The 72,089-nt window shown below is 40.9% G+C and overlaps 1 protein-coding gene across 1 annotated transcript; it reads left to right on the top strand.

Moving 5' to 3' along the window:
- The first annotated feature begins 16,644 nt into the window (after nt 1-16,644).
- On the top strand, nt 16,645-53,857 carry TRHR (thyrotropin releasing hormone receptor). The gene is made up of 3 exons (XM_036075752.2): nt 16,645-16,690; nt 17,232-18,105; nt 53,151-53,857. The coding sequence occupies exons 2-3, from the start codon at nt 17,317-17,319 to the stop codon at nt 53,556-53,558; spliced, it is 1,197 nt and encodes a 398-aa protein (XP_035931645.1). The 5' UTR covers nt 16,645-16,690; nt 17,232-17,316; the 3' UTR covers nt 53,559-53,857.
- Nucleotides 53,858-72,089: the final 18,232 nt, after the last annotated feature.

The following is a 72,089-nucleotide window of genomic DNA, read 5'->3' as shown; positions in this document are numbered from 1 at the left end:
CACACACACACACACACGGCAGGGGAGAGGGGAGAAGAGGGAATTCCATGGTCAAATACATTGGGGAAATGCTACACACTCTATCCCTTCATAGAGACATCCAATACACTTTCTTATCTTAAAAGGTATGAAATGCTCTGTAGAGAAGAAATCTGTTTAACCTAGAATTTCTCTACATGTTTGAACCACAGAATCCTTATCACTTGGGATTAGCAGGACTTGAGTTTTCAGGAAAACACTTTGGGAATCATTCTCTCAATAATCACTAGTTAAGGCCTGTATTAACGATTAGCCAATGCATTCATTTTTAAATAATTGTCCTGGAAAATTTTAATCGTATTTTTCCAGTGAGCTAAATTATTTTATCTCTACAATAGTCATTTGTGTTGTTTGAACCTCTATGTGTTTAGAACACTGGATGTTGAAGTTTTGTCTGTAGAAGTCAGGAGATGAGGCCTTATTTAAATCAAGAGATAATTACTTTTCTGGGGCACCTGGGTGGCTCAGTCGTTAAGCGCCTGCCTTCGGCTCAGGTCATGATCCCAGGGTCCTGGGATCGAGACCCACACTGGGCTCCTTGCTCAGCGGGGAGCCTGCTTCTCCCTCTCCAGCTCCCCCTGCTTGTGTTCCCTCTCTCGCTGTCTCTCTCTCTGTCAAATAAATAAATAAAATCTTAAAAAAAAAAAAAAAAGAGATAATTACTTTTCTAACCTGAATACTAGTTTGGCAATGGCCTTGGCCTCTTCCGCTCCCAGCTAATAATTACAGTAGTTTCCATACGCCTCTCACATGCCCACTGGGGAGCGAAATAATACTTCCCAGGAAGCAGACAGGTAGGTAAGATCAGCCCCATTTCAGGAAGAAGAAAATGGAGCTTCTCAGATGCTGAGGAACTTCACTCGGAAGAGCAAGGAGAAAGCCCAAACCCAGGTCTTTTGGGCTCCATCAGTCTCCTCTGGAGCACACAGCCTCCCCCCACTGTGAGCTTCCCTTCCTTCCTGAGGGCTGTTACCTTTTTTTATTGTTATGTTAATCACCATACATTACATCATTAGTTTTTGATGTAGTGTTCCATGATTCATTGTTTGCGTATAACACCCAGTGCTCCATGCAGAGCGTGCCCTCCTTAATACCCATCACCGGGCTAACCCATCCCCCACCCCCCTCCCTCTAGAACCCTCAGTTTGTTTCTCAGAGTCCATAGTCTCTCATGGTTCGTCTCCCCCTCCGGTTTCCCCCCCTTCATTTTTCCCTTCCTACTATCTTCTTTTTTTTTTTAACATATAATGTATTATGTTTCAGAGGTACAGGTCTGTGAGGGCTGTTGCCTTAAGCTAAACACCACCACCTGGGCACACCTCTGTGGTCACCGCTGTCACACTGTGTCACAAGCAACGGCTTACTCATTCCCTTCTTTACCAGTCTGTGGGCCCGCTGTGCTGCCTCCTAGCCGCAGCATCTTTTGTCTCAAAACACCCAGAATTTACCACAGGACCTTGGCAAATTACAAAAGTATAATAATAGCTAACACTGATTACGTAGTTACTTCGTGTCAGGACTTGATTTAGATGCTTTGAATGTATTAACTCATTTTCTCAAGCACTGTTAGGAACTTTGTGTTACAGATGAGAAACCTGAGCCTCAGAGACAGGAAGCAACGTGCCCAAGGAAACAGACCTAGTAAATGAAAGGGCCCCAGGTCTGAGCACAGGAGGGACAAACGAACGCCCTGCTGAATAAGAAATGAATAAAAAAAAAGCTATAGCATCTTTTGAATTCTTATTCTGTGCTTGGCACCATTCTAAAAGCTTTATATGAATTATGACTTTTATTTCTTACAATTCCACAATTCTTTTACAAGGTGGGTGATTATTAGGCCCTCTATTTTTTTTTTTTCTACAGAGAAGGAAATTGAGCAGACAGAGCTTAAATAACTTATTCAAAGCCACAAAGCCTAGGAAGTGATGGGACCGGGATTAGAACTGACTCCAGAACCAAGGTTTTATGAATGAATAATTAAGTTTTAAACACTGCACTAATTACAACACAAGTCAGTAGAGAATCACATGCCTAAAAATTTTTCGTTTTTAAGAAGCAATAAAAAGTGTTGTCAGTGGCCTCCATTATGAAATTCTCCAAAATGACACCTGGCCTCCCCTAAGTGAGAGAGAATATTTTAGTACAGCCTTCCTTCTTGTGGCTTGTACTTTTAAAACAAAATTAATTAAGATTCTGATCTGGCCTCTCTTCAGAGAAAGATTTGAAAGATTTGAAACCAATTATTGAAAAAGAAGGCAAATCATCAGGAGGATAGCCTTTAGATATCTCCAAAATTCATCCACATAAACATGCCTGTTCTCTATCCTTTATGCTCTCCCTCAAAACAAATATTCCTCAGCTCTAAGCTGCCCTAAAGGACCAGGAACCAGAAATAAATGGAAACAGTTAAATGAGGAGAGAAAACAAGCATCATAAAAAAAAACTTTGTATTTTCATATACGGCTCTGGGAGGGCAGTTGTCGGCTGCCCAACAGCTGTGTAATGTTCAGCAAAAATTTGCCTCTCTGGATTTATGAAGTATAAAAAACAGCCATCATAAGATTTGAAAATGATGAGACCAGTCCTGAAATCACCGTGTCAACATTTAGAAAGTGCAGTGGAAGGGAAATAAAAATGATAAATAATGGGTGGCAGAAGGTGCCGGCTCACCGCACACAAGCAGCCCTTTCCACAGGGAAACAGTGTCATAAGTGGGCTGGAGGTGGCCAGGAGGTCGTGGCCAGGAGGTGGTGGCCAGGGGCAGGCGGCCAGGGGCAGGCGGCCAGGGCAGGTGGACGAAAGGAGGCCTCTAATACTTTGGTGACTGCTGAAGAAAGGCAGGAAGGGTCACATTCTCTTTCTAAGTCACCTGGCTTTTTGGTGACATCAGATCTGGCTACTTCAGTCCCGACCCAATGATGACAGAGCCACTCCCACGGTGCCCTGAGCCTCTCTGCGAGATGATAATGACTGCTATTAGTGACCACTTCTTATGTTAAAAACACTCTTTAGGGGCACCTGGGTGGCTCAGTCGTTAAGCATCTGCCTTCGGCTCAGGTCATGATCCCAGGGTCCTGGGATCGAGCCCCACATCAGGCTCTCTGCTCCGCGGGACGCCTGCTTCTCCCTCTCCCACTCTTCCTGCTTGTGTTCCCTCTCTCGCTGTGTCTCTCTCTGTCAAATAAATAAAATCTTTAAAAAAAAAAACAACACTCTTTATCTGTCCTCTTACGGATTTTTGTTGTTTGTTTGTTTATTTATTTATTTGGCTTAAAGGACATTTATTGTCTCATGGTTCTGGTGGCTGGAAGTGTGAAATCAAGGTGTTGGCGGATTGGCCTCCTCTGGTTTGTTTCTTTCCTTTATGTAAACCTTAAAAAAAAAAAAAAAAAAACCCATGAGTGGGTGGCATCGCCAACTTTGCTCTACACACGACTAAACCAAATCATGGAGAAATTAATTGTCCAAGGTAAAACAGGTAAAAAGGAAGAGCGCTGAATTCAAAGAGCGATGATCTCACCCAAGATTCCATCTTCTTAACATTCTATGCCGGGGTTCAGCAGAGCCTGGGGCCGAACAGGCCCCCTGCCTGTTATTTCAGTGGCCCATGAGCTAAGAGGAGTTTTTCCATTTTTAAATGGTTCGGTAAAAAAAAAAAAAAAATCTAAAGAAGAATAGTATTGTTGAAAATCACAAGAGATTCAAATGTCACTGATCGTCAACAAGCTTGACCGGAACGCAGCCACAGGTATTCGGGTCTGGATCACCCATGCTGGCCTTCGTGCCACCACGGCAGAAGTGAGCAGCTACAGCAGAGGTGGTGTGGATTGCAAAGCCGAAACTATTTGTCCTCTGGCCTAGTACAGAAAGTTTCCCACTCAAAAAACAAACAAACAAACAACAACAAACTTTTAAAAAAGGTTCCCAGTGCCTGGTGTATGCGATGCTGTTCCCAAGTGATGATCTGCCCCACTGCTGTCCTAGCGGACCTCCCATTCCATCTACCCCCCATCCCTTCATTCTCACATCTGTGCCCCCGTGTGTGAATGTGACAACACAGTGCCAAATTTCTGACCTGCCACCAATGGGCTAGCTTACTGTGTCTCCAAGTGGATGGACGGAAATATAAGCCTAGCCCACCAGCAAAACCCGATGAGGACATTCTACAAAACGGAACTAGGCACAAAACCCAGTTTCTAGAGTGCAGTTACTGTGACCTTAAACATATTGGGGCCAGTGTTCAAGTGGGTGGGGAAAGAAACATTTAAAATCTCTTTTTAAGCAGAATCAGACCTAGAACTGTAAAGAACAAACTGATGGTGGCAGGAGCACAGGGGTGTGGGGAAGATGGGCGAATGGGCGAAGCGCGGGGGGAGCTACGGGCTTCCAGTTATGGAGCGAGCAGGTGCCGGGGAAGAAAGGTCCGGCACGGGGACTACAGTGGATGGAACCGTAGTCGCTGCTTGGTGACAGATGGTAGCTTGCTTGTGGTGAGCACAGCACAACGTATCGAGTTGCTGAATCACTGTGTTGGACGCCTGAAAGTAATGTAACAGTGTGTGTCGACTATACTCAAATGAAAAAATAAAATATAGCCTTTTTAAAATTAGAATGCTCCCATCAACCTGTTGCCAGTCCCTCAGCTGCCTTCACGGTGGCTCAGCAGTTCTCACTTGAGAACGGGAGCCCGCCAGTGAGGCGCTCGCTCTAGCCCAAGGTGCCTCCGCGCATAAGGCAGCAATCAGGGGCGCCTGGGGGGCTCCGTCGTTAAGCGTCTGCCTCCAGCTCAGGTCGCGGTCCTGGGATCGAGCCCTGCATTGGGGCTCCCTGCCCCGCATCGGGCTCCCTGCCCCGCATCGGGCTTCCTGTTCTGCACTCCCACTCCCTCTGCTTGTGTTCCCTCTCTGGCTGTCTCTTTTTCTGTCAAATAAATAAAATCTTAAAAAAAAAAAAAGACAGCAGTCAGTGGAAGTGGTAAAGGTAATTGGGAGAGTAGTGCTTCAGCCTCCCTGATCACTGGATTTCAAATGTTTTAATAAATAAAATCCACGTCGTTTAATTTAAACAGTAGTTGGATAAAAATTTCACCTGAATACTTCATGCCTGGCTTCTCTTTCTCAAGAATCACTATAGCAACAGCAGGGGAGCAGGATTTGGCATTTCCTTAACCACAATTAAGGGAGTAACCCATAAAAGAGATGAACTTACCACATAACAACCATAAAATATGCATCGTTAGACCAGTAGAGTTCTGGGTTTCTCTTGCATTAATATGCATTCCATAAGAACAAAAAGCAGGAAGGTAAATAACGGTATTATCTCCAAAGATGAGATCGTACCCTGTATTCTCCAGGGGCCTTATCTGCATATGTACAGTGGGTTTAAAAGTCCCCAAGAGCCTGATTCTTTGACATCATGTGGGTTTTTCTGCTCTGTTCCCTTATGCAGCTCTCAGTCTCCACAGACGCTAGAGGCCAATGGCATTAAGTCTATGATGCAGAAGAGCTTTGGGCCGTTTCCACCCTGGAGGTAAACCAACGCAGGAGAGCCAAAGCAGGCCGTGCAGTTTTAGAGATGGGATGAAATTCCAGAGGCACAACCAGAGGGTTCAACTTCCCGGGCTCGGTTCAGAAGGCAGCTTTGTTCAACTTCAGAGAGGAAACAGACTTCTTCCATTTTGGTTCCCTTGAGCTGATGGGGGTAAGGGAGATGCGGTAGTCGGACTCTGAGTTACCTGAACCGTAAGCATCTCTTGGTTCTCAAGAATAGCCTAAAATACTCGCAAAATCAGACACTTAAAATCAGAATATGTCAATTATTCAACACCCTTAATTTTTTAAAGCTTTTATTTATTATTTATTTATTTATTTGAGAGAGAGAGAGAGCAGGAGGGAGCGGGAGAGAGATTCTGAAGCACGCGGGGCTTGATCCCACTTGAGATCGTGATCTGAGCCAAAACCAAGAGTCAGAGGCTTAACTGACTGAGCCACCCAGGCGCCCCTCCAACACCTTTATTTTATAGACCAGGAAATTGAGGCCTCAGAGAAGTGAAGCAAATTGCTGAAGGTCATCCAGCTGATTTATGGGATACTCAAATCCTTTAAGGGACACTCAAGGCTTTCATTTCCACGGCACATACCACCCTGCCTCCTTGTTCTTCCAAGCATGGACTGATTCTTTTTAAAAATGGCACTGGATCACTACATAGTATACTGAACTCTGGGTTGCCAAAAGCTCACGTTGCTTGTTGAAACATGTTGTTAAAAGCATGTGTCTAGAATGAGGAGAAAATATTCTCATGGCTTGTTGTGCCCTGGAGAGGTGGTGAACACTTGCCATCATCTAACTGACACAATAAGCAAGGAGAGTTTAAAGTTGCCGCATGCAGCATCTCCCTTGAAAGGCAGACAAGCAATCAACAGAAAGTGTTTTGATCTTTGAAGTACACTCACCCCTTAGGTAAGCCAATTCAGCCAGAATTTATCAGGGACAGGCATAATATTGTAGAAACTAGCTGCACTAGTATTCAATTACACATACTCAATAGAGCCAGGAGAATGCCGCTATCTGGGCAGGGTCTGGCATTTCTTCAGTTATTAGGATGTTGTAGAAAAATATAAAATGTTTCTCTCCAAAGACATTCTCCTGGTAGTGAGTCAGGTGAAACAATCCCTCGTTCTATAGACATGCTCCACCCATCACTCCTCTGCTTTATTACACACCTTCTCCCCGCAGCCCGAAATACCCCTCTCTTTCTACTCTCAAGAATCAGGACAGGGATTAGTTCCTCCTGGAGTTTTTTGGATCCTCTAGGCCAGGTTGGTGGCCACTCTTTCGTACAACTGAAGAGCTCACTGCATTTCTTCACATTCTCTTCTTGAACTTACAAGGTAATATTGTAACTCATATTTTGTGTTTGTTTGTCTCTCCCATTGGACCGTAAGCTACTTGAGAACAAGGGACCTTGTTTTATTTATCTTTGCTCCCCACAGTACTTAGAATAGGTTGGTGCAGAGTAAACGTTTATTTTCTGAAATACTATTTCGTGAATGATACTAACTGAATTTTTTATGACCTGCCCAATCTACTAGTTCATCATTTTCTCTCTGAAAGTATGCCCTTGAAGACTTGGACATCTTACTTGTTTGCATACACTTCCATTCCTCTTTCATTCTTAAGTTGATTAAATCATCAGAAGTCACATGAGCATTAACATGACTTTAAGCCAGTGGAAGTTCTGAGAAGACAGAGCACTTGCCTAGGGCTGTTGGGAGGTGGAAGCTGCGCATCTCTCCATCATACTGGCTTCGAGACTCTTTTGGGCCAGACCCACAGTAAGATGTACATTTTATATTATACTCATGTACCTCATAGCTTCTAGAGCCAGACTTCCAGGTCTGCCCCCTAGCTCTGGAATATATCAGCTCTGTCCTTATAAAGTTGTTTAACCCCTTGGTTTCTTCATCTGCAAAATGGAGTTGATAGTAAGATCTATCTGATAGGATTGTTATGAAAGTTAACTGAGTAGACTTCAAGTTCTTACTATCATATATATAGTGTACCATGTCAGTGTCAGCCATGATGTTATTACTTATATGAATAAGAAGTTTATGAAATAATACTTACCATATTATCTGTAACCTAAATAAAAATTTTCAAGAAACTTTAAATTGATTTCACAACCAAATATTGGGTCTTGCAGTTTGAAAATAACAATGCTTAGCAATTTCATTTTCTTTTTAGATATTCATTTGCTGGAGTTTGGTAAATGCCAGTTGCTTTTAAAAATCCCTTGAGGGCGCCTGGGTGGCTCAGTCGGTTAAGTGGCTGCCTTCAGTTCAGGTCATGATCCCAGGGTCCTGGGATCGAGCCCCACTTTGGGCTCCCTGCTCAGAGGGGAGTCTGCTTCTTGCTCTCCCTCTGCCTGCCAATCCCCCTGCTTGTGTGCGTGCTCTCTCTCTCTCTGTCAAATAAATAAATAAAATCTTTAAAAAATAAATAAATAAAAATAATAAAAATCCCTTGAGAACAGGCAGAAGAACCATAAAGCATCTGTCAGAAGGAGTCATAAGAATGGACACTCCAGCCTCCCTGACTTATTTCAAAATTTTATTCCGCACAAAAGGACCTACACTATCCATTCCGTTCATCATTAAGTAGAGTTGAGTCCTGTTTTTCTGTCATTACTCTGCAGTATAGATAAGCATTCAGCTTCATAGCTGGGCCTGCCACTTCTTGAAACCAATAAGCAGTTAGTGGGGTACAACTTCAGAAGCCCATGCCCCCAAATCAGCAGAATTAGAAGACAATCTTTTTCTTCTACTTTAAGTATACAATCTGTTAACGTTTACTCAGTACACTCTTTGTGTGGGCATAATTCTAATAATTTTAACTCCTATTATTTCATGTGATCCTTAAAAAGAACACAAGACCCTATGAGAGAGTTACTATTGTTATTCCTACTTGACAAAGGAAAATATTGAGACTCAGAAAAGTTCAAGGATTTGCCAAAGTCACACGGAGAGTAAGTGAGCTGGGACTGAAGACCAGTTGGTCTGAGTAAAGAACCCCGGGCTCAGCATTTGCCTTTGCAATAGGCCTCCACGTTCAAGGGTGGGGGAGTCAGGCACTGCGTGTTAACAGAGGAGCTTTTCACTGTGGGACATCCTCAGAGACCAGGTACCTGCTGCTCTCCAACCGAGAATTTTCTATGCTTCCTACCTTCTCCATTCCCCAGGTGGCTGGCCAGGGGCTATTTGTCCAACTCTTTATTGCTTGTTGTTGTTTTTTTCTCCTGGCCCTGAGTCCTGTTGATCTTCTCCCTGGTCTTTGAAATTGCTCCATACCTTTTCACATGGAATTAGTCTCTCCTAACCCTGTACATCTTTAAAAATGTGTACACACCTCAATTATAGCAGCTAACACACTGCAATATAATTAGCAGTTTATGGAAGTCACTCCTGCCAGGCTGGGAGCTGCTCTGTGCTTTTCATATTTATATTTCTATCTACAGTGTCTGGCATGGAGCCTGTCAAACAGTTGGCATATACTAAGTACACATTTAACAAGTATGAATCGGGAGAACAGGTGGACAGGCAAAGGAACCTTTCCTCCTGAAGGTGAGAAATGGCTCTGTAATGTCCTGTCCTGACTCATCCACCACACTGCTTCCCTGCTATCCTTCTTTGCAAAGGATTTCCCCGCAGACTGGAAAGTTTAAAAAATATATAATAAAATATTTCAGAAATATCTTGCCTTAGTAGAGATTACTATGATGATTTCATAAAATGAAAATTTGGTCCACATTAATGCCTCTTTTTAATTTTTTTGGTTTTTAATCATTTCCAATATTAGAGTGGCCTTTGATTCTCAAAGATGCTATACTTCTAATTTTGGCAGATCTTTCTTAACTCCTTCAAACAAACCTGCATTCCTATTCTATTCTATTCTATTCTATTCAACTCCACCCACCTTCCTATAGCTTGGAGTCACCGTGGGACTGTCACAAATCTTTTCTTCGTGAAGACCCCTTCTGCACCTCAGTGCTAAGATGATCTTGTCAGTGACACCAAATATCCCGCTGCAACTAACAACCTGATAATTAAGTGACCGGATCATTAAACAATAATTATTATATACAACTTCAATAATCTGTGCTCTTCTTTCTGTCTTAGAAAACTCTTTAAGCCAACAATTCCTAACAATGAAAACAAATCACGTTTTCAGAGTTTTCTATATTACCATCCTAATTTCAAAGGCATCAGTAAGAATTTCAATTCCACAAATTCCCTAACTTGCTATGAACGTAATTATGATGAAAGAACAAATGCTTGCATTTTTGTTGATTAGTTAATAAAATTACTGAGGCATAAAAACATTCAACGTTATATTTTACATTAACTCAGTTTTAAAGAATAAAAATGATATGGCACTAGGATCTCCACAGAGACATAACTTAGTCAAACCGTTAAAACAACCCCATTGGATACAGCAAGATACACTTTACAACTTAGATATTATAAAGGCGCTATGTGGTGTTTTATCGAGTTTAATAATACTAGTTTTATATTCTACAAACAAGTTTCTACTTGTTTTATATTCTACTACAAGTTCAGTGTAGTAAATACACTAAACTTTAACTTTGTGCCAAGGGCTGGACTGAGTGTTTGATAGGTATCATGTCATTTACTCAATCACATCTATTCTATGAATTATATTTTAAGTCAATAATTTGAGAAAATTAACTCACTCATATATACACCAATTTGTGTTGTACCCAAACTGCCTTCTCTGTGGATTGTGTATGTTCTGTCCGCTGCATGCTGCCAGGCACATAAATGCATAAAACAGAGTTCACCCTTAACGTGTATGGTTACTTTCTGCTTTGAATTTTTTACATCTAGCCATTATGTAGATTTGTATGAAAACAAAACATTATGTAGCTTTGTGTGAAATGGTGCAATTGTTTTGGAAAACATTTTGGCAGTTTCTTAAAAAACATAAACATATACTAAATTTATGTCCCAACAATTTCACTCTTGGAGAATTTGGTTACTCTTATCCAAGAAAAATGACAAAATATGTCCACAAACATTGTATTTGCATGGATATTAATAAAAGTTTTATTCATAATAACCAAAACCTAAAAACAATCAAATTGTCCACAAATAGGTGAATGTATAAACAAAATATGGTAGCTCCATATATCCATACAATGAAATAGGATGCATCAATAAAAGGGAATAAACTACTGATTCATGTAACAAATGGATATTTATTTAAAAAAATTATGCTGATTTAAAGAAGCCAGACACAAAAGAGTTCATATTGTATAATTCCACTTACATGAAATTCTTCAAAAGATGAATATAATCTTGACATAGAAAGCTGAGCAACATTTGCCTGAACACAGAATTGTTCAGGGAATACAGAATTGGCTGGGTATTTTTAGGTTGAGTTCTACTATATATTTTTTTTTAAATCTAAGGTCCTATTTTCTCCCCAAATGTGGACATTAAGTAATATAAAGTATATATAATAGAGAAACAAAAAGGAAGGGCAGTTTGTGCCCAAAAGACCCATTACCATCTAACCTACCTTACCGTTTAGGGCACAAAGATTCCATGCCTTTTCCAATTAGCACAAACACAACTTCATAAACCTATTACGTAAAGTATTTTCGTTTGTTGATCAACAGCCAACAATTTTCTCTAGCTAATATTTAAATTTCAGTGAAAATGGATTTTGACATTTTTCTGGAGTTTGCCAAATGCCTTCTCCTACTCCAGGCTCTAGGCTGAAGCTTATACTGCACGGAGGAACCCAGAGGATTCTTAGTTCAGTATTTAGGTTGACTCAGCATCAAATCCTCTTTTGACTTTGTTTTCTACTGCCAGAACCCAGACCTTATATCTCAGTTCCAGGGAGTAAGTCTTTGCCTTGGGTTTGTGTCTGATTCTTAACTTGATAGACTGTACCAGGTTCAGCAACTCTAAACCTAGAAACCCGCATAGTTCTATAATTTCCCTCAGGAACTCGAGTCCTATGATCTGTTGCCAAAATGTTCTGATGCTGTCACCTTTCTGAATCTTTGCACATTCTCTGCATCCAGTTTATTTCATCCTCCAACAGCCTGGACCACCAAGGACCGCCAATCCTTCATCCCCAGAGACCAATATCTGTTGGTCTAGCTCAGTGATTCTTGACCACTGTTTAACTAACCAAGCTTAGGCTTTGCTTCCTGACTGATTAAATAAGAATATCTGGGAAAGAGACCTAAGTATCTGCATTTTTAAAAGCCCTCCAGATGGTTCTGAAATTCAGACAGGGAAGAGAAGGCTGAGAATGGGGTGAGGCAAGGGAGAGTGCAAAATTTAAGGGGGCTCCAATAAAACAGGAATCAAGATATAACTTTAATGTACTATTTTTAAAAATTAAAAGGAGGGGCTCCTGGGTGGCTCAGTCGCTTAAGCATTCTACTCTTGATTTCGGTTCAGGTCAGGATCACAGGGTCATGAGATTGAGCCCCCTGTCGACTCCGGGGCTCCGGGCTCCATGCAGAGTCTGCTTGTCCCTCTCCCTCTGCTCCTCCCCCTGCTTGCACTCTCTCTGTCTCTCAAATAAATAAATAAATAAATAAATAAATAAATAAATAAATAAAATCTTTTAAAAAATGAATGCAAAGTAATCCATAATAAGCAAAATATTAAAATTTATAAAAGGCTCAGTACTTGGAGCCTGAGGTGGAAGGGAAAAATTCATAATATTGATAGTGTCTTTATTTAAAATTTTGATATGTTATTCATCATAGACTTGTTTGCATTTATCTTAATTTAAAAAATAGTCCATGAAGATATTGATTCTATTAATCACTGAGGTTTTGGGTACTCCTTGAAATGTTGCCTTCTCCTCACCCTGGTCTGGGTCCTACAAACCACTGACCTAGTCACATGCTCTGCATTACCTCTGACCCTAGTGCCAGTTGACTGAAGTGAGCACAGATATTCTTTCCCAACAATTTTCCACCTGCCAAGCCAAGCTCCAGTTATGACAGTATAAGATAGAGAAACATATATAATATACACATATATACTGCATGTAATATATATATATACATTATATATATATATACACACACATATATATGTATATATACAAGTCAATTGCTTTTGTCCGAAGTTCCAATCTCTTTCTCAAGCCTGAGTCCAATTGTAGGAATACACCTATACCCAAAACATATAGGAGGACTAAGCTAGTATGTACATTTTTAAAATTCTGTCTAGGCGACTCTGATCCATCATTGCTCCCCATCTCCCACATTAGAACAATTGAGCTAGGTCAGTGTTGCTCCAAGTGTGGTCCACAGACCAACAGCATCAGCACCACCTGGAAGTTTATAAGAAATGTTTGTAAGAAAGGCTCAGGTCCCATCCCTGAGCTACTTAAACAGCAATTCGGGAATGGAACCAGGAATCTAGATTTTAATAAGCTCTCCAGGAGATTCAGATGCATGCTAAAGTTTAAGAAAGGCTGATGGTATAAATAATCATCTATCTACTCATGGATTCATGACAACCTGTGGACAGCCACCTCCTCCCTAGATAGCTAAGATCACCTCCAGAAATAAGGGTGGGGCTTGCCCTCATTCTTCCTGCGTAGAGACAGGCAGGCCCAGCAGGTGTGATATCACGTCAGCCAATGTGTCCCAGGAATGGAGACTTGCCAAGCGAATGGTTTCCTGGGGTACCCAGGAAAGGGCAAGCCAGATTCTGAGAGTAAGCTGTGTGACTGGAAATGCCAGAGGTCAGAAGCAGAAGTGCTAGATCTCTCCTCAAGCTCAAGGGTCAAGTCTGAGTCCAGACCAAAAAGAAAGTCCCGGCTAGAAGTCCAAGGACATTCTTCCAAAGGAGCCTGTGAAGTTTCATGCTCGTTGTTATTGATGCTAGCTGAGTGGCACGTGAGTGAGAAGGCCTGACTAACGGCGTGAGGTCAGAGAAAACAGGCTGGGACTGAAATGGCCATGAGCAATGCGTGTGGTGTGTGGGTTTGCCATCTACATGGCTGTACTCAGGACTCACCAGTCTTTTCCAAGCAGATACCACTAGACTGTTTTCAAACTTCTCTCTAGTCAGAAGTACTCAAAAGATATAAAAGCCGTGGTTAGTTATAATGTGGCCCCCACCACTGACAGATGCCTTTCCCTTCACACCTGAACCCTCTCAACATAAGCTGTTAGTGCATTTCTCCCTGTAACTGTTTGTAAGTCTGCTTCTCCCAATAGACCACGACCTATGCGAAGATAAAAACAAAATTTTACATACTAGGTGCCTGGTACATAGGCGGAGTGTAACAATTATGTGCTCAAAAATGAGGGGCGCCTGGGTGGCTCAGTTGGTTAAGCGTCTGCCTTCAGCTCAGGTCATGATCTCAGGGTCCTAGGATCGAGCCCCGCACTGGGCTCCCTGCTCAGCGGGGGGTCTGCTTCTCCCTCTCCCTCTGCCCCTCCACCCCACTCGTGTTCTCTCTCTTGCTCTCTTGCTCTCTCTCTGATAAATAAATAAACAAATAAAATCTTTTAAAAAATGAATAGAGATATAAAATAGAGACTCAGAATGATGACGTCATATAGAAACAGTGAGGAATATGGTAAAATTTGGCATGGAGTTGGAGTTGCCAGAGCCGAGAGCATTATGGCTGCTCTCTCCCCTCACCTTTACTACCCAAGAGTAAGATTTGCAGTCAAGTCTTCCCAGGAGTCCTGAAAGCTCAAATCCTGGGGAGGAGTGGGAAGATGGGCTATATGAACTATGACTTTTCAAGAGATATTCTGGGTTGGAGTGGTGGGTTGGGGTGGAGAAGGAAGGCAGTGCCTTCTCCTGGGAAGCAATTTTTTATTCCAAAATGTAAAGGGCTAAGCAAGAAATGGGGTGTTCAGAGTAACCTCTGTCCTCTAGTCCAGAGAGAGAGGCAGGAAGGGCATCTGCTACCCAGTGTGCTGAAGCAGTTGGGGAAGGAAAGTAGAGTGCCAGCAGAAATCCTACTCGGGGTGAGAGACTGTGCATTTGGCTGGTCCCCTCCACTGTCTCTGAGGAACTTGCATGTGGTAAGGAACCAAGCCTCAGATGGCCACAGAGGCCGGGAATGTGTGATGACTGAGGGAAGCCAGCACGCGTGACAGACAAAGAGGGAGGAAGTGAGGGGTGAGGAAAATCCAAGAGGGCACATCCTGTATGAAGGACCCCCATACACCGCTGCCCCCCACCACAACTCAACTTCAGCTGATTATTTCTATTCAGGAATAGAGGCCCAGGATTGTCCGATCTTTCTAATTTTTATGAGGGGCAGAAAATCAGAGTTAGTATACAATCTCCCAGTTTTGAAAAGGAGACAACAGTCAAATCATTTTAAATCACACTTGAGCCTGCACTGTACACACCGAACAATAAACGTCTCAAAGCTGAATCTGGGTCGTGGGTCATTCATTTGTGATAGGATGCTTTGAAAAGAGAAGTAGATAGTCAAGGAGCCCTCGGTGGTTCAGAGGGTGGGATTACCCAATGCGATCCAGAGTTTTACCTTCATCTTGTTGGTACCTAGCCTTGCACATGGTTTTTTTTTTTTTTTTTTAAAGATTTTATTTATTTGACAGAGAGAGACACAGTGAGAGAGGGAACACAAGCAGGGGGAGTGGGAGAGGGAGAAGCAGGCTTCCCGCGGAGCAGGGAGCCCGATGTGGGGCTCGATCCCAGGACCCTGGGATCATGACCTGAGCCGAAGGCAGACGCTTAACGACTGAGCCACCCAGGCGCCCCGCACATGGTTTTGATATCCCCATGGTTCTGTATACTCTAAATCTACACTTCCATCGACATCTAGAAGGAAGAACATCTAAACTTCTTAAAACGGAGAATCAAACTATTCACCATATAAGGAATCTTGTTCAGGGCTGGTTTTTCATGTCAGTTCATAAAATAAAAGTGGACAAACATTACCATTCCGTATATTCGGTTGGTGCCGGTGGAAGGGAGACACGTTTTCTGAGCCTCTATAAAAAACGGTAAGGATTTGTCCATGGGCTACTTTAGAGCAATAAAAGTCAGGCTGAAGTACACTTTTCTAAAAAAGCATCCATGAAGTTTCCTTTCGGAGCTGTGGTACCAGAGTGGCCCTGGCCTAGATTTCCACGGGATATTTTCACCTAGAGATAAATACACACTAAATGTTGCTGGGTGGGACCGTGGTGGGTATACCAGAGGTGGGTGAAGAGGGGAGAGGCACCCGGAACAGGTCGAGAGATTCTAATAAGTGATGCAGAGCCAGAGTTGAAAAACAAACTGAACAGATAATATGTAGGTTTAAGTCCGTGTTCTTAGCTCAAAGAGTTTTTAGAAAAATAATTTTATAAGCCTCGGCAGAGTGCAGCTGAAATGGTTTAAAATCAATTTCAACTCATCTTCCATTCATATAACACAAGAGGAGGGGGCCATCATCACCGGCTCACTGGAGAAATGGTTTAAGGGTTTCCATTGTAGAGAAAGCAGCTGATTTCAGTTCAGACAGATATTTCAAGCTTCAAGGGCTGTGTCTGGACTGAGAAGAATTTGCTCTCCCCACAGTCCTATCACACAGGGTGTGTAAATATATTTCAGGGCTGCTCGGGTCCTGGAGTTCCTGCAGGACTTAGACTAGAAGCAAGTGCAGTCCCCGCCGCTCCTGGACCCCTTGCTTAGGATTTCAGCCTTCCAGATGGAGGACGGTGTCATCAGCACATTTAAAAGGAGATCCTTCAAGGGGAGAAGATAATGAATCAGTGAGAAAGGACAGGCAGTTGGGGGGGGGGGCGGTGGTGGAGAGAGGGCGAGGAAGAGAGGGCGGGAGAGAGGGAGAGAGCGTGTGTGCTCATTAGGGGACGCTCTCTGATTTGACAGGCTCGCCCCGCGGCTCCCCAGGCAGCTCCGGCAGCTGCGGCCGTGCTCGGGCCACACTCGCAAAGGGTCCAGAGGGTTCAGAGAACTGCGATGCTGAGGACTGAGCGCTGCAAAGCGGTCTCCCCGTCCGCAAAGTAGACCAGACCTCCTGCGGGATTGGAAACTTGCACTTTCCACTGCTTCATCCACCAGAAAAAAAAGCAGGCAGCGCTACTGAGGGAAAGGTAAGAGAAGAAATTGGTCGCTATGGGGAAGGTAGGGCAGGGCGGCAGGGGGAAACGCGGGCTCAAAGACTTGGCGTTTTGTAGCCCAGCGATCCCACCCTCTGAGAGCAAAGGAGGCAAACTCTAAATTCCTACCAAGCTTCATCATTGAGCCTCTCCGCTTTCCACACGCCTGGTCCCTTTTCCCTCTTTACACTTTTCCCAAGCATCGGAGAGGTTTCTTTGTATTTCTTTTTCAGCTAGCAGATATCATTTAGCTTTTCCTTCTGGGCACCCTTTCAAAGTAGGGAGCTTCCTCTGTTTCTCTTCTGCATTTTTTCTCCATTAAGAGGAAACAGGTGCCTCTTATTAAGCTGGTTAAAGACAGTTCCTCCATCCTACACTAGAGTTGCAATAAAGGGAGTTTTCAGAAGTACATGTGAGCCCTGTTACTGGAGAAACACGGGAGGTGAAAGCAGAGGAAAAGAGAGCTACCTGCCCGTGACTGGCTCCATTTGAAACGGGGACGTTGTGAATGAATTTGGACTCTAACTCTTCACAGGGGGAGAGAACAACTGCGATAAAGGAAGGCCACCGGGAAGAGGATGTTTTGAGAAGTGTTTCAGAGAAACTTCAAACCTGTGAAGATGGAAAACGAGACAGTAAGTGAACTGAACCAAACACAGCTTCAGCCGAGAGCGGTGGTGGCCCTCGAGTACCAAGTGGTCACCATCTTACTTGTGCTCATAATCTGTGGTTTGGGCATCGTGGGCAACATCATGGTAGTGTTGGTGGTCATGAGAACCAAGCACATGAGGACCCCCACAAACTGCTACCTGGTGAGTCTGGCAGTAGCCGATCTCATGGTCTTGGTGGCTGCAGGCCTCCCCAACATAACAGACAGTATCTATGGTTCCTGGGTCTACGGCTACGTTGGATGCCTCTGCATCACTTACCTCCAGTACTTGGGCATTAATGCATCCTCTTGTTCCATCACAGCCTTTACCATCGAGAGGTACATAGCGATCTGTCACCCCATCAAAGCCCAGTTTCTCTGCACATTTTCCAGAGCCAAAAAGATCATCATCTTTGTCTGGGCCTTCACATCCATTTATTGTATGCTCTGGTTCTTCTTGCTGGATCTCAACATTAGCACCTACAAAGATGCTGTCGTGGTGTCCTGTGGCTACAAGATCTCCAGGAATTACTACTCACCTATTTACCTAATGGACTTTGGTGTCTTTTATGTTATGCCAATGATACTGGCCACCGTCCTCTATGGATTCATAGCTAGGATCCTCTTCTTAAATCCCATTCCTTCAGATCCTAAAGAAAACTCTAAGACATGGAAAAACGACTCAACCCATCAGAACAAGAGTTTGAATTCAAAGACCTCTAATAGATGTTTCAGCAGCACAGTATCTTCGAGGAAGCAGGTAAGCAAACCTGAGCCAGCAAGTCCACGGAAACAGTGTGGGATAGAGTTCCTTGCAGGATGGCATCAACTTTGCCCTCCTTAGCTGACGGCAAAATCAAAATACAATCATGCCAATGTTTCACAGTGTAAGCGTCTGCTTTACATGTGAAATCCATCTCTAAAGCAACCGAAGATCTAAAAATAGGTGGGGAAAATGTGAGAGCACACCAGCAGGTATCAGTGGAGGTGCTGGGAGGATAGAAGGAAATATAAACAGCAACTCTAGAAATCCACTTTTAAAATGTGTGCGATTCTCTGGGAAATGTAATCGAAATACCTGCACCATTGGTGGCTTCTCTGGGGAGCAGCTGGGTAGCTTTAAGAATTCTATGGCATGACAGAGATTTGATAAGATAGTTGGAGAAAAGATGAGTCAGAGCAAAAATGAAACTTTCCTACCATTCTACAGCTTCTCACTGAGATTTAATAACTGAGAGGGGTTCCTGGTCCTGGACTTACTAGTTTTAGTGGGGAAAGAGCCTATCACCTTCTCCCCCAGCTCCCTACAAAGTGTCCCAGCATGCAGAAATGGAAAACGCACTCTCCTTAGGAAATGTTCTGGTAAAAAGGCTAACACCAACTTCAATTCATTGGTGAGAAAGAATGATTACATTTTTTTAAATGTGTTTCTCCTGGTAAGCGTAACTAAAAATCCCTTTAGCTTTCAGATCACCAAATGTGGATGTGGTTACAGCTAAATAGTGGTTTTCCTAGTGGATGAAGTGCAACTTTGTTATAGTAGATACAGTTTATAAGACAATATAAGCATAAAATACTTGTATATCATATACATTTTCAGCTATATTTACACAATTGTTCTAAGTTACTTAATGAACTTAGCTTTCAGTTCCTTTTTCTTCTTTGCTGAACAGAATAAGTACATAGGAAACATTTATTCTCATAGCTGAAAAAGAAAACTTGAAATCAGCAATACCGGCTCTTTCTCTCTCTTTTTTCCCCCTGCAGGGAATACAGTTCTTCCTGTGTGCTTAGATAGAAGCTGAGCACACTTTTTAAAGTACGCATATGGATTATATACATGCTATTACTTCCGAAACTCTAGATTAGCTGATATATGAAGAATTTTAATTGGACATATGGGCACACACTGAAATGAGCTGCTAATAAATGTGGGTGTTGTAGATATGCATGAAATGAATAAGGAACTATAACTTAAAGGGAGTCTATACACCATTTTAAATGATACTTTGAGATTTGATTTAACAGAACATTTTTTATTAAGGATACCAGACAGGGAGGACCTGAGAACTATTGCCGGCTCTTAGATTCCTGTTGCTTTGGGTCTAGCAATGCTACCTAATACGAGGCTTGTTTGGCCATCCATTACCCAAAACTTGATTAAGGGAAACTTAGAGCTGTTGACCATCTGCCAAGACAAACATTAACAAATACAGTAAGAAAGTAAAGAACATGTACATCTCAATTTGAGATCAAGCATGGGTTAATGTCTGCAGCAAAGAAGGTCAGTGAGTAAATTTGTTCATTAGACTCCAGTTTATATTCTTGTTGTAAATTCTAAAAAAGATTGTCTGGTCTAATGTCCTTCTTCTCAATTATAGTCATTAGTACCTATCAGCATTATTAATGTGCTTTTTTTTTTTTTTATTGAGAGAGAGAGAGAGCATGAGAGAGAGGAGGGTCAGAGAGAGAGAAGCAGACCCCCTGCTGAGCAGGGAGCCGGATGTGGGACTCGATCCTGGGACTCCAGGATCGTGACCTGAGCCGAACGCTGTCGCTTAACCAACTGAGCCACCCAGGCGCCCATTAATGTGCTTTAAATTGCTAATTATGTTACATGTTCACACTCCTATTTCAAAGCTGTTACAGATAGGCTTTATAGAGCCTTTATAGAGGCTGGTGATAGAAGAAAAAGTCAAAGATTTGGCTCCAAACAATCCTGGGCTTACATGCCAGGGTTCCAATCGAATAGTATGACCTTGAATAGGCAGAACTCTCTGAGCCTCAGTTTCCTAATCTAGAAAAGGAGGATCAATAGCAGCATCCGGGGTTGCAATGAGGGTTCAGTGGAACATCTTATGAAATGGAGTGGTGATTAACACCTGACAATTAGCCTCCTTCCTAGTTTTATATTGTGTTGGCAACTGTAAGACAAATATGGATTCATTCTTTAAAATGCTATATACATTCACCATTTAAACAGATTAGCTGTTGAACAGATGTGTATATGTTCTAGTAACTTCTCTAAGGAACTTTTTAATTATTAAGGCATTTGGAAATGTATTCGGAGCATTTGGGTTTGTCACAATCGCAACACTGTCAGAGAGCCTTCAAGAGGGAGGGGCACCAAATGTCCCAAAATGTGCCAGTCAGTCCTGCCCTTTGAAGAAGTGCCCTGGTACAAATGGCAATAAGACCTCCACTGAGAGACACGGGATGGCATATGAATCCACAGAAGTGCACTGAAGTAATATGTCATGAAATTCAGTCTTGATGGGAGATGGGATGGGTGTTCAGAGAAGAGAAAGAAAACTGTGGGGCTAAAGTGATCAGGGAAGGCTCCCTGGAAGAGGTGGCATTTGAGTAGGCTCCATTAGGATGGAGCTAATTTGGAAAGTAAAAGTCAAGAGGGACAGCACGCCACACACAAAGGACCTGGCTGGGATGAGAATGTTACGGGTTTGGAAAGGAGACAAGGAAGAGCCCACGGGTGGGATTTTTATGGTGTCGAGTGATCTGGTTGACTAAAATGAGTGACATATTTGGGGGAGCAGTAAAAAGGAAGATTGCATTAACTAGGAGTGTGTGTGTGTGTGTGTGTGTGTGTGTGTGTGTATTTAAGAGACAGCTAAGGGGCTGTGAAGGATCCCAACTATCAGGCAGAGAAAGGAGTTTTAACTTGGCATAGAGGCAACCAACAAGGAGGGTGGTGAGCAGGAAGCAACAGCGAGCAAACTGGTTTGGAGGGGATGATCAATATGGGGATGAGACAGATTTGGAGGGCAGGAGTCAGGTGACAGAAAGGCCACTTTGGAAATTGTTGGTGGTGATTCAGGCATGAAGTAGTGAGATTCTCCATCAGGAGAATTTAAAGGAAGGTGTGAACCAGAGACATGTTTCAAAGAAAGAACGGGTGAGGTGTGAACACAACAGAAGCACCAGCTGAAGACAGCCCCGCACCAGGGCTCGGAGCCTAGGAGACATGAGTGCCCTGACTGATGAGTAGGGGTGAGAGCCATGCAAGGGAACCAGTTTTGTCCAAAATCAATGGGCCTTTCCTTTGGCCTTTTTCTCTTCTAAAATTGTTCTTTTCTCAAATCTTCAAAAGGTTCAAGCCTCCACCTCCTATAACCAAGAGTCTTTTGTTTCAGTATTTTCTCTGCATTCTTTTTCTTTCAGGCAAGTTTAATTTACATTTTAATAAATATTCTGTCTGGGACAGGTCTCTCTAACCAAGTTATTAAAGTCAAATGTGCATAGCCTAAGAGAACTCCATTTAAAAAGGAAATAAAAGAGCATTTATACGTAAGGGATAAATGTGCATTTTTATTTGTTTTTAACTTTTATCCCCCATGCAGAAAATCCAGATCAGAGATTTTTTTTCCCTATTATTTAGAGATTTTATTATATTTTAGGAAACTGACTAAATATTTGGTAAATTGAATCAAAGGAATTACTCAAAATAATGGCTTGGAACTTGGAACTTAGACAAAGGATTATCTGATTGACTAAATCTTTGACTTTACCATTGGTTGTTTTGATATTGAAGAGATACAGTTTAAATGATCCCGTTTGTCACATTTCAGCTCTATCCACACAGTGCCAGAAGAGCCTGTCAGTTTGGTCATTTCTGGCATGGAGCACTGGGTAGATAAAATATCTGAATTACTGACTGTATATTCCAAAGGCATTGATTGGTTCCTTTGGTATTTTGGAGGCACAAATAATCTTGGTAATGGACTATACTACGGATGCAAATGTTTGCTTTCCAAGGGATGCAGGGGTGTGCAGAATATCATATGGAGCAGACTACCAGTTTTCTTTTGCACTGAGTCTCCCTAATTCGTTCCTTTTTCCTCTGGTGGGGGAACTGTGGGACAGAGTCCAAATGCAAACTCCACGAGTTTATGGCAAGTTTTTCATTATAGGTTTTATTTGACTAAAGAAGCCTTTAAAATACCGGTCTTTGTTTCCATAAATTTCTTACAAGCCTTCCACCTTACCAGAGGAACATTGCTCACCCAAGAAACAAAAGATGCTTTCCTTTTTAAAGCAATCCATGCCTTTTGTTGCTGTTGCTATTGTTATTGCTGATGATGATATAAAAGCAATCATGCGTATTATGGAAAACCACAGAAAACGAGGGATAAGAAAAAAGGTATCCTTTACCCCACCTCCCAAAACCACAGTTTATTAGCATTTGCTTATATTCTTTTTCTTATGTTTTCACTTGGTCTTTTTAATATAATTACAGTAATATATATATGTGTGTATATGTGTATAAAAATATATAATTTATACCCTGCCTTTACATAAAATGTTGAAATTATTCTCAAGGAAAATAGCAGGGTAAAAGAACATGGGTAAGATTGAGTCAGTTTTTCTTAGCCTTGATTTTCTCATCAATAAAAGGGGAATAACAATTACTCATAGACTCTGTTCAAATCCAGTGAGATGCATGTGACCAAATTCATGTTCGCTCTCCTCCCGCCGGTCCCCTCCGCTACCCTCCCCTCTGGCCTGTCCTTCTCACTGCTCTGCGCCCCCCCTCAGCACGCTCCGCTCGTGCAATAGGCTCCTGGAAAATGAAGAACCGAGATAAATAAGGGGCTTAAATATGTCTTTTCTCTTCTCCCCCGCCTCCCTCCAACTGCCTCCAGTGCTACTTGCTTTTTCAAGAAATCTTGAACAAGGAAAACCCTCCAAGACAGGAGGGAAAGGAGGCCTAAGAGTGTAATAGCAGGCAGCAGGGCTGGTATTTGGGAGGTTGAAGTCCCTTAGGGTGTGTGGGGAGATTCATCAGTGGTTCATCTTACCAGGCAAATTAATGATACTAAACTCTTCAGCATCAGGCCTAAATCAGAGGTTTCTCAAGTTTACAGGGAGTGTTTTCACAAATCCATTTTTCATTTCTAATCGTTTCATTTGTCGCATTTGTCTGGGTTCAACTGTATCCTTCATAGTATAAAGGTCACTAAGATATGAAAAAAAAGTGTGATTTTTTTCACTTAGCACACAGGTATCTAAGTGAGCCATCTTATTTTTATCATCAACGAATAGCTTTCCATTTTCACATTCCCATCCTGTATAAGGAAAGACTTTGTACATACCCCATAAACTGCCTCAGTGAAAATCCCCTGCAGTTATGTGCATTGTGTCCCTTGGTTAGATGAACACTGTTTATTCCCAGTTTTATATTTGTAGCTTTGAGACATAATTTCATCAGGAGAGAAAAATACATTTTCCTATATGCCTACAAAAAAGGAGAAACCTGTACTCCTGCAGCATTCTTAATTTGGACACACACACACATGCCTTTTAAATCAGCTAACCATGAGGTGCACCTGGGTGGCTCGGTCAGCTAAGCCTCAGGCTCTTGGTCATGATCTCAGGATTGTGAGATCGAGCCCTTTGTCAGGCTCTGCACTCAGCGGGGAGTCTGCTTGAGATTCTCTCCCTCTCCCTCTGCCCCCTCCCGCCCCCGCTCAAGCTCTCTCTCAAATAAACAAATAAAGCTTTTAAAAAAATCAGCTAACCTTGAAAATGACAAACTATATTTCTTTACATAGCCTTTTGTGCATTCTTCAAATGGCAAGCAGATATCCCAAGTTCCAGACAGAAGAAGGCTCGGCTGGTACCCTGTCTTTAGGCTCCTTTATGAGTTGGGGGAAGAGTGAGAAATTTAAAGCTAGAGTGAGGTCAACATTAAGCAAAATTGTGGAGTAGGCACTTTATATTCAATATCCTCTTCAGTTTAATGAAACATCCTCTCACAATCCAAAAAAGCGCCTAGCACTGGCCTAAGTGTGGAGGACACAGGGACATGTAGAGACGAGCTCTTCATCTTCCAAGGAGCTCACTGTTGGCAATGTGCACAAATAATCCTGAGCAGCCCATTGTGTTCTGGATAGAGGACATGGCATCGGGAGGGGAGGAGCAAAATGGGGGAGAAAGGAAGGAGGCTTTATGGGGTCCATGATGTTGAGTTGAGCCTGTAAAGATCGACAGAACATCTCAAAGCAGCACTGAGAAGACAGGGAGAGAAGGAAGAAGCAGAGCTCCACAGAAGAGAGGCCGGGAGATGACCGGGCAGGTTCAGGGACAGAACAGTCTAGTATTGTTGCAGTGGGGCCACAAAAGGCAGCTGTCCAGTGAAGGAGGTCTGCGGCTGCGGCATCTGACTCCCTTCTTGCTTCTGCAGCCTCGCCCTTTGTCATTCCACCTGCTTTCGTCCCTACCTGCTTGAGTCTCTAGCACAGAGCTCTAGCAAACACTTCATTGTTTTTTGGACATCATGTAAGTGCATCAGATCCAATGTGTCTAAAACTAAATCCATTATTTTTCTTCATAAGTCCCAACTTTCCTCTTTCTTATCTGATAGTCCCAAGCCAGAAATCCGGGAGTCCTTCTAAGGTGCCTTCCACCCTATATAGCCAAGTCTGAGTGATGCTAGCTCATAAATCTCCTGTTTGTGGTACCCCACATACACCACCATTGTCCTCGATCCCTGCTTCTCCCGTGCTCTCATTCAGCACATACCTCAGCAGCCTCTTGGGCTCCAATTCCAATCTCCCCCAAATCATTCTGTACATTGCTCACTAGGGGATCTCTCTAACAGAGATATGTTATCCAAGTGATTTGTATAGTTCCCTGAGGCCTACAGTTTAAACATCTTAGCATTAACAAATAAGATCCTGGGGGCACCTGGGTGGCTCAGTCATTAAGCATCTGCCTTCAGCTCAGGTCATGATCCCAGGGTCCTGGGATCGAGTCCCACATCGGGCTCCCTGCTCCGCAGGAAGCCTGCTTCTCCCTCTCCCACTCCCCCTGCTTGTGTTCCCTCTCTCACTGTCTCTCTCTCTGTCAAATAAATAAATAAAATCTTTAAAAACAAACAAACAAACAAGATCCTGGCTTCTTCCTATGTGTTCAGCTTATTTTCTTGTGGCTCTCCTAACTTACACTTTATGCTGCAGTGATCCTGAATTATTTGTAGTTCTCTGAACTTGTTATGTTCTCTCAGCCAGAATGCCCTTCATCTGGCCAACTGCCCATGATCTTCCGAGTCTCAGATCAAATGATGCCCCATGCACCCCACCAAGCCTTCCCTGAATTTCTCAGGCCAACTTATATAACTAAATGCCTAGCTATAACCACGTATGTTAGGTGTTCTACCTATGTTTCCATAATACCTTGCATATACTGCTAGTTTAGTAATTCTTAAGTATCATAATTGTTAGTCTGTCCACCTTCCTACTGCCATTAATATCCTTAAGAGTAGGGCCTTGTGTTCTCAGTGACCTCAGCATTCTGTCTTGCGTATAGCAGGCTTCCAAAAGTGTGTATACACAGTTATGTTGCAACCCAAAAGCATAGGCTTTGGAAGAGCAGGTTGTTAGCATCTCTTCCCAATTCCATGTTCAGTGATGTCACACTAGTTGCTTAAAATTGGCCATGGGTGGAGTTTTGTAATCTATAGAAATCAGCAAGTATGACAATTCAGTGCCTTTTTTTTTTGTGGAGAGCCAATGGTTAAATATTTATCAGCACACTTCTGTGTGTATGTGTGTGTGTGTGTATGATATAATTTTACATATATAATGAATGAAAGTATAAGAGAGTACATGCATGCTTACTTTGGGGCTCAGTCAATTCCAACACTATTTTGCTCCGTGGAGAATTGCTGTTGATTTATGACATATCCTTCTCTGATTCTAACTAAAATCCTCTTGTCTTTTATTGAATCCCTTTTTTAATCCCTTTTTTTAAAAAAAAGATTTTATTTTATTTTAAGTAATCCCCACGCCTAGCATAGGGTTTGAACCCACAGTCCCAAGATCAGGAGTCACATGCTCCACTGACTGAGCCAGCCAGGTGCCCCTATTGAATCCCTTTTTTATTCCGAAGTAGCCAAACTAGCAACTATCCAGTATAATGGTGACTATGCAAGTAGAAAAGACTTTTTATGGAGATTTCCCCCTCCCAGACAGGACAGGCTAACTTAGAAATATGGCAGACTCAAATAATAATTTACTTTTTATACAAAATCCTGTTGTCTTTCCAGTGAGCCTTTAAAATACTCTCTGTAATGAGAGAGCTACACTGGACAGGACGGGGAGAGAGGCAGAGTGATAGCAACTCAGAGAAGGAAAACAATGTGAGCAGAGGTATAAAAATGAGAATAAATCTGAGTGCCCCTATGTGACTCATTTTCCTAAAACAATTTGCACACATCATCTTCTTTCAAAAAGAATATCCCCAATCTCCTCTGACTAGCTTTTAAAACTCTCTAATATCTGACCCTTTCATCATTATTTTTGCTTTATCCATTATTTCTTTAATTCAATAAACATGTATTGAGCGCCAATTTCAAGCCAGGCATTGCTCTGGAAAACCAGTGATAGTCACTATCTTAAGGAACTTTCAGTGCAATATGAAAGATTGCCATTAAAAACAATTGGAGGGGCTCCTGGGTGGCTCAGTTGGTTAAGCATCTGCCTTCACTCAGGTCATGATCTCAGGGTCCTGGGATCGAGCCCCACATCGGGCCCCCTGCTCGGTGGAGAACCTGCTTCTCCCTCTGCTTCTGCCCCTCCCCCCACTTGCGTGCTCTTTCTCTCTTTCTCTCAAATAAATAAAATCTTAAAAAAAAAAACAATTGAAAAGAAGTTTGGGCCGTACAGTGTGTATAAGAGGCAACAGAGAGGGGCAAACACTGTACTTAAAGCCCCCAACAGAATAAGAGTCGCTTCCACTCTAGAATGATGAGGGGGTATTCACCAGGCCAACATGAAGAACAGGAAGACCTTCAGACCAGCAGAAATAGTCATTTATGTAACCAAGCTGAGCCCAGGGCGAGACCACAGAAGGCCCTGTGTGTCATCTGAAGGTGTCTGAACTTGATTCTGTGGCACTGGGGAACCACTAAAGGCCTTGACTTTTGGGAACTTTGCTCATAAAATTGTACAACCGAGCCATCTGAGAACAGGGAGACAGAGATGAAGCTTTTGCCATCCAGACAAGAAGAAAAGAAGGCTTCAGTTAAGGGGTAACAGTAGGGATGGGTGGGAAGAAATGTATATGAGAAATATTTAGGAGGTAAAGTCAGTAGGATTTAGCAACGAATTCAGTAGATGAAGGAGAGAGAAGTTCCTAAGTGGAGTTCCAGATTCTCAGCTGGGGTGACTGGACAGGAAGCGGCGTTATTAAGCATGGCACAGAGCAAAGAGGAAGAGAGGACTTATCTGTATTTATTCCTTCCCCATAGATTCAGGCATGTCACACCAGATTCTCCCACACCTACCAAGCTCATTTATATTTTGCAACCTTGATCATGTAATTTTTTTCCCACCTGCAAAGCCCTCCCCACTCCTAACGCTTCCATACCTGTCTGTGAATCTCAAGTTCCCAACTCAGGCTGCAGTTGGATCAAGAGGTCCCACATATTGGACATGTATTGGAAGGCAGGTGAGCTCCATCCCCCTTGGCGTTCCCATTCCAGCGGGCCTTGGTGACCTCTGTCTGTCCCTTTCAGGACTGTAAGCAGTTCCCACTTTTTGTGCTCTAAATGCCTATTTCAAAGCTCCCAGCTCTCCTCAAGCCATCATACCAGGAATGTTTTGCACTGAAAGTTCTCCCGTGTCCGGCCTCTCCTTTCTAGCACTCCTTCCTCAGCGCCTGTGTCTCCTGGCCCCGCCCGCCACTCTGCACTGCAGACCGGCCGGCCCCTGCTTTGCCCACCTATTGCCCAGCCCTTTCGGGGCCCTTAATCGCCCTCCTCCGGTTCACCCCCCAAAGTGCTGCTAGGATCCTCTAAAATGCACACTTGATAACAGGGTTAAGATGTCTGGAATCGCCAATATCCATCTGTCTTCCAGGCATAAACACAACACCATGATCATGGCATACTGGGACGTCTCTGATCTGCTCCCTGCTTGTTCCCCCAAACCCATCTTCTCCCTGTCCCCGGCCCACCGTTCCACAAACAGTTTCCTAAACTGGCCCCACTGTGTACTGCGTCCAGGCTGCCAGCATTCTGCAGCCGCTCCTTGGACCTGTCACTTACAAGCCGCCCGTCCAGGCTCACCCCTCGGCGCTGGCTTTCCTGGGCCCACGGGCAGCGGCGGCTGGGGCTTCCCCTCCCCTCGGCAGCACTTTGTCCCCGTATCCGTGCGCACACTGTGTTGCTGTAATACTTTGTTCAAGTGTCTCTCCCACCAGATTGTTCATCTCACAGCGGCCGGCAACATCATCCCGTTCGTTTCTGTGTCCACAGCGCCTGCCATGGTGCCTAGGGACATATTGATAAATAACTAGTAAAGGCTGGGTGTAAGGAATGAGGAAGATGGAAGGGTCAAATATGACCCTAGCAGTTCTTTCCAACCGCAAGTGGTGGAATTGTTGAGAGAACTGTGGAGGGAGAGAAGTTAAAGGCACTGTCAGAAACCTTCAGTTTAAGAAGAGGATTTGGAGGGGCGCCTGGGTGGCTCAGTCGTTAAGCGTCTGCCTTCAGCTCAGGTCATGATCCCAGGGTCCTGGGATCGAGCCCCGCATCGGGCTCCCTGCTTGGCGGGAAGCCTGCTTCTCCCTCTCCCTCTCCCACTCCCCCTGCTTGTGTTCCCTCTCTCGCTGTGTCTCTCTCTGTCAAATAAATAAATAAAATCTTAAAAAAAAAAAAAAAAAAGAAGAGGATTTGGACATTGTAGATTGTAAGTCTTTAGGATTTGGAAAAATTTACATTGCAAGTTGAGTGGTCAAGATCAAATATGGGCCTTTGGGGATCATTAAAATAATGGAGAGGAGATGTAATTAGCGTTGAATCTAAAGAGAGGGAAGGAGAGGCTGACAAAAATTGAGCTCTGGAGGAAATCTTTATAATTAGGAGGCTGGAAGAGGACTGGAGTTTTTGCTGGAGACAGAAAGACCTATTTTTCCCTCTTGGAACACGGCCAGAGGGCCAAAGACAGAGTTTTAGTGGATGCTTTCCCTCCAGTTGGGAGGGAAAATAAAGAAGGAAGAATGAGCCAAGGAGAGAGAGGAGGTTCAAGGAGAGAGAAGTTTCAGTTAAAAGAGTAAATAAGTGGGGGCGCCTGGGTGGCTCAGCCGTTAAGCGTCTGCCTTCGGCTCAGGTCATGATCCCAGGGTCCTGGGATCGAGCCCCGCATCGGGCTCCCTGCTCCGCGGGAGGCCTGCTTCTCCCTCTCCCACTCCCCCTGCTTGTGCTCCCTCTCTCGCTGTGTCTCTCTCTGTCAAATAAATAAATAAAATCTTTAAAAAAAAAAAAAAAGTAAATAAGTGGATTTATGTAAAACTGGGAAGTCATGGCCTCACGAACTAGAATTAAACACAGCTCTTCGTAGATGCATGCAAGGTACACGAGAAGAACTTAAACTACAAATTAAATTCGCTCTGAAAATTAAGCAAGGCTAAATGCGCACACGAAATAGAATGAATAATGCAAAACACCTGACGGCCCTATTTCGTTGCAATAAAAATAGATACAGTCATTTTGGAAAAGAAAATCCTGCCAACCTTTCATAAACAGCCCTGGTGACTTTTGGCTGTCCCTCTAGGATAGCTTGCCTGAGCATAATTATCTAGTACTTGCAAGTAGCTAAAGCGTCCTGTGCCTCTCCATCCTGTGCCTTCATCGTTGTGAGTTTTCACGGGATTTATGGCTCTGGGAGAACTCAGCAGATTTTCTGCAGGCAGCTGCTCTTCGCTTAGAGAGGAGGCCGTGACTCTACGAGAGGCCGCCCCACCGTGAGGGTGAGAGGGAACAGAGGCAGGGTAAACGCAGAGCACCCCATGAATTTTCAAAGATCATTTGTAAAGTCAAGTAACGGGAGCCTCCAGCAGTGTGCGGGACTGATACACTGCCATGCTTCTCTGACAGGAGTTCGGCTTGGTGACTGATTCTACTTGGCAAACATTTGAAACATTAGGCATATAGAAAATGAGGGTGGGGGAGAGCAGGAGAAAAAAATGTGCACTGATATATTTTCTGCTCTACAAGGAAAGCTGGGAATAGGCTCCGCTTCAGGGTGAATTTACAGGAGAAATATTTAACTAGAGAGTATCACGTGCTAGGATGGATCTCCAGCCTATTTCTCTATTAATCAATTAGGAGCAATCAAGTCAATACTTTTGTATAAACCAACTGTAGTGCACAGTGGAGGTATTATCCTTGTTAAATTATTACAATCCCTTCCAGTGTGTTATTAAATGGAATGGGAAAATAGTGCAGGTAAGGACAAATTTGCACCCACTCATCTATGATTTAATTGAAAACCTACTATGTATCAGGCACTGTATTAGGTATGAGGATACAAACATGAGCAAGTTAGAATTCCTGCTCACAAAAGGTTCACAGTCTAATAGGAAACACAGGAAAGTAAAGTGATAATTCCAGCCATAAAGGAATAAGTGTTATCATCAGAAAAAGCACAGAGTGGTGTACTTACAGTTCTCCTCACCTAGATGGCTCAGGGGCAGATGGGCGTCAGAAAGGCTTTCTGGAAGAGACTCCTGAGCTGCACCTTGCAAATTAATTGGTGGAGGAGTGTATTTCAGGGCAGTGAGCATATTAAGTTCAGCTTTGCCCATGTTGCATTTGAAGTGTCTGGAGAATACAGTTTACAAGGTTACAGTTTGAAATACAGAGTTAGAGCTCAGAAGAGACACCTGGCCTGGAGATTGAGATTTGGAGCAGTCAGCGTCCAGACGGTTGGTTGGGGACTCTGGGGTAAATATGATTATTGGGGGAAATTTTGTGGACTAGAAAAGAAACCCTGGAGTAGCCAGAATTCTGGGGAGAATGGGATGAAGAGCCCATGAAATAAACAAATAAAAGGAATAAATAAAATAATAAAACAAATAAAAGGAATTGCCAGAGAGGGAGGAAGACAGCCAGGAGAATGTAGAGTCACAAAAACGAAAGGAGGAGACTTTCCATGGAGGTCAACAGAAAGAGGTAAAGATAACCAAAAAAGCACCCCAAACAGGCATTGGCAGGCTTTGTGAGTAATTCCCATAAAGTGTTAGGGGGACTACATTAGCTTTCATGAAGTTGTGAATGAATGGATTGGGGCAGGCAGCAGGAAACTGGACAGGGAGTTAAGAGTAGACAAGTTTTAACACATTTGTGAGAGAGAGGGGCAGCTGGGGAGTGCACAGTAATGACAGGGAGAAAAAAGGCAGAGTATTTTTGTTTCCTTTATTTTGTTTCCTGCCTAAGACAGGGGAAACCCAAAGCCTTTATTTATTTATTTTGAAAGATTTTATTTATTTACTTGAGAGAGAGAGAACGAGGGAGAGCACAAGCAGGGGGAGGGGCAGAGGGAGAAGCAGACTCCCAGCTGAGCAGGGAGCCTGACATGGGACTTGATCTCTGGACCCTGGGATCATGACCTGAGCTGAAGGCAGATGCTTAACCACCTGAGCCACCCCTGTGCCCCAACCTGAAGCCTTTAAATCCTGGTGGGAAAGAGCTAAGCAGGGTGGGAGGAACTGCTTGCAGAGACATGAGCCAGACTCACTGTTGCTAGGGTTCGGTCCCTGCAGAGGCACGAAGGGGTACCAGCAAGAACACAGGCGAAGCCATAACCTTGGAGAGGGCAAGGTAATGGTAAGCCTGTCAGCAGCACTGCGTCTAACTCACTGGTCCGTCGGCAGCACCCAGCACAGCGTGTGGTACATGGAAGTATCAATGAGTGTCGAACAAATGGATAAATGTGTGACTTAAAGAGAATGAATGATACAGGAAAAGAGATCGGGATGACCATGGTTGCAGATTATTTTTAGGTTATGGGGTAGGAGGTGGCTCATTCCTATAGGCTGGTCTCTCTTTTCTTGGTGACACGGAATGGAAACTCATGGACTAACAAGCATGAAGAGACGGTGGTGGAGCGAGGGGCCATGAGCAGAGGCATGGCAGTCCATTGTAGGAAGTGGGAGAGGGAGATGACGGGGGAATGATGGCAGGATGAAGTCCCATTCACATTTAGAAACAAGGAGCTGGTGTAATAGTAAATGACAGGCAATCTGAATTTCTTAGTGACGTCTAAACACTTTGCAGTGGGCCTGTTCTGGGACTCATTCCCAACAAACATCTTAAGCAAATTAGGAAAACCCATCCCTTTGTTTGGGCAACCAAAGGCACTAATCCTGAAGGTTTTTAGGTGTGTGGTGCCATATTTAGATGAGCCATTTCATTGTCCTCAAGGTTGTTTCCTTTTCTGTGACAAAGAATGACACCCCCACGACCAATACAATTTACACTTAGCACTTCATTCCCTTTCACTGGGGCAAGGATCTTACCATAAAGATAGATAGGGTGTGATGCAACACCAAGGGCAGAGATTTCTACATTTGCCACAAAGTTCCATCTAAAACCCTGCCTCCAAATCGATGGAAGTCAGGTGCCTCAATAAATCCCTTCCTCAAAAATATTGTGAATAGGACCAGTTCATGGGCTATAACTCCTTCCTCACAATCTTGAGCCAGGTCTCTGCTTTATGAGCATCCTCAGCTGACTTGTCTGGTGTTCACAGTCTTTTGCCTTCCCCTCAAACATCCTGGCTATTTCCAATTTATCAGTGAGGGACGCCGGGAACATACTTAAAAGTAATTAGCCTTTTGATAAAAGGAACACTACTCCATTTTGCAGACAGTTCTTGACTTTGCTAGTGACTTTATCTCCTAGGAGGAGGGCATTATGAAGTGCAAATACTCTTAATAAACAGGGATGGGCGGAATCGAGGGTGCTTGACCCTTCTCCTGTGGATGCGAGCACACTGAGTCTCTGTGCCTCACAAGACCCTCAGATACTAAAGGCAAAAGCCAGAGAGGGTTTCCACATAATAACCCTTTCCGTATCGGTGCTCCACATCACACACGATATTTGTTTATTCCTGAGGGAGCTCTCCCAACTCAAGGAGTCAGTGCCAGCCACTCAAAATCCAGTGCAGACCCAAATTTAGACAGGTAGAAAACTGCCGTTATGGACTGTGGCTTTTTTTTATTGTTATGTTAATCACCATACATTACATCATTAGTTTTTGATGTAGTGTTCCATGATTCATTGTTTGTGCATAACACCCAGTGCTCCATGGAGGACGTGCCCTCTTTAATACCCATCACCAGGCTAACCCATCCTCCCACCCCCCTCCCCTCTAGAACCCTCAGTTTGTTTTTCAGAGTCCATCGATGGACTGTGGCTTTTAAGCTAATGAATGGTTTCTGTTACTGGCTCCTTCCCAACTCTGCTCATTTCCTCAGAATAATTAATTAAGAATGGTTATTAAATTGCATCAGGCTTATTGTACCCATCCTAAACATGTTTTGATATAGATAGTTATCCATGCATATACCACAGGTAGAAAATGCCGTCTTGGATTTATTTTTTAATCACAAACATTGAGGTACTGAAAGAAAACTCATGTTCCCATGATGCCCAGTGAGTCAAAAGACAGAAAATTCTGGGCTGTGACAGTGTGAATTATCTTCTCAAATAATTTTTAATGGTCATTAAGAAGTTCTTGGTAGCATTGAAGAAAGGTACTCTAATTTTTGCAAATGGATACCTAAATGTAAGTGCACTTTCAGACAATCCTGCTATCTTTCATAAAGAGTGAAAGTAAAGCTATTGTAATTAGAGTTCTATTTATTCAAGGTTATCTTTCTGCCTCAGCTAAACTGACCCAATACGATCTCAGTGTTAAGGATAGAGTCAAGTTCTTTAGAAACATTGAGGAATATAAAGAATTCTTTCAAAAACAATAATTTATCATAAAGATGACTTGAATTACGATAATTTGCAGTGGTAAAATTCACGAAACCATTTTCCCCTAAAGAGCAATAGAAACATCTTCATTCAGAAGGAAAACATCTCGGGAAGCTGTTACACAGTCATGCTAGGGAAATGCTGTGCACGAAAGCCTCTGTGGTGAGCAGTGATTCATTCCCTTGTGTACTAACTAGCCAGTATTTCATACATATGCCATCTTTGCAGTCATCAGAAAGATTTGAACATATTATACCTTAGTAATGTACCGTAAATTTGTTATCCACTTTTATTTTACTCCCAAACCCCTGAGGAATAGGACATGTTCCCTTCAGTCCAGAAGCACATCCACACACAAATTGTAAAGGGAAGCAGTGTTGCCAACTCCCCAGGAGCATGGAGAGTTTTGAAAATTTCCCCCAAGTGATCCTCAAAACCTCTGCATCCCGGTTTGAGTCACTGCCTAAATATTCTAGCTTAGATTCTTCGGTTAATGTCATGCACCAGGTTACTTGTCTGCTCCCCCTCCCACCAATGTAACCTGGAAAAGAGTGTGTCCCACCTACATGGCGGTCAGTCGTTTGCTCGCCTTTCAGGTGGCCAGTGTTCCTGAGCTCGGACCGTGCGCTAGGTATGGTGCTCCGGGATGTCTGCACAGCATCACATTTGCATCTAGGACAGAGGTATAATTTATCATGTCAGTTTTAAAGATGAGGAGTCTGAGATTCAGCAACATTAACCTCAAGGTCATCCAATCAAGAGATGGAAGACCTGGGGATCGAATGCTAGCATCTAATCCAAAGCCTCTGATAGTAACATTATACTCTCCTTCCTCACACACTTGCCCACAGTACTAGGATCTCAGAGATGAGGTACATAGCTTAGGCCTTATCTGCCTAAGAAAAAGGGCGCTTCTTATATAGGTGACAATTGCACTGATTCACGTGTTCCACAAAATGTGCTGAACACCTCCTTGAGTGTTCCTGGCCCTGTGTGAGACCTTAGGAACACAGCAGTGAACAAGTAAGACAAAAACCCTTGTCCTGTGGAACTTACGTTCTAAGGAGGATGGGGGAAACAGTATATGAACACATATACGGTATATAAATATATACACAGTGTATCAGATATTGGAAAAAATGAAGCAGATGAGGAGGATATGAAATGATGAAGTAGGAGGGAGATGATTTTCTATAGGGTAGTCAGAGATATAAAGTAAATAGCCCATTTTCAGAGTGTAGTGTTATTTTGACTCTATATGCAGACACGAGCAAATGTCGCTCACAAATCAATGCCTGAAACAACAGGATTTTTCCCATTAATGAAATGTTAAAACACCAGGCCGGCCTACATAAGTCATTTAGTTTTTATGCACAGGAAGTATAGCGGTGATACTCTTCAGTTGTCTTTCATAAGCTTTTAAAACACTTATTCTAGAAGAAAAGGCATTCTCCATTCTAATTCAGACGGAAACATTGTCCACTGGTGGGGGTGGAGACCTCTAGGTAGGTCAGAGATTGACAGAGGTTTGTGATCACTGTTCCTTTACCCACACACAGCACTAGTTCTCTTCATTCTTGTAACAGGAAATACGATGTCTACCTAGTTCCACCTGAGCAATAAGAAACAGTTGCCTTTGTAGGGACAGATAGTTCAAGAGGGCTTTTTGGTGGCAGCCAGAGTGGTTCCAGCATGACGGGGGCAAACTGTTTGGATCAAATCCCAGCTTTGCCACTTATAAGTGTAGATGGGTTCCCTCGCTGGTAACATGGAGGTCATGGTAGCACCTTCCTCACAATGCTATTTGTGGAGATTCGATGAGCTGATATGTAAATGAAACACTCAGAACAGCGTCTGACGCACAGTAAGTAATGAGTGATTCTTATTGTTAGTTTTAAAATTAGCTTTGCTTTTCTAGCATTTACTATGTTCTAAACACTACATAAGCCCTTGATCAACATCATCTCATTTATCCCCACAACCTGGGAGATAGGTAAAATTTCTCTCACCACTTTTACTGAAGAGAAAATGGAGACTCAGAAGTTAGAGATGGGCCCCGAGTCCAACAACTGGTAAGTGCTGGAGCCAGGATTCCGGCACAGATGAGGAGAGCCTGATAGCAGAACCAAGGGACTGGCCATCAGTCTGGAAGTGCATCCTCTCCGGCCGATTCTGGTACTGGTTTCTACACGAACTCCTGAATCCAGCATCCGTAGGAGTGCACATCTTCTGGGAAAGTAGCTCCCAGGATTATTAAAAGTACTGTATCAGCAGGAAATTTTTTTAGGTGATATTTGTTTAGAGTAGTAATGCTCATGATGATTCTGTCATAAGAGAAGTCAAATTTTCAATCAAAATTTTGGTCCCCACGCTGAAAGCCAGCATTATTCGGTCTGTATTTCTCATAGGATCTGTTGATAATTAGATGAATAATTTGAAAAAATTCACCGTAAATCACAAGAGTGGTTTGAAATAAGTTATGTGCCATTTACCTTGCTTAACCAGAAGAATTGGACGATTCCACTGGTTGGCAAACTACGGTCATGGGCCAAATCCAGGTCTATGGCTTGTTTTTCTAAATAACGTTCACAGCCACGCCCATTCACCCACGTGTCGTTCGTGGATTCTCTCACATGGGCAGAGCTGAATAGTTATGACAGGGATTGCAGGGCCCAAAAAGGCTAAAATACTTACTGTCTGGCTCCTTATAATAAAGTTTTGCTGACCCTTGAACAATTCCTATTTGAAAGTTTATTTGTGAAAATGTTATATACTTGGTACAGATATGTGAAGGGTGCTCAAGAAATAAATTATAAATACATATTAAACAAATATTATCCAAACAAGAATTACCACAAAATTACCCAAAACAAGAAAGTTCAAGCTTATCGCAGGCAGCCTAAGTGAGCAGCTAGTGTATCCCCTACTGTCATCTTGACTCTATATCCCCTAAAGAAAATGCTTTGCCCATTATATGGGAGAATCCTTGATTTCAACGGGCTCTAAAGTACAAATTTAAGATGCAGAGTGACATCCAGAGAAATAGTTTTCTACGGCTTCATGAGGGACAGAGAAACCACAGATGATTAGATGTGACAGCAGACAGAGAAGACAGTACAAGAATGACTGTCAAAGTGGGTTTGTATCTTTTGTAGGCAAACCCCACTCTGGTAGATATTAATACAGTATCAGTCAACATTGATAATGGGAAATGACCTCAGCATAAATCATATTGACTTAGCATCTCTTTCGTTGTTCACATTTCCTGAGTTCTTTGTAACATTATATCCAACAATTGTTTATTTCTACAGAATAACATGTTGTTCCCTGAAAATTTTCTTCACCATAATTCCAGTCTGATCTATCATGCCCCCTTTTTGAGACTGAATCTTTACACATTGATTTTAATTGTTGACTCTAAGCATTTTTTTAATTTTTATTTTTTAAAGATTTTATTTATTTATTTGAGAGAGAGAGAGAGCACATGAGAGGGGGAGGGCCAGAGGGAGAAGCAGACTCCCCGCTGAGCAGGGAGCCCGATGCGGGACTCGATCCTGGGACTCCAGGATCATGACCTGAGCCGAAGGCAGTCGCTTAACCAACTGAGCCACCCAGGCGCCCAGACTCTAAGCATTTTTTAATACCAAACCTTGATTCAAGGGCAAGAGATAAAAATATGCAGTACACCGTATTCTTGCCATCAAGATCTTACATATTAGAAAAGAAATCAGTCCCCAAATAATAATGACATTTGTGATTAGGACTGGAAGTACCAAACAACCACATGGAACTCCATGGAAGAAGCAATACTTAGAGTAGCATTAGTGAATTGTTCATTCATTCATTTCTTGAATATTTTTGGCACCTACTAGGTGGCAGACCTTCATGTTGCTCCTTGCGTGTAGGGTAGGTAGAAGCCATCATGCTAGAGACGAAAAAGAGACAAGAAACAAATAAACAAATAAAGCAACAGGATCCTCTCAGAATGGAATTGTTAGTACACAGAAATAAGCAGGGAGAGGGGCGCCTGGGTGGCTCAGTCAGTTAAGCGTCTGCCTTCAGCTCAGGTCATGATCCCGGGGTCCTGGGATCGAGCCCTGCATCGGGCTCCCTGCTCAGCGGGAAGCCTGCTTCTCCCTCTCCCACTTCCCGTGCTTGTGTTCCCTCTCTCACTGTGTCTCTCTCTGTCAAATAAATAAAATCTTTTTTTAAAAAAAAGAAATAAGCAGGGAGATAAGAGAGAAAGTAACCTAGGAAAAGGTTAGTACCTGCCACGGTCTCTAGAAAGTTAGTATTCTCTTCTCTGGATCTCTTTCTCTTCATCTATAAAATGAAACGAATACCTACTTCATAAATACTGCAACAATTAAATAATTCAATAAAATCCCTGGTGTTATGTTTAAGATATATTGAGTATAGTAAGGAATTATTATTGTTGTGGTGGTGGTGGTTGTCACAGTCTTCTTGGCTATTTAGTTAAATCCTCCACATTTTCCCAGAGATGGTTTAAATGGTGTGTTGTATATGGAAGCCCATACTCTATGCGGATGCTTTACATAATTTACATCACATATTCTTTACACTTACTCCTATTTCACAGATGAGTATACTGAGGCTTACAGGCATGAGATATCTTGCCCAATTTTATACGGCTAGAGAGAGGCAGAACTAGAATTAGAATCCAGCCTGTTCCCTCAACCACTATATTAATACCACCTGGACAATACCATTGAAAAGAAACTCTAATGACTTAATAATCTGTGGGAAAAGCTTGGACTTCACAGCACAGGCCCAGCATGCTGTGGTTTGCATCAGACACCTTATAGACTCATGTAGGTTTTTTAGTCAAACCGCTAAAAGCAGATAAATGCAAAGTAGCTCCATTCAATCTGTTAGGCAAACAAGGGGTGATAAAGTTAGCACCCCTTGCCAAGGACGAAGATTTCAAGACAGGATAAGGAATATAACAGCACCTCATATTAGAAAGCTATAGTATATGCTTCAATGTGTTTTCACATCCTCCTTGGAATTAATCCTCAAATATATTATATTCACATATTAACTGGGACATCAAGGCTCAGAAAGCTTTGAGGGGTAATGATTGACAAAGCTGACATTTCAAACCAAGTCTTCTGATTCTGAGTCCCATGGCTAGCCATCAGAGAGCTAAAAATCAGTGAAAAGTGTTGAGTTTATAACTTGCTGAAGGAAAGAAACATACTTTCCCCATTTGGCTGTTGTTGTGAGTTCTTTTGGGACAGCTAGAAAATTCTCTCTGTAGGTCCAGATAGGCCCAAGCATGGTACAGGTAGTCTCTCCTGGGATAGACACAGATAGAGAAGGAGCTGGCTGCCTTCCAGGTGCTCTTAGCCCCCATGATAAGGTACTTCGTCCAAGATCTTTAGGAGCAAGACCACTAAATACCCACTAAAACTTTGGCAGCCCTGAGAGCTTTACTTCTATTTAGAGATTACCTATCTTCCCCTCCATCATTCACATTTTACATTTTAAAATATTCTTATTGATTTCCCATCCCCTGCTGGGTGAGCTGAGGGATTGTGTGTCTAGATCACTGTCTACAGTGTTACCCTCACCAGGCTGTAGGGCCGGAGAAGCACAAGGGAGAGTTGAGATCTGGAAATATCTCCCTCAGAAAGGATCAATATCTTCAGAGAAGTGTTAGACCCAGCAGCTGGATGCCCAGCTCACAGCCAGCCAAGATGCCTCATTCAGAATTTCCGAGGTCTGGTTCCAAAGAGAAAAATGATCAGGAGAAGTAAACACATCCTAGAGAACAAAGGTAAGAAAACCCACGCAAGGTGGTAAGGCAGGGTTTTTCGCATGCTTAGTCATTCACCAGTGATTTACCTGGAAGAGAACATTTAGAAAAGGCTAAGTAGCACACTCAACCCACAGCAGATGCACTGTAGCCTTGTTCCAGGATGGCTCACGAAACAATTTAGAATGACATTTTATTTTCTACAGTTGAGATGTTATTATAATTTGAATCCCAATTCTACTGGCTGAGTTTTCTCCTTCCCAGCATGTTTCCAAACATCGGCCTCCTGTGAACAAGAAAACATCAAAGCAACAGGAAGGGAGACAGCCTTTCATCTCCCACAACTATCAGACTGTAACCAATCCTCAAACCTCCACACTACAATAGCTGCTAGTGTTGTGGGAAGTTTTGTAGCGAATCCTAAAGTCTAGCTGCAAACTTTATCTTTAGTTCTCCACTGTTAACAGGAGGGCCCACAAAATGGAAATGTTCAAAAAACATGTTCCCTCAGAACTTAGTGGAGGGAATAGGATAGCTCTGGCAGGTGCTGAGGTATAACCCTTGCGTGGAACTAGGAATTCATTTTTCATTCTCCTGTTCCACTCTGACAGTCTTCACCACATCTAAACTTTCAATCCACCTGTTTTTTTGGTTTTGCAAACTTCAAAAAAAAATTTTTTTTTTGCCCCCAATTCAAGGTATTATAGTGAAGAGAAGAGGGAGACTTTGCAGTGAAATACCCATGCCCTTAAAGTGTGGCTTTCATTCATCAGCATAGGACTTTCTTGGCATCAGTTTTATCCTCAGTAAAATGCAGATAAAGTAGGGGCTGATATGAAGAAAATGCCAAGCACACTGCCCAGCACACAGGAGACATTGCATATATCTGAATGCTCTTACTCCCTCATCTGCTAATTTCTATTGCTAGATTAGACTGTCTTCCATTTTCATCCCGTTTTCCTCATTCTATACTGAAACATGTTAGGAAATACTTCACAGTCTGTCCTCTAACACAGACTCAGAGATTCTCAGAAAGTGAGGCTCACAGCCACTCAGGCTCTCTCTCACCCTGAGAGGTTTGGGTATAATTTAGCCCTGAACTCTAGTTTCACGAACCAGAATAGCTCAGGGTCCCATCACTTTTTTCACTCTTTGTGTGTTTGTACCTCGCTCTAACTTGGCTTTTGAAAGAAAGAATGGGCTTTGAGGGTTCATCCCATATCAGCCCTGGGTGCAGAGCTCTCTCTGTTTCCCATAAGCGTCCTCACACTTGGTATTTGGTGATGCTCAGTAAAGCATCTGGGGGTGTCACGGAGGACGCACATGGTGTTCTATATGAAAACATGTCCTTCTGCAGCTCCACCTCTCAACTGTGCTGTGTCCTACCAAGGGCAGGGCCAGCGCGGGGCCCCCCGGGATATAGAGCTCAATTTCCCGTCCCCACAAATGTCGCACTCAGAGAACAGCTCTGCTTGACAAGTTTGCTTTCTCAGCACCTCTACAATTGTGGAGACTTTTTTTTTTTTCAATTTCACTGGATGCACCACACTTACAAATTTATATTTAAAAAGCTTGTATCACTATTTCTGTAATCCCTACTTCTCCCTTAATCCCCACTTCTTCCCCAAGCATTGCCAAATACTACCCAAATTTCTCTAATGTGAATCTCTGCTACTATTTTCATGGACATCTTTAATCAGAATAGAGTCCAGAAAATACTCTGTAATTCTAGCCAGAATGGCTCTAAGTTCTTAATGGAATATTTAGATATAGTACTTGACAGGTGGAGTCAAGAACCCATGCATTAGCATCCGTAAGTGGCTCCTTGCCAAGAAACCTGTAAGTAATCCACAAGGCAGGATTTGACAGTCCATGATCTCCCCACCATGAATCACCACTCTGACCTTATTCACTTTTATTATACTTTAACTGACTTTGAGTTGATTCTAAGCCCATTGGTGGCCCCATCATTCAATTTTTAAACCCCACCAATGATCTCACTCCATAGTACAAAGCACTCCACATTGATTATAACTCTTTTACAAACCACATTGCCAGACTCTAAGTCAAAACAAAGCAGAACACCTCTGGAAGAGGAAAATCTCAGCGCTCCCAATCAGTGTAGAAGCTTACCTAAATTCAGATTTATATAACTGTCTCAAGTTTATTCTTCAACTGGCTCAATTAATGTGACAAAATGCAAAGGGTCATTGATCACTTTGCTGAAGGCCATCTGAGAGCAAAATATTCCCAGTAACAGAACACTTTGTTAAAATGTAGCAATGCAGGAGAACATGGACAGGAGCCAAACACGAAACGTATTGTTACTCTTCAAAGAATGGCATTAGAATATTAAAGCTAACTGTTTTGTATTCATTAACCAAGAGAATGTTTCCAGAAGGAAGTACACTTTTGAAATTGGGTATATTCCAGCCAGAAGTACAAGAACTAGACCACTTTGCTAATTTTTAAAGAGTCCTAAACCTACACATACCTCCACAATTATATTTTAACATTTATGAAAAATAAATATTTACTCAGGAATAATTCAACTGTGCATTGAGCACTTATTATGTGGCAGGCATATTTACTAAGGACTTCTCCCAAACTTTTGTATACTAGGGATCCAATAAAAGTTTGTTGTTGATTTACTCTGGTCATGAAACCAAAAACAGAACTTTGGTGTTATAGAATGTGGGAGATACAAAACAAATAAAGAGACAATGATCCACAAATTAGTTACCTGTTCTGACACTCTTGAAGATCATTCATTGTAAGAGTGGTAGTCTTCCAACACCAGTTATTGATATGGCTGTCATCTCCTCTTACATGGCTTTGCCTTTTTAGTTTTAAGAAAGCTTTTCCACAGTATTTAATATTTCCCTGAAATCTTTATATTCTGCCACTGAATTTCAACCAAATGTTTGAATGGACCCTGGTACCTGTTATTAAATAATTTTTATTTCAGCATTCCTTTTAAAACTTCTCTAGATTCAGTCTTTAAGTTGACAATACTCCTAAAAGAGGATTCAATTATTTGCTTTCTTCTCAAGGTGATGCTCCAATACATCTCAATGACTCCAGTTCTTCAACCATATTTCAGTTATAATAAACTTTAAAAGGGAAAATAATAAAAGGTTAGGAAGCCAGGGTTCTGGGTCTAGAGATGCACCATGTTCTTAATTAGCTACAGGAAGTTAAAATGAATTCTAGTAATTTCTTCAGCACTTCAGGAAACTGCATCTTCCTGTGAATGCAGCAATTAAGATAATTACTGACAATCTCTGTTATTAGGAATTGAATCTATTCCTATAGTTTATCAGTACCTTGAGGAATATTTATGCTCCAGGTACTATTTCCCTTTGCCTGGCCTTACAACCCCCAAATAACAAAACCCAATTATGTGAAAATGATCACAAGCATGTCTGAATATTGTGTTACCATGAGTAACATATAAGTTAGATTTTCTTAGAATGTTGGAACTGGAGAGACTTTTGGGAGAAATAAAGATTGTACATTTACTGACTCTGGAAAATGAGGTTCAAACATAAATCATGTGATCTGCCCAATCTCTTCAGGGTCAGAGAGGGATTGTGAAACCAAGATGCTACACGCCAATTCCAACTCTTTCTTCCATACCCACTAGACTTGGCCATTCACTGACATACAGCAGTATGCCACAGCTTTTCTCTCCCAAGGAAGAATGTCTAGATGATAGCAAGACCCATGACCATGCACGGAATCTTTTCTGAATCAGACATAAAATCAAAAGTCAGAATTTTTTTCTGAATCAATGCAAGAATTCCAACTAAATCTTCCAGAGAACTGAGATATCAATCAACTCCCTATAACTTCCTGGACAGATTAATAAACTAATCTCTGATAATTAAAGTGTCCCCAAATCCCATGTAACCAGATCCTCACAAATAACATGCTACTAATTGGACTGTGACCCCAGAAATAAAAGTTCCCATTTCATTTTTGATTCCATTTTATTACTTTTGCATTTTAAATTTTATTGTTTATTTTTTTTCCCTAGGAGATAGATTGGTGTGAAGGATCCCTATCTGCCTTGTTATGACAACTTTCTTCTCTCTAATCAGTACTTTCTAAATGTAGCAGAAGACACATGTAATCCCAGGACTACTGATGATTCCTGCCAACAATATTGGCCTTTCCAAGTATTTCATAAACATTATTTACAACAATTGGAAGTCTTCAGCTCAGTATATACGTTGATTTCTGTAATTATCTAGAAAGAAAACTAGGTGTAGTATCAAAAGACTATCCAATAACTAGCTTTGCTACTTATATGTATATATGAGTTGTATGACCTTCTTTCTCTGCTTCTCTGAGCTCAGTTTCCAACCCTCATCAATAAAATGCAAGCAATAACACCTGCCCTACAGATTTCATAGGGATATAAACACAAAATGGCTTGATGACAATGAAAGTACTTTGTTAATACAAGGAATTAAACAATTAGCTGCTGTTAGGACTCCATTCAAGATTCAGGGTATTGACAAGAAAGGTGGAATTTTCTCCTGCATTATCTTGATATCTTAGACCAAGTGTGGCTAAGAAAAAGGGGAAGATATTGAAAAAGTGTTTTTTGTGTATATGACTGAGAAGAGGCCAACCTCACCACTTGTGCACCCCATTCTGTTCCCTATTCAAGAACACAGTTCTTCCAATTGTCTTTCTTTCTCTCTCTCCTGGATCACAAATTTTCCCCTCTCTGTGGGATTGCTCCCCAAGCAAACAAAGATATAATATCTTCCATTTTTGAGAAAAATAAATCGACTCTGCATCTCCCTCTTGCAACCCTTCTTTTTTACCAGTCCCTTTTCCAACAAATAGTGAAATATTATTCAGCAATAAAAAGAAATGAAGTACCCATACATACTCCAACATGGATGAACCTTAAAACATTATGCCAAGTGAAAGAAGCCAGTCATACCACAAAAGATTAATTCCATTCAAATGAGATGTTCAGAATAGGCAAATCTACGGGGCCATGAATATACTAGCAGTTGCCTACGGCAATCTAGAGCTGGGGAAGGTGGGAGTGACTTGTAATGGGTATGGGGTTTCTTTTCAGGATGATGAAGATGTTCTAAAATTAGAGTGTGGTAATGGTTGTACAACTCTGGGAATATATTAAAAACTCTTGAATTATACACTCTAAGTGGGTGAATTTAATTATATGTATATTATATCTCAATAAAGCAAGATATGAGGTTAACATTAGTCATAAGTCAAGTTGATAACATGCACTCAAATATTGTGTTGAGAATGGCAGTTCGCCTCTGTGGCCTTCCTCCCCCAAATCTGTAACTTCATTCTAAGTGTGAGAAAACATCAGCCAAGCTCAAATTGATGGATATTCTATAAAACACCTAACTGGTACTCCTCAAAATTATCAAGGCCATCAAAATTATGGAAAGTTAGAGAAACCGTCACTTCCCGGAGGAACCTAAGGAGACGTGATGACTAAATATAACATGGTATCCTGGATAAGATCCTGGAACAGAAAAAGTGCACCAGGAAAAAACTAATGAAATTTGAATAAAGTATGCAGTTAACTAACTCCGTAGAAAAAGTATCAATATTGGTTTGTTAATTGTGACAAATGCACCATACCAATATAAGGTGTTAATAATAGGGGGACTTTGATGTAAAGTAGATGGAAACTCTGTATTATCTTTGCAACTTTCCCATAAATCTAACACTTTTTTAAAAAGCAATATACAAACGTTAGTTAATAGTTTTAGAACTTGTAGTAAAATCATAGTACTAGTAATAGGAATAGTAGTTAGTAATACAAGGATCCTTAGCAGGCTGAAATAGAGAACTTAATTAGCCTGGTTTTTCACATGCAGCACATATATGCCAAGTTGAACTAGTGTCCCCTGAAGGAACCATAATCTCAACCTTAAAAATCAGAAGTTAGAAATCTGTCCAGTTCACATTTAAAAAAAAAAAAGAGAGAGAGAGAAGAAGAAGAGGAAGAGGAAGGAGAAGGAGAAGAAGAAAGAAGAAGAAGAAGAAGAAGAAGAAGAAGAAGAAGAAGAAGAAGAAGAAGAAGAAGAAGAAGAAGAAGAAGGAAGAAGAAAGAAGAAGAAGGAGAAGAAGAAGAAGAAGAAGAAGAAGAAGTAGTAATCCCTAGTAGGATCATTATCTAGAGGTTTTATAAAGATTACAAAAGGATGTGTTGAGAAGGACTGAATCCAAACTCTTTTATGAGAGCTATATGCCACTATTCCACATAATTAAATATAATGAAGAGTAAAATATATATAGTAGGGCTTGATTTAAAATTTTCAAGCTGATCCTCATGAGAAAGATAACCCTGCACCATGGTGGCCAAGGACAAAGGCCCTTGCTTAGCTCCTCCTGTTCCCTCCCCGCTCTTCTCCTCAACCATCAATGTGTGCAATCTCTCTCTCTCTCTCAATACTATGTTTTAATCAATTGATTAAATTTAATCAATTTAATCAGCCTCCTTTCTTGTCCTCACTATACTGTGCAAAAGTGGCTGCCTACCTCCTCATTACTAAAATGGCTTCATGGAGCTGACATTTTCAGAACTCGACACTGTATCTCCTTTGACAGCTGCATCTCTCCTGTCCTAGCAATGGAAGGCCAAGCACCCCACAGAGTGTGACATCACCTCATCAGGTAAAAGTGATGACTTTTGTAATGGCTTCCACAAGCTTCCTAGAGAAAGATAGAGTTCCACTTATTCACATGATCTGCAACTGGAACTTGCATACTAAAATTTTTTGAAGATTTATTTATGAGAGAGAGAGAGAGTACGAGCAGGAGGGGCAGAGGGAGAGAGAATCTGAAGCAGACTCAGTGCTGAGCACGGAGCCCAACATGGGGTTCCATCTCATGGCCCTGAGATCAGACCCAAGTTGAAACCAAGAGTTGGTTGCTCAATGGACTGTGCCACTCAGGCACCCCGGAACTTGCATACTAAATTACTTCTGGTCTCCATGATAGGCCTCACTATCTCATGCCTCCACACTGCTACACACATCCAGTCTCTGCAGGAACACTCTTCCTGCCTCTCTTTACCTCCAGATTTTGGCTTAGATGTCACTGAGACCAGAAAGCCCTTACAAACCACCCTTTGACCTCAACTCCAGATCAGGTGCTCTCATAGAACCCAAACTTTTCTCTGTCTTTGGATTCATCACAATGTATTTTAACTACCCATCAGATTATAAGGTACGTGAAGCCATTAGCAATGTCTCTCTGGATCATTGTCGAATCAAGAGCCAGGACATTGACTGGAACATAGGACAGATGCAAATGAATCTCCTAAATGAATGGATAAATTCCTTCCCCATCCAAATATATTGTAAAATCATTTTCCCCTGAAGATTGTGTCATACTGTTTCTCAAGGAATTTTACGTCCTGGTACAGAGGCTTGTAAAGAAGCAATCTTTCCTCTCATCACATATCTCATGCATTGCCCTAGCAAAATTGTCAAGGCTTAAAAACAACGGCCCAAAGATATTTTCAGATTTGCATCTTTGCCCCTTTATTTGGGATAAGGAATAGCAACAGAAATAAAACTTCAACAACAGTGTATGAAAGATGACCTCCCGAACATTTTTTTCTAGGTGTTTGCCTCTATAATGAAGAAGAGCTGTTAAAATCCAAGCTATGGATACGCTAAAAACTTGTGAATATTTTAGAAATTTGAGTTATTAAACTCAATCAAAGGTATTGGGAATTAACTAAAAATAATTATGAGTGGGATTAAATGTATTCTCTATTATCCCACTGGAGATGTATTTTCCAATTGATTAATTTTAGAAACATCATTATATTTATTTTACTCCACACTTCCCTAAATTTTGTAAAATATATTTATTTCAACAAAAAGCTGAAATGTATTAAGGACTCATTTTATTAATTAACCAATCTCCACTTAAAAGAGATTTTTCAATATTAAAAAATAAAATGTTTGCAAAAATCCTCTAACAAAATTTTGGAGTATTAAAATCCAATAAAGGATCATGTCTACAATTTTGAAATAATTCTTTCCATGCCTGAATTTATTCAACATTTACTGGGGGCTATCTTCTGTCACACACTGTACTAAATCCCTGAGGACAAAGAAATTAATAAACTTACTCATCCCCTGAAGAAGCTTACCATGTATTAGAGAGGTGGACAAATATAGATCATTGCAATAAAAAGTTTTGGTAGTGTTGTCAAAGTTTGCCTGGGGGGCTATGGAAGCACATGGCAGAGATATTAACCTTGAAACTGTAGCTTTTCTTAAAGACAGTGCTCCCTCACTGACATTAAGTGAAAAGAGGTAGGTAGATATTAAATGTGGGTTCAATGTTTCACCTGACAATTGTAGAGAAAAACACAAAGACAGATGAAATTCAAACTTTAAGTTTGGAAATCTAGCAGCAACATGTATGTTGGATTTATGCTTAGAAGAAGTTAAGTGTTTAAGTGACGACAACGGGGATAACACAGTAGAAATCTCATCATTGGAAATGCAAAAGACTTTCATAGAGAGAAAGAGCAAAGTATAAAGGAAAGAGCATGGGCTTTGGCTTAAGTAGACTTGGGTTGAATCACAGCTTTGTCACTTACTACTCATGTGTCTTTAGACAAATCACATACATTCTGTAAACCCCAATTTCCCCATATGCAAAATAGAGCTAATACTAGCTTACACATAGAGTTATTATAAGCACTAAATAAGCTAATGTTTACATATCTTTACCATGAGCCATCATAAAGAACTCAAATGTGATAGTAGCAACCTCATTGTGTAGCAAGCAGAGATTCAAATACAGGATGCTTAGTCCTTGGCAAGGAGTGGGAGGATGTTGGCAGGTATAAAGCAGTGACCTGATGTCAGAGAACCTGGAGTACTAGACAGGAGACAAAGACAGGGATGTGAGTGATGATGATGATAAAGATGATAATTACTATATCTCCTTCTAAAGCTCAGAATATTTATCACTGAATTAAGTCTTTGATTTCCTAGGACCAATTAAAGTATTTACTCATAATCTTAAAAGTCTGCTCAGAAAAAAATTAGGCTTCAGTTAACCTCTTGACTGAGTAAATCCTTCTTAATCTCTGAAAGAAGTCAGAATCTCTGGAATAATATTTTACTTGGTATTATATGAACCAAGGTGAAAATTACACATTCTCACACAGAACAACTTCTCTACCCCCAGTGAGCAAAATATGAAGTGTAACTACCCTCCATGCACTGAGTCTGAAGAGAAGCTCAGGGAACAGTGAGTGAGGCAGAACAGGGGACTTGGGGCACATTCTTGGAGGGCAGGGAGAGCTTCAGGAAAGTGACAAAATGGCCCTAGAAGGGAGGGAAAGAGTAACTTGAGAGCAAGAACAGTTCTTTGCTCAGGACAAGATGATAGAGCATGAGCAGCATAGAGATTAAGTTTAATTTAACACTTTACACACAGCAGATGTTCCAAATGTTGGCTGTTGAGTGAATGAATTGAAATATTTTAAATAGAGGTGGTTTTGACATGAAGATCAAGAGTTAATTAAACACAACTTTCAACTTCATTTATCTTACAGAGAGGAAATATAAATGTAAAAGAATGACCTCAATAGTCTGAAAGACATGGACTCAAATCCTAAGAATATCACTAGTATTTTTCAAGTTTCCTCAACCATAAAATAAATTTTATAATCTACAAGAAGTTTGTTCATAAATCAGATATTTATGAAGAGCTATACCTAGGGCGCCTGAGTGGCTCAGTCGGTTAAGCGACTGCCTTTGGCTCAGGTCATGATCCTGGAGTCCCAGGATCGAGTCCCACATTGGGCTCCCTGCTTAGCGGGAAGTCTGCTTCTCTCTCTGACCCTTCCCCCCTCTTGTGCTCTCTCTCTCTCTCTCAAATAAATAAATAAAATCTTTAAAAAAAAGAGCTATATACTTAACTCATAGTAGGTGCTCAATAAATATTGGTTCTCTCTCCCCCGGTTGTTCTTTTAATGCTCTCCTTAAACATAACTTTAATTCCAGTCTTAAATGCTTAGCATGCAAAGGAATAAAAGGAAAATTCTAAGATATATCGTCTGGAGATTCAATTCTAGTGATCTCCATATTTATCTTCTATGATTATGTCACTGGATGGATTATACAGCAATGAGCAATGCATTCAGAGGAGTATTGGCAATAATTGATCAATTTATGGTGATTAGTATACTTTATAAAGATTTTAACAAGTTCATCAAAACACATGGGATATTTATATGGTATTATAAGATCCACCTATGAAGTTATTTTGGGAAAAAAAATCACACAATGGGATCGATCTTATTCCGTGAAAGGAATTCCAGAGAACTAATGTTATGGCCAACCCAAGAAACTATAGCATTTGGAGAATTCACCAGTCTACCTAAAAATCCTATGAAGCTGTCTCTGTTATCCTCAAACACAGATCAAAGTAAGACTCTTCTGTCATACTCAGTACCTATCTCTTAGAATCAGTGCACACGAGGAGTTCTTAATATCTACTGGAAATACTAGTTCCTGCCTTGAGAGTAGATGGATAGCTCATAGGTGGCACTGCAAGGAAGTAGTAGAAGTTGTTCAAAAAGAGACAGTAATGGTTAAAAAAGAAAAAAAAAAAAAGACAAAGCCTATTTGTGCCCATAGATGAAAAGTCTTACAGCAAATATTTGGAGAGCCAAGGAAAGAGGCAATTACTACAGATCCAGGAAGAATAACAGCAAGAGAGTAGCCTCACTCCCACAATGTAGGATACAAGGGGTTTCCTAGCTAAGGTAGAAGAGATATGGCTAAGAGTAAAACAGAGCCCCAGGATCAGAAGACTAAACGTGCTAGGGAGACAAGGGAGGTTTTCCAACACAGGAGATCAAGATGGATTCTATTACCAGGATTAAGTACAAGGTTGGGAGATGAATTTATAGTAGATACTGATGACAGAGTACGTGTCTAGATGTAGAATCTTTATTTCTACACTAAAGACCTTTAAAAAGCCCTCTCTCAAAACAGGATCCCCCTCAATGCCAGAACAAGATAGAAGCTTCTAGTACTAGCCTTAGTAAAACAGCTGGAAGGTCAAAAGGGATGGGGGGAAGAATCTGTTCCTTCCATTTTGGGTAGTTTCTAAGTTCAGAACATCTAGAAAGTCTGGGCCAAGAAAGCTGGAATTTCTCAAAGTCTGTGAGAGACTAGAGGTAACTGAAAATTTTATTTATTTTTTTAAATTTTTTTATTATGTTATGTTAATCACCATACATTACATCATTAGTTTTTTTTATTATTATGTTATGTTAATCACCATACATTACATCATTAGTTTTTGATGTAGTGTTCCATGATTCATTGTTTGCACATAACACCCAGTGCTCCATTCAGTACATGCCCTCTTTAATACTCATCACCAGGCTAACCCATCCCCCCCCTCTGCTCTAGAACCCTCAGTTTGTTTCTCAGAGTCCATAGTCTCTCATGGTCCGTCTCCCCCTCCAATTCCCCCCCCTTCATTTTTCCCTTCCTGCTATCTTCTTCTTTTTTTTTTTTAACATATAATGTATTATTTGTTTCAGAGGTAAAAGATTTTTTTATTTTTATTTTTAAGTGATCTCTACACCCAACATGGGACTTGAACTTATGACCCCAAGATCAAGCGTTGCATGCTCCACTGATCAAGGCAGCCAGGGGCCCTTGAAAACTTATTTTAAAATGTGTAAAGTGTTGCTTTTGAAGGAAAGCAATCAATTATTATCTTCTCCACCCAAAGGTAACCACTGCTACAATTTTAATATGTCCTCCATAGAACTGAAATATTATGGTCTCTTTATATTGTCATTAACCAAAGGATAATATCTCCATAGTGCTTTAGAGTTTCAAAGCCCTTATCATGTTCATTATTTTTAAATTTTACTTTCTCAATATCTCTATGAAGTAAATGAACAATATGATCAGGCATATTTTCAGATGTAGACATGGAAGTACAGGTGAATGACTTCATTAAGGTCTTAAAACCACTTAACATGGACAAAACCAAATGATCTAACTCTGAGTCCGGGTCAGTCTCCAGAATCTGCTAAATTATGCTCTTTGATAATCTTGTCCCTGGGCAATCTTGGATATTAACCTCATCCTACCTACTGTCCTAGCTCCTGTGCATGGCTTGTTCTTAGGAGTAGGGTCAACTCTATATAAAATTTCAAAGTTTGTTTTCTCTGTCCTGCATCTCCCTTTACCCTGAAGGAGAGCTGTATGGTGGGAAGGGCAAAACTTTGGATCCAGGCTGACTTGGCTTCCAGTCCCGGCTCTAAGACTCTACCACTTCCGCCAAAGTACTTACCAGCACCTGCATTTCATTTTCTAATTTGAAAAATGGAAGATGCAATACCTATTTTGGAGGATTTTCAGCCTTTTAAATGTGATAACTAGATCTAGTGTCTGGAACATAGTAGACGTTCAACAACCGTTGGCTTTTTTAAAAGACATTTTATCCTTTTCCAACTATTATGTTACCCCATTTGATTTAGGGGAGCAATATTGGCTCCATTTTACAGATGAGCTATAAGGTTAAGATCATTTCTCAGGGCCACATATAAGGTAAGTAAAGACGGGATTAGACCCTAGGTCTCCTAACACTTGTCATAGACATTTTTGGTGGCCTATGTCGCATTCTCTTAGCTGGCCCCTGATTTCAGCCATTGCTACAGTGGATGGTTCCTGCTTGCAGAAAACATCCTGAGTCTGGTATTCATTGCCCCCTAACTGTCTATCTTCTCTGCCTCAAGGTTCTCTTTAAAGCCCCCATGAGTTTCCATGCAGGAGAATCGTGGAAGTGTGGGCCAGTTAAAGCCCCCAAGGGCACTCCTCAACAAAGCGGAGATTGGCAGCCAGTGGATAAATGCCCCGGCCTCTCTTTCCCTGGACAGATAATCCAGAAATGCATTACTTGATCCACAGTTGCCCACAGGGGGAGTCATTGCAATAATACACCCTGTTTTAGCTTTTCTTCTTCTATCACACTCTCTCTTTTACCCTTAATCCTGCTTCCTGGGATGATCTCACAAATAAACTGCCTGCATTTAAGCCCTTGTCTCAGACTACCTCTTGGGAACTAATGGTTGGCAGGGGTTGGGAGGGGAAGGGAGGTGTTTTATTTTCATTTGTTTGTTTGTTTTGTTTTTGTTTGTGTTTGCACTGCATTTCTCTTTATTTCTCCATAGGTCACCAAGATGCTGGCAGTGGTTGTAATTCTGTTTGCCCTTTTATGGATGCCCTACAGGACTCTTGTGGTTGTCAACTCATTTCTCTCCAGCCCTTTCCAAGAAAATTGGTTCTTGCTCTTTTGCAGAATTTGCATTTATCTCAACAGTGCCATCAACCCAGTGATTTACAATCTCATGTCCCAGAAATTCCGTGCAGCCTTCGGAAAGCTCTGCAAATGCAAGCAGAAACCAGTGGAGAAACCCACTAACTACAGTGTGGCCCTAAATTACAGTGTCATCAAGGAGTCAGATCCCTTCAGCACAGAGCTTGATGATATCACTGTCACTGATACTTATTTATCTGCCACAAAAGTATCTTTTGATGATACCTGCTTGGCTTCTGAAATAACCTTTAGCCAAAGCTGATTCATGAATGAGAAGAAAATGGACCACACAGTAAATGAGAATCTGTGCCGTTATCAGCCCAAGAGGAAACAGCCAATACTTGTACATGAAGACAGAGCAGATAAAGTCTTTGCTAAGGCTCTAATAAATCCTGGCCCAAGATACTTTAACCCATAAGAATGATTCATATTTTCCTTCTAGTATCACAAAAATGTTTCCCCCAAAATGGAGCAGATTTGTGAAAGAGCCAAATGATAGAGACTGAAAGTGTAGCTCTTTCCATTGAATCTGAGAAATTCACTGTATTTTCTGGGGCTGTGAAGTTTAGATAAAATCTAGACATTGATTTAACATTATTCATAATAAACGTAACTTCTCAAACTCCCCCAAGTTATTGGTACAATTAGTAATTTGGCGACGTGTAAATGTTTAAGTGTTTGCATTTAGCATTTCATTTTAACACAATATAGTGCTATTTCATGAATATCTGAAACTACAGGGAAAAATAGAAAAAAATTATTTATTGAGTAAAAATGAGATTTCAAACAGAGTCCCTGTAAGAAAAACAAAAACAAATGTCATAATCCTTATAAAATTCTGAGATGGTTTTCTTTAATTCCAGTGTGTTTGGCACCCAGTGTTACATTAGTTTCAGGTGTACAACGCGGTGATCTGACAGCAGCATACATTATGCTGGGCTCACCGCACGCAGAGCTGCCATCTGTCACCATGCAACGCTGTGACCCTAGCAGGGACTATATTCTCTCGGCGGCACCTTTCATCCCCTGAGATAATTTTTATGTCCTATAAAGTAGATGTCATCATTCAACTCTAATGTAAAATAAACCTTAAAATAGCCAGAATTACAAGTTGAGAAGACATGTAGATGTGATTTTTAGATGAATCCAGCTCTTAACCAACTCTTTGAGCCTCCAAAATGATGGGTGAGACAAGAGAAAGAGCAGCTTAAATAACTATGAAGATACAAACTAACAATGTAAGTAATTATTGAAAAGTGGAGCCAAGACCCAGTATTTAAGATAAGGCTTTACTTTTTCTCTAAAATTTTTAAGGAAGAAAATCCTTTTTGAGCATTCTTGTGTAAAAACTACTGAGCCATGTCAAGTGAATCCTTCAAGTGAATCTAGCTTTAAAAGTCTGAAACATTCTCAAAAGCTTAGTTGCTATTCTAAGTCAGCCAAAGTCTATTACACTTCCAAATGAAGACTCCCCTCAGAGCATTGTAGTCTATGGATTTTTAACTTGTCTACAATTGCCTTTTCTTCCTGCCTGCTTGTCATTTGTAGGTTTCCATTTTTTGTTGTTTTTTTTTAATACTAGTGATAGTTTGTTTACAGATTCTAAGTCAAAGCAAAGCAAAATTCTGTTGGCTTTACTTTTAATAGAGCTAAAACTGATTTCATCTCATCATTAATATCTTTATTATGTATGACTTATACCTGCTATTCTATTGCATTGATTATAAGAAGTGTGAATGTGAATTTGCCCAAGACATAGGGTCAAGGTCCAATTTAATCCCTTCCAGATGGCTCACCTTCTGGGATTTGGCCAATCAGTATCTCCAAGTATATTTCCTTGGTGATGGTTCAATAATAGCTCATTTTTAATGGTGAAGTCAGAAAGTACTGGGTACTGGCATTTGCCCTTTCCAGCCTATATTCCTATTTCATGGATTTTTTGTAAACCTAATCACTAATGACAATTACCCCTCCCCACCTTCTTTATGAAGAATACATCATTTCTATTTTGGAAACTTCAGTTTTAAAATTCTGCTATGTGGAGACTCTGCCATCCAGAATATCAGACCAGAATATGCTTTTGAGAAAACTGGCCTCATCTATTCCAGGAAGACACTCTTATCCTGTCACTGTATCAGTCAACAAATGCAAGCAAATGTTTATGGGAAATACACTAAAAGTATCTGCATGACACCAAGAAATCTATTTTAACTGACTTTTCATCTTGGATTAAATATTAATATTGGAATTATATGGATAGAAGCACCAGCGTGACCCCACCCCAAATCACAGGCACGTGTGCATCTGCATACAAACATACACACACCTGTGCCTAAGTTGTTTAACAGAGGGGGTTGGAATATATTCGCTTTTTTGTTAGGGAAAGGGGCTGATATCATAACAAGCTATGTCTCAGGCTTGCTGGTAGGTACTTAAATCACGTTATCTTCACCACAGTCTCACTACAGCTGTGATTTCTCTGATAATAAAACCAGGGATCAGGGATCAGGGATCAATGCAGCTTCTCTAAATTGTGTAGATACCGAAGAGAGAAAATTTGTCTTTCTTTTTTGTTCTGATGACAACTTGTGACCCGATGGGCTAAATAACTAAAAAACTAAATATTTTGCTGAGTGTAATATTAGGTGTTGAAAAAAATTATAATTAGTTTTACATGTTATACACAGAACACAATGTACTCTTCTCACCATTGGAAATTTAATTTAGGGGCTCAGTTTTTCCATTTCCACTTTTAAAGAATTATTTGCTAATAACCTGTTAGTTTTAGACCGCATGGGAAATTCAAGAGAACATAGTTCATAGTGTTTCAACTCTAAAGCAAATGCCGTTATGAAATTAAATGTTCCCATGCAATGTCCAATAGGTAGTTGGGTTTACACAGAAGAGATAGGACTTTCTAAAGTATTCTTTATCACAGTGTACTAAATCATCAAAAAGTATTTCCTTAAATCATCAAAACTTAATACACCATCAAATGAAAAATAAAGAACTTGAAAAACATTGCTGATGGAGTAGAGCACTATTATTAAGGGCCTCCCTTAATAAAATCCCTTGGGTTGCTTTATTACTTCCAATTTCATTAATTGCTGAATGTCTTTGGTTAGATCTTGCACCTGAGGTAATTAGGTAAAGGTCACAGGTCACAAATAAAACAAGCAAATGTAAATTACCTCTTAAGACTTCTTCCATCAGTATTGTGAGTGTATTTCTAGAGCTTCACTGCAACACAAATATGCTGAAGAGAAATGAGAAAAGTCCAAACCATGTTCATTCTTAAACAAGCTAAGTGGACAGAAAAATACACTTTGAAAATATTTCCAAACAAATGGCTGGTTTGAGCTAAACAACTAGTAAAGTGAAAGTAAAACTTTAACCATAAGGTTTAGCGTAACTGAATCTTAAACTTGAATTGTCTCATTTTCAGAAGAATGTGTTGGAATACTAAGGACAGTATGTCTTAGTAAAGGTGGGTCCATACAATTTTGGTCTGCTCTTAAAGATTAAAAGAGTTACATCATTCTAAACTATGTTAAATCTGTAAACTTGATAGAAGAGAGACAATATTAACTTTTGGAGGAAAAGCAGGTTTTAGATAGTCTACCCATGATTCTGTGAATTCTATAAATACTATATTTAACATTATTTTTGCCTCTCAACTACAACTCACAAAGGGTTGGAATATTCGTACACAGAGTAAGGAAACCAGGTGTGAAAGAGCATCCACAAACAACTGGTCAGTCCCAGGTTCAAAGAAAACTTTTTCAAATGTTTGGAATCACTCATTTCTCTTGGAAGAAGCAGAGGATGAAAAGCTCTAGCCATTTGTTCTCTGTTTATCTTTAGTTGTCTGCAGTAAATAGCCATCAAAACCAAGATTTGGCTGAGGGAATGTAAGTGTTCAGAATAATACTCATGAAGAAGTCTTACAGAGCTCTATAATAACAAATACATTTTTCTCTCCTCCCTCCTCCCCTCCCCCACTCCTCCTCCCAATCAAACTCTTATCTCTCCTAAAACATGGTTTTCCTTAGAGCAGGCAATTTCATCTGACTTCATTCAAGACTAAACCTGGACATGAACTATCTTAAGGAAAAGTGCAAATACTCTTTCAAATATATTTATATGTAAGAGAATATTTTGTTGTTCTGAATACTTTCATGTTTTCATAAAATCATGTTCCAAGTATGGGAAAACGGATGCTTCTGACATTTCAATTTAACTTAAGTCCCCATTTTCATGGTGGGGCTCAGGTGTAGAATTGAGCAGCTCGATGTGGCTTCTTCCTCACAGAACCAAGCGGAGGTTTTGCATCTCAGAGCTTCAGTGAGAAGCCAATGGAAGAACACTTCACATGTGAAAAACCACTGCAGAGACGTGTTTAAGGGAACCAAAGGCTCTTCCCATTCTTAAGGATCTCATAGTCCAATGAGGAAAAACAAAAACCAACGTGATACCATTTCAAGATATAACAGTTGGCAATATTTAGAATACAAATAGAGGTGTCAGAAATGTTTTAAAGAAGCAATTGTTAAGATAATTTATGTATTGTGATTCTTTTTTATGAACTATAATTAGAAATATCAATTAATTTAATTGTTAATTTCATTGATTACACACGGGAAAAAAGGTCAGATAAGGCCCTGTAATATTTTTGTTTATATGTTCGGTCTGTAAGTATAATCTCAAATCACTTAGCAGAAAATCTCATTTACAAATTTGCACACTAGGGAATAGTTAGCACCAAATGGGCTATCCTGACGTAAATAAATCTTGGTGGTTCTAATTTTGATATTCAAATGATCTCTCTTGAAAAGAGTTGCCATGAATGTTTGTATACAATGTTGTTAGGCCTGTTTACATTCTTCTACACCAAACACATTCATGGAAAATCCAACCTGGGGTGATTGATTTATGCTGTAGAAATCCGGTCTGGAAAATTAAAGGGGCTCAGTGAAATGGTACAGCTGGGACAGCACATTGTTGGAACTGTCAATCTGGATTCAGCAAGAAAACAAAAGACAGTTTTGTGGCCAATAAAAACCAAATTCGCGTAATGTTCACCTGTGTGTCCTCATGGAGGGGCATCTGGGTCAAGTCCATACTGCAGGCTCTCCACTAGAATAATGGAAATGAAAGCACTTTGAAAATTATAAAAGAAGGATGGGCTAAGCAGTGGAGTTGGCTAGAGCTCCTGCAGCTTATTTGAGCCCCGAAGCAACACTCTTAAGTGATTATTTTGTTCCTCTCGGAATAATGGACTTAACTTTTGTGCATGTGACTGTTCTTTGACTTGCAACAAAGAGAAAGTGTGAACTTTCTCAAGAATGTTATGGACTGTTACTGATAAAGATGGAAACTTTCCAATAAAGAAAAAGAGATACAACATGGTATCAGAATAAGAATCCACCTAACCAGAGGTCTGAATTCAGAAGTCAATAAGAATATTCTCCAGATTCCTGGAACGGCATTAGATGCTCCAGTAAAGAGGCCAAGTGTTCTGTTCATTCCTTAGCTAGCAATAATAAACCATTCCCACTTTGGTACATATAAGAATGACCTGGAAGCTTATCTTAAAATGCACTTCATTTGGCCCTGCCCCCCAAGAGATTCTCCCTTTTTAGGTGATTTTGATGCCTGTAGTCCCCTGACCACACCTTGGAAAACTACTGAATCCTGGTCCCTCATGTAAAGCCTTTAAAGCTCTTATTTATTGCACAATTCTTGATAAGCAACTACATGGAAAACCTCTCGTGAGTAAGCGTATTTCATCTTTGTATTCCACAAATTATTTAAACTTGGATGATGTCCCTAAGTATCTATTAAATTAATGAACAAATCAATCCCAAACTAAGGCATATATTTTAAAAAATTTTCTGGTGATGCCCAATTTGCCTGTAAATCTAGCCTCACAATAAGATAGCTAGTTCTATTTGGGTTTTTTTGTTTGTTTTTAAACAGTTTTCAGCTCAGGGAAAGGCACTGCATTAAGTGTACTGGATCATGGTCAGAACTATCCCTTATATATACATAATGCTTGAAATTTCAGTAACACTTTCGTGTCCTAATTTAATAATTCTCCTGATTTAATAATGAAAAATAAAGAAGACTAACACATTGTTTCTGCCCTCAGGAGATTATAATTTAGTGACAACATATTAACAGAGAAACATATAAGAAATGCAGAATACATAATTGGAAGCCAAGTTGTATGATTTCAGACTACAAATAACTGAGTGCTTCAGAGCAAAAGGGGCATTAGTGGGACCTGCAGTAATTAAGGAAGACTTTGGAGAAAAGGTAGAACTTCTTTCAAGGATACATTTGATTTAGATATTTAAAGGAAAAACTACATGTGGGAGAAATAAGATGAGTGGAGACAGATGTAACAGATCTTAGGGAAGGCCTCTGGACATTAAGGATAGATATCCAAATCATGTCCATTTCATGAGGGATTAATTAAGGAAGGCAGCTAGTCCTTTAATATTTGCCACTACCAATAAAGCTCCAACTAAGGGAAAAGTGAATGAAGTCAACTTATATTTGGTGAGAAAATATTCCACCCATACAGTATGAGTATGAATATGAAGGGGAATAAAGCTTCTAGGTCAGCATGTTTGTTTTCTAAACTTTGTGAATTTCATTTATTATTTATAGAAAATACACTACCCGATTTGTCTTATAGGTGTTATAATTCTAAAAGTGTTCTTATAGTCTTGATTTTCCAAGGGAAAAAATATATTTGTATACATATATATATATATATATATATATCTTTGTTTCTATATCATATTGTCACAATATATTTAAAAGTATTTATACCTGTGTATATTATTCAGGGGTCCTTAACAACGCTGGACTTACCAAGTTATCCTAACCATAGAAATCAGAGCTAGCTCAGGGACCTAGGCCCTTCATGAGCTTAAGCTTCAAGATTAAATATAAAATTGAAAAGCATGTTAGTGCTTAGCTTTAGATTACTTCTGACGACATCATAGACTCGCATGTTGCTTATGATGTGCTTCTGAATGTATTGGCTTCCTTCTATCAGTTTCAGAAAGTTGTATGCTGACTCGCTTCATTACTTGGGAATTAACTGTTGTGTCCTTGTGGAACAAAGGCTCTTCTATAAGAAAGGGCAGTATTACATGTGCTGCTGTGGAAAACTGTGTGTCTGTCCCAATATGTGTACTGTGAGCAATAAAGAATCAAACTGAGAGATCTGGCTCTTCAGCTTTCTTTTTCTTCACAATTATTTAATTGTTGGTGTTATTTAACCCTAAACCACTTGCCTAGAAGACTTCATTTTAATCCAGTGGCACTCAACATGATCCACTTTAGGTTTGTTTGTTGGTTGGTTGGGATGATTATAAGTAATACACAGATAGACATTTCCCTTTTTAATAATAAATTTAATGTGTACTGGATGAAACAAATATAACTACCTCATCAAATTCATGATGTCATTGCTATTAATGAATTCACTTAATGTTGACATTAGATAAGACAAAAACCATGAGGGTTAAATAAGCTGAAGTTTGGGCAAGACTGAAGTAAATCTTTCAAATGTCTCCAACTGTCCCTTTTTTAACAATAGCAAAGTAAACTCAAATACTTGTGTGTTATTGTAAAGCAGATTGCTCCATTACCTTTGTAATTCCAAGTAATCTCCAATATATCTGGAATAAACAGGCAAAAATATACAGACTATAAAGTTCGGCTCTGTGTGAAACTGGATTTAGTTAGTCCCTGGGGCCACCGCTCTAGTAAACAGACGCCATTTGATAAAGTTCATTTTGGCATAGTAAAAGGAAATGCTTGCTTAAGTAAATCTCAAGCTTCGCTTGAATGACCTCATTCTTTCATACTTGGAAAACATGGGGGAAATAAAATAAAAAATATTCTTGAAGCACTGTAACTTTCAGTGAACAAGAGAGGATTCTTTGAATCCTCTTTATTCAAGAATAAAAGAGTCTTGCCACCACTATCTACCTTTCAAACTATTTGTTCTTATATTATGATGTATAACACTTCCAGCCTATGTAAATTTTTCTCAATTCCCCCAGGTAATTAGTTTAGTGTGATTATACCAAATAGCATATTCCTCATTCCCAGAACGCCTGAAAATGCTGTAAAAATCAATGAGGACATGTTTTTTGCTCCTGTGGTTAGCAAAGCACAGTGACTAGCACAGTGCCTGGCATACAATGGATCCTCCACAAATATCTATTAATGGATGTAAATGAATGTATTTATTAAAGGATTAAATTTAATGAAAAGAAAGAATTTCATACCACAGATAATAACTATTGAGTGTAAATTGCATATAGAAAAGTCCTAGACCTCCTAAATCTCAAACACCATCTACCTTTTCATATTAACCTTAAAATATGTTCAGCTTCATGATTAAATACTGTTTCCTCTGACCTGAAAATCCACTCAATGCTCAATCTGCCCACCCCATCCACTCCACAAAACTGCCAACTCTGCTGCTAGATTTGTCATAAAAGCTGAGGTAATGTAGATGAATCTGTGCAAATAGATTTGCACGGTGGTAGCAAGCCACTTGTGGAGCCTTGTGTTCCATCTCCTCTTTAGCCCCCAAGATTTCAGCACAGCTGTGGTGGACAGTTCCTCACCCACGGACACTCTCCCATCTCCAGCAAACCAAAGTGACTGCTTTCTTCCTCACAGCTTTCTCCAAAGCTGTGGAAACTACTCAGCTTGAGCATAGGCAGCCAAGAATTAGAGAAGGGTTAAGCACCCCTTCGGTGAGAGACAGGAACTGAGGAGGGAAAAGTGAGGGAAACAGTGAGGGACAAATACTCCACCCTCTCTTTTGGTGGAATATTTCTGAAACATCTTCAAAATGGTTCTTAAGGTTCAGCATGATTGAGACCCCATTCTCCACATTGGTAGCCAACTCAAAAACATACCCTTCATTCACTTTTCTTCCTTCCTTGTCCCACTCTCCCAACTTTCTCACTTCTGTTTCCTGAATTTACCTCCAACATGTAATATGTCCACCCAAATCCTTGTCTGAGGCTTTGCTTTAGGTACCATTCAGTGCTACAATTTTTCTAATGAGTGGTGGATCAGATGCCATCATCAGAAAGTGACACCAAGAACAGATCTCATTGTATTTCTAATCAGATTGCCTTCTAAAATCTCAAAGAGCTGATATTGCATATATATATATATATATATATATCAGTTATTACACCTCTAATATGGTACAGTTTTATGAATCACAAAAAAGTTGCTTCTCTATACTAGTGAACCATAATGGATCTTGTCAATTCATTTTTGTCTCCTCATTCTCTCTTACGTAACTCATAAGTACTTAACATATAATCATTGCACCTGTAAAACAGAGATAGAAACACCTAATTTATGCATGCACTGTGGAGATTAAATTAAATGATACATAAAAGTAGTTATAAGATACATGGCCAAGGATATGTTCTCAACATTAATGATTACTAATCAGACTCAAAACTAATCAGAATTCCAACCATATCAAGTTACAAATATTCATTAAGAAATGTGTGCAAAGCACTTTCCTACATGCTAGGATAAGACGAAAAGGCAATAATAATCATCCTCAATAATTTATGATCTTACTAAAAAAACAAATGCAAACACTTAAAATTTAGGTAACAGCACAATATTTAACTAGCAGTTTAAGATGCCAAGAGAAGCAAAAAGGAAGTACGTGGTAAATTCCCCAATTATTGACATAGAGAATAGTTGCCAAGAAAATTGAGAGAGAGATCCTTCCAGGCTAAGCCAGCAAGAGGAGGCAATGGGGTTTGACTTGAACGTTCATAGTAAGATACGAAAGAACAGAGAAGGTATCAGTTGGAACAGACAGAAAGGGAGGCATTTGAAGCACACCTCAGCAAATGAGAAGGCATAAGATGGCATAGACAGAGGAATGTGAGAGGAACTATGGAAAATTAACTTGCTTACAATAGGATATCAAGAGCAGAATAACAGTCTAAATCAGGTAATGCTCATTTGAAAAAGGAATTTTGCTGGGCTGTTTTCTTTCAAACTAAGACATCCTGAAAATATCAGGCATGAAAATAATACTATTATGGACCAAATATTTGTGTCCCCCTGAAATTCATATTTTGAAATTCTACCCGAGAGGTGATGGTATTTGGAGGTGGGGCTTTTGGAAGTGATTAGGTCATGAGAATAGAGCCTTCACGAATGGGATTGGCACCCTAATAAAAGGACCACAGAAGCTCCCTTGATCCTTCTGCCATGTTAGGTAGGACACAGCAAGGCTACCATCTATTTATGAGACACCAAATCTATCAGTGCCTTGATCTTGGACTTCCCAGACTCCAGAATTATGAGAAATTTCTCTTGTTTATAAGCCATCTAGTCTATAGTATTCTGTGATAGCAGCCCAAATGAGCTAAGACAAATACTATTTTGCTTAACTTGTTTCTGGTTTAGAATAAATAGAAAGTAAACAGAATGATAGTACTATCTTTGAACCTGTCTATAAATCTAAATTATTCCAAAATAATATGTTTACTAAAACAAAATTTAAATGTTGATCATGGAAGTCAAGGAGGAAAGCAGTTTGATCTAGAATGTTTTCCCGATGAGTCCCAAAATTATTTTGACATTTACATGTTTTTAAAATTAGTCAAATGGCAAAATTAGGCCAATCCTCTTATCAGAATCACTAACAAAATTTATAACTGTCAAACTATAATTCAAGTGCAACAGGGATTTTTTTTTTTTTTGCAGAGAGCTTTTTAAATGGCTCTCACTTGAGTCAGTTAGCTTCACATTTTGTTATATAGCAGTGTAAGCCAGAAAAGCTCCCTCCTAACCCCAAACATGCACACACACACACTCCCAGATAACAGAGTTTATAGAAGTATAAAATAATAGGAAGCTCAGAATAACCATAGACATATTTTTTCTTCACTTTATCCACACATTTATTCATCATCTAAAATATATTATGTATCTAGTACGACTTTGGTCATTCTAAGGTATTAAAAAACAGACTCTGGTTGGGGTGCCTGGGTGGCTCAGTCGTTAAGCGTCTGCCTTCAGCTCAGGTCATGATCTCAGGGTCCTGGGATCGAGCCCCGCATCAGGCTCCCTGCTCGGCAGGAAGCCTGCTTCTCCTTCTCCCACTCCCCCTGCTTGTGTTCCCTCTCTCGCTGTCTCTCTCTCTGTCAAATGAATAAATAAAATCTTAAAAAAAAAAAACAACAGACTCTGGTTGACTCCGGCTTGTTTCTAATGACAGCCTTTACCAACTTGCTCTCAGAGAAACTCCAGCATTGATGATTAAAATGACATTTCAACTTTTACCCCACACTAAACCTTGAATGTCACGTGTCTTATTATGGTAGGTGACATCGTTGTGGCAACTTCCAAGTTCTGAGAAAGACTAAGTCTTGAATTGAAAAAAAAAAGTAATCGGTGACAATAATAACAATTAGAATATTTGTTTGTTTGTTTGTTTAGCTTCTTAGTCCTATCGGCTGTGACTGGTTGGAGGTTTACAGAAATATCTTGAGACACCACCCCAACAGTCAGATGAAGGGAAGAAAAGCAAGAACAACAACAACAAAAAAATTCAGGATCAATGAAGATAACTCTTCCAAATATCATAGTCTGTGTTAGATCTATTGGAGAAAGAGTTTTTTTAGTGTTTAATATTCAATATTTAATGTAAGCACCCTTATTTCATGCACAATCAGTCATTTTCTCTGGGAAGAATATAATTAGTTACCAGAAGGACTTGAGACAGCTGAAAGAATCAGTGCCCTTGCTTGGAACATTGAACACATTCTTTTTAATGCCAAGATGTGAAGGATGTGGAAACACTGATTTTTATAGCTAAATGGTGAACTACAGCTTATTTCAAATCGGACATTTGCTAAGTTTACCCACATCACACATTGTTCATCTAGGCTATAGTTCATACTGTCCTGCTTGCTGATAAGAGAGTGATGGACATTATTAGTATGAATTAGTATGAATTGCTACCCTTTAATTTCTTTTTTAAGACTTTATTTTTTTAAAGATTTTATTTATTTATTTGAGAGAGAGAACATGAGTGGTGGTGGGGGTGGGCAGGAGGGGCAGAGGGAGAGGGAGAAGCAGACTCCCCGTTGAGCAGGGAGCCGCTGTGGGGCTCCACCCCAGGACCCTGAGATCATGACCTGAACCAAAGGCAGACGCTTAACCCATTAAGCCACCTAGGTTCCCCTCTTTTGTTTATTTTAAGATTTATTTATTTCAGAGAGAGAGTGCATGCATGCTTTCGTGTGAGGGTGGGGGGCAGAGGGAGAGGAAGAGAAGCAGACTGCCCATCTGAGTGTGGAGCCTGAGGCAGGGCTCCATCCGAGGACCCTGAGACACTGACCTGAGCTGAAACCAAGAGCCAGTGGCCCAACCAACAGAACCACCCAGGTGTCCCTCTGTCCTTTAATTTCCTATGTCAGTTACATATATTTGGATTTTTATAAAAATGAATATTGTTGTATCTTATGACTGGAATGATATAGTCAAATAGAGTGACACTTAGAAAATCCAGAGGGATTGAGACCCAGCATCAAAACTGCTACTTCCATGAAGCAAGCATGAGAGGGAAGTTGAGGTGAAGGCCACCTATCTACAGAATCGGAGAGGCAATCCGGTCCATTAGGAAAAATGGCATCCACATAATTCAATTTAAGACAGCAAGTGGGGAGGGAGCATCTACAATGCGCCAACACTATGACTGGTGGTATACAAAATGCACTATGTGTACTAGATGGGCAGCTATTTGAATACTTAAGTTGCTAAAGGGTGACAGATTCTTTCTTTAAATGTTTGAAGCGTTACTCTTAGTACCTCCTCTTCTTACTGTTCACCTTCTAGAAGTCTCAATGAAACTCCCTTCCTGCACCATCATCCTCCATTCTCACCCCTCTGTCAAAGGACAGTGAACACAGCCCACAAACCACCCAGACTGCCAAAAGGCAGCTTTTACATTTGTCGGTGTCACTCTTAGGAGGATACCGCAGGATACCGCCTTCTACAGTCTCCTATTGTTAAAATCACACAAAGCAAATAAAAAAAGCCTTTCTTATCAGATTTTAGAAAAAGATATCAAATGCAAATATACCAAAATAATGGAAATGCAGCAAAAAGGGTGATCTTCTCTGCTAATAATTTGACATTAACTCAAAGTCTCCCGAGGCAAGAGCGCAATGTCTCTGTTTCCAAGTGAATTGAAATCTGGGGCCCCAAATAGGTGTTTGTGCTATCTAAAATAGAAGCAAATATATTCCGAATTTTCCTGGGTGTCACCAGTCCACAAACACAAATGAAGTCACATTAATACTCAATTTCACTGGCTGGTCAACCCGCCTGCCTAACCAGGGGGCGTCAGCATCCCGTTCAGTTATTAGGTGCGGACCTGAGGGTGTATCACATGGCTCAGATCCTGTGTCATCTTGTTCTTCAACCTCAGCCTCCTCATTCATCCAAACCACCAATGGTTATCATCCCCCAGATGCCATACTGCCATTTCTCACCATGATAACGTAGTTTTGCGTACAGAACCATCTCTTTTGACTTCAAAAGATACAAAGCCTCTGAGTTGCCAGGAAGGACTGCACTTCTTTTCTGCTCCACATAAAATGCCTCCCTCCCCTACTTCATATCATCTTTTGTAATAAACCTGGTTCTGTATACCACTGCTTATGTTCTGTGTATAACAATGATTCCTATGAAAACAGCCTCCAGCCTCCACCTGCAAATGTTCTCTTGCTAGAAGATCAAATCCAACCTAGGTGCAAGGCTGAGGAAAAACACCACATTGTCCTTTGCCTCCCTCCAATCTCTGCTTGACTCAGACACTTTTCACAAGACTTCTGCCTCCGGTCTTTTTCTCCTTTAATATAAATCAACTCACGAATGTAAATGATGAAGCTCCCTGGCCCAGCAGAGTAGCAGACTGAATCCCAGTTTCGATTCAGTGAAAATTACAGTTGTACTGAAAACAGATTAAGTATGAGGAACGAAGTAGGTGTTGCTGGTTTACTACTTCTTTTGGGGACTTGAAAGAGCAACTATTAAAGGAAAGAAAAATTCAAGGGTTCCTTAGCTTGCTGCAAATCTGAGGTCAGCCCTACCCGAACAAGAAGGGTTTTTTTTGTTTGTTTGTTTTTCTTTTCAAACAAGAACTTTTGATACCAACTTTAGACCTGATCATTCATGACCTCAGACTCTCTCTGCATCAGCAGGCCCCTCAAGCATTCAGGTGGCATGAATGAGGAAGGGCCAAAATGAGACATATTTGGCTCTCATTAGCCTGTAAGTGATCAGAAAGGAAAAAAAAAAAAACTGCAAACTGCTTAGTTTAACCAAAACTGACATCTGATAAAAACGGAATTTTGAAACCACCCAGGGAAATGTAGCTGTTAAGATGCTAAAAGCAAATGTATTCAGTGGTATTCATTCTGCTCTCCAGCCGTTCCTCTGAAATCCCACAGACCAGACTGAGAGGACAGCACTCCAACCAACAACCTAGACCTGCTGATTTTATTCAATGCATTTGGAGGGAGGCCACAGAATCTGCTACACTCTACTTTCTCTACAATCTGTAACCGTTTAGTGATGGCTTCACAAAATTCAATTTTATGGTGAAAAGCTGCAGCATTTCTCTCTCCACGTGCTAGAGACTATCCAATTGTTCATTCCCTCCATTCACGGCGGTCTCAGGAGAGAGTGAGGTCTACATCTTCAGTTGCTGGTAAATACAAAACAGAATTCTGTTAGCAAAGGAAGGATGCAAATCAGAAGCTTAATTTTGGTTTGTACATGCCAATCACAAAGCAGCAGCTCAGCCAGGCCCCCTGAACCCAGTAAGACCAGAGTCAAATAAGCATTCTTTAAATGGAATCCTGGAAGTCCGTTTCTCTTCTCGCATATTCCCTCTCCTGGAGCGCGTTGCCCAGCGATTAAAGGTGTGGAATTCATGCAGAGCGCCTGTTACACCGATGAAAGCACACACAGAAAACTGGGGGACACGCTGCAGCATCAAGTACTGTAATTAAGAAAATTGTCTTTATGCTTTTCTATGAATATGAATGTGCATAAATGGCAGAGCAATGCGGCCTCTTCATTAGGAAGAGAGCCTGCTGCCGGAGAGGCGCGCGGTCTCCAGGAGATCCAAGAAGGCTTAGGAGAAATAGAGTCAGAAGCCAGTGCATCTCAGTAAAATGTAGGAGCCCAGATACTTGCAAATAGAAAAATAAAAATGGATGAAACTTGCAACTCGAGTGCAGATGCTGACACATTAGCCTGGGCCAGAAAGAGGACAGAAAGCACCAGGGCAGAGTGTCATGGCTGAAAGACCCCTGGGGACAGTGCCAGATTGAGCTCTAAAAGTGGGTTTTCCCGAATTTTTGACTACCTGGCCTCAGCACTGCTCTTCATACTTTCCATAACTCCTGCCCAACCCAGAACACTTTTGAACCCTCCCGTGTTCGGCCCGTTGTGCTTCGCCTGACAGTGGGGCTGGTACAAGCTGTTAGTTATAAAAAGAGCTGAGGACAAGTGCAGAGAGGCATTGGCCTGGGCTTGCAGAAGCACCCCATGCCTGGCTGGGGAAATGGAGCGAGGCCTTGGTCAAGGGTGATGGGAGAAAAACTCTCTAAAGGCTTGATATGTAAGGGAAGCCATTTTAGGTTGATTTCAAAGTCAGCATGACTGTACATAAACTTTGTTTAAACCCAAAGCCTCATTTATGGCCCACCAAGCATGCAATCTACACCTGCTGTATGAGTGAGTAGCCTCAAGGAAAACCAGCTTGTCCATCAAAATTCCTCCTACCTGCATTCCTTGACGTTAAAACTGGTGACTCCTGCCTATATGTTATTCTATAATCTTTTGAGCTTTTACAAGAAGTAAAAAAGTCTATAACTGTAAAAACTAGTACTCTGTTGTTTGTGAAGATTGGGTTTCTTGGGCAGCTGCCCTCACTTGGGCTCAGTTGTTTGTGAAGATTGGGTTTCTTGGGCAGCTGCCCTCACTTGGGCTCAAAGAAAATTCTCTTTCTTTCTTTTAGAGATTTAAAAGATTTGTTCATTTGCATCAAAAGGGTCACCTTGAGGAAAGCAATGAGGTGACACTGAAGACTGAGGAAGTAGATCTGGGGGACAAATGGAGTCCAACATGACAGGGGCAAAGAACAGTCAAGAACGAGGAAATAGGGCCCATTGCTTGGATAGTGTTTGCACTGAAAAGGAACAGTTACATCGTTCTAGAGCAATCTCTCTAGTAGACTTAGCGACATATTCTAAAGCAGTCCCCAAATTCATTTTACAATGACCTTGGATTTCCTTGAGTTTAGTCTTTCAGTTTGAAGAGGCTTTTTAAAATATTACAGAAATGGGACACCTGGGTGGCTCACCCAGTTCGGCATCTGACTCTTGATCTCAGCTCAGGTCTTGATTTCAGGGTCATGAGTTTGAGCCCCGTGAGTTTGAGCCCCTACATCGTGCTGGACATGGAGCCTACTTTTTAAAAATGTTACAGGAGCATTTAAACTCATGCATCTGTTGTTCATCGCAAAGAAATATTTATAATAGAGAAAAATTAGAAACAATCTAAAAACAACATTAGAAGACTAAGTAAATTATGGTATTCTTATAGATGGAATTTCATGGGACCATTAAAAAGATACAGCATTTGTGTAATCTGATTTTCCATGCTTTTTATGTTTATAATTTGACTATGTTATTTTTATGTAAGTGTTTAAAATCCTTTACCCAAGGAAGAATTACTTGGACAGCCCCCTTATTTTTGTTTTTTGGGGTTTTTTTTCTAGTATAAGAAAGTGAGCACTCTCAAATTCGTGTAGCTGGATCAGGTCATGATCTCAGAAGAGTTACCTAGGAATCCAGAGGGCTTCTGGGAGACAACGGGTCACAGCCCCAGCACTCCCCACCCTGAGACAAGAACTCAGGGAGGCCTGATGGAGCTTTCTGGGATTGTGCTGACCAGGTTTCATTGGCAAGAACTAGCAAGGGGGCACCTGAAATAAATTAACCTGAATGAAAAGAGTCGCTATCTAGACTTTTGGCTGAGTCTTAACACCGGAGCTTAACAGTTTGCATGGCAGAGCTGATTCAGATACTTCACATGGCTGACGCTGGACATTCCTCTGGAGCCAGGTCCTTGGAGCATGGTAGTTGGGCCCTGGGAAACAGTGACTTTGCTAAGAGAACAGTCACCTTGGGAATCCAAACATGGAATGTGGATGAAGCAGAAGCTGGCCCGCTCGGGCACACGTGCCCATGGAACGAGTTCTACGGGACTCCATATCCACTGCTCTTCATGCCTGCTTGAATCCAACTGTGTAAAAAGCACCCAGGACAGTGCCCGGCTTCCGGTAAGTACGCCATAAACAGCAGGCCCTTTCCAGTTGGGAGCTGATCACAAATTTATGAGCAGCTCCTTGTCTTAGAAATAAGCAGAGTATAAGATTTCTACCCACAATTCTGAATAAGATATGCTTTTTATTGCTCCATGGCACCTTCCCTGGAAAATCAGTCCTTCGTGTGCATTATTTATAATTTATATCTATTTGTTATGTGGTATGATAACAATTATGCAAATCACTAAATGAGTCAGGGGAACTTTAAGTTTTGTTTGGGCCTAGCACAAAATTTGGGGTTCTCCGTCTTCATAATTAAATGTTTCTATAATATATTGTTTGGTATGGTTTCAACTGCAGTAAGAGAAGCCATGACTCATCTAGGCTTAAACAATAAGGAAATTTATTCAACTAACAGGAAGTACAGTAGTCAACTGCAGAGTGATCTGATTCAGTGGCTGAAGCTATCACGTCAGGCACCCAGATTTTTCTAACTTTCTGCTCTGCTGTCTAGACTGTTTGCTCTATCCTACGGGTCCTTCTTGTTTTGTCATCAGATGCTTGTCAGCAGCAACTATAGCAACATGGTTTCTTGTTGACACCTAGAAAGAGCGAGCGAGAGAGAGAGGAATCCCTGCCCAAGGATGGAATATGTCTTTCACTTTAGTCTGAGCCAAAAATGTCGGAAGCCCACTTCTGCATCAGAAACAGTTGTGGAGGGAACGCCACGTGCTGGTTGCGTTGGTTAATTACCCACCTTGGCTCAGGGGCTTGTGTCAGTTTCCTCTTAATCAGCTGCGAGGGGCAGGAATCAGGATTTCGGTAGGAAAGAGGAAAGGGCGACGGATGTCGGATAGCTAGCCAGCGGTCCCTGGCTTAGTAGCTGTGGGGGATGATTATTTTTCTGAGGAAATGGGTATAGGAAAAAGAGGAGCTATGACCAAAAATCTCCTGGGAATAGCTTATGCAGAAAATTGCAGGCACACCTCTATATTTTGACCAACTTGAGAGAGCAATTTTCTAGAAGTATTTCTGTCATCAGTTTGCGAGTAGTGTGAAAACGAAAAATGGTTATGGTCATTTTCCTTCATTGATGCCAGTAGTGTTGTGTTAGAAGTCATACTCTTGCTAAATTCAAAATGCCCCATTGTATTCACACAAGATTTCATTCCTTAACTCTTCCTTCACTGGGGATGAGCTTCTTACAATGAGGCTTTTTGATCACCTCCAGGAAATCGATTGCTGGTGACTTCACCCTGTCAGCCATCCAGACACAGCTGGATATGCTTGAACCTGAACCCCCTGTGGGTACTCAGCCTGGGTTTCCATCTGGTACCCCTAGCATTCTCTCGCATTAAAAAT

The sequence above is a fragment of the Halichoerus grypus genome, chromosome 5, assembly GCF_964656455.1.
Source record: "Halichoerus grypus chromosome 5, mHalGry1.hap1.1, whole genome shotgun sequence".
NCBI lineage: Eukaryota > Metazoa > Chordata > Mammalia > Carnivora > Phocidae > Halichoerus > Halichoerus grypus.
Note: the sequence above shows the minus strand (reverse complement) of the source record. Positions and strands in the feature narration are given on the sequence as shown.

Bases quoted from the DNA above. Each gene is read 5' to 3' on its own strand.
- TRHR (XM_036075752.2), top strand. From the start codon at position 17,317: ATGGAAAACGAGACAGTAAGTGAACTGAACCAAACACAGCTTCAGCCG. The intron at 18,106-53,150 runs GTAAGCAAACCT...ATTTCTCCATAG, and splicing joins CAGTATCTTCGAGGAAGCAG to GTCACCAAGATGCTGGCAGT.